Raw genomic sequence first — 72,089 nt, 5'->3', positions numbered from 1 at the left:
AGCATAATTATTCCATTCTCTACTATGTAACCTAAATACAATAATTTCAATTGCAAGAATTTGTTTTTGATGTTTTGTTAAATTGATATTGGCCACAATTGATACTAATTCGAAAATTGTAATCTTATTAATAAATTTTCAAATGCATAACAATGAACAAGTATGCGATGTGGATTGCAGATTAAAATTGTTTTTCAATAAGATAATGTCGGAATTCATACAGTAAAACGAGTAAAAAAATATTTTTTGGATCAAAAAATATCCGTTCTTAATTGGTCTGCACGCTTGTATAACATTTGGAAAAATATATTTTGGAAGAATGGAATACAATTCCATAAAACTTCATTAAAAAGTTGTATAAATCACTGACAAGTAGAATAATAAATGTTATTCAGAACCGTGATTCTTTGTTATTTTATTATCGAAGGTATTGTTGAAGGAAAGAGTTATAAAATGAAATTTAATAATGGAGAAAAGTTGGATATGTTTTTAGGTGCGTGCTGTGAAAATACAGAGAGCTAAAATTGTCTACGTCCTCGTCTCGCATAGTACGATCACAAAACAATTCTATCTATTTCTATAGATACTTAACACTTAACCGACCGGTAGCGGTTTGAAAATCCTATACCCTTCTTATCGGTCATTCAGCCGCAGATCTTCCCAAACACCGGCTTGGTTTCGGATTAGACTGTCGTGCGGGAATATATGCGCTTTTCTTCTTTTATTTTAATGATATTAGTGCTAAATAATGTTTATTTTATCTATTAGGGAAACCGGAAAGTAATGTCGTTTCTGCGCATGTCGATATTTGATTGTGATTAAAAATAAAAACTTGTTAAAAATTTATTCGTTTGAATTTAATTTAAGAAAGCGATATTACTTTCCGGTCCACCCAATATTACAATCGTTTTCATTTTAATATTTACATAATATATCATAATCCATATAACAATATTTTTCGAATAAGAAGTTGTTTAATATTTTTTTAAAGTATGACTAAAAATCGATTAATCGATTGCCGGTCGATAAGCGCTGGGAACAAAAAGTCGATTAATCGACTGCCGGTCGATAAAGTGTTAAGTAGTCTACATCTACGTTTTGAGTAATACGGTCGTAAATAGCTTTCTTTATCTACCAAAATACTTTATAATCTCAGTTGAAACTTCGGTCAGCAGAAGTCATAAGCGCGTTTTATTTATATTATTCGATAATATTTTAAAAGCTATTCAATAATATTAAAAGTTATTCAATAATATTAAAAGCCATTCAATAATATTAAAAGTTATTTAACAATACTAAAAGCTATTCAATGATATTAAAAGTTGTTCGATAATTATAAAATTCATTGTTCAGTTAAATTAAAAATTTCACAAGTAATTAATATACTTTATAAATCCATAACTTCGTTACTTTCTTTAATCATTTTATAATCATTTTAACAGTGTATTTCAATTCATTTTTTATTTTTGTTCTTCTTTTATTTTCGTGTTTATTTTAATAAATTGCCAGTTGTTAAAAAATTGAGGTGTTCTGAACAATTAAAATATACCCTCCGGATCATATCCGTTTCGATTCTATCTACATCTTCGACAAGGCAAGGAATAACTGAGGGTCAAAATGTAGAATCTTTTAGGGCCTTCAAATAGGAATTGGTCTTGAGGAACAAAATTTAGTGCCAATCATCAAACGTTATCCTTAATAAGGTAAGATCAAAAAAGGGTAACTTTCTTGAGGAAGTTAGATTGTTCATTTATAATAAAGAAATAGAAGAGTCTCATTTCCGAGTAAAGTTCAATCCTTTGAACTTTACTCGGAAATGAAGGAAACGAAAAAGAGGCACGTAACTAGATTGAAATAATCGAAAAATTTTAGACACTGAGATAGCTCTATGATTGGTCGAGACCCAATCTCTGACGTTACATAACAAAAAAAATTTTGGTGGATGAAATGTGTGCGGTGAAAATGCAGAGAGCTAAAATTGATTATGCTAAAAAATATCTTGAACGAAACCAACCATCACGGTGTATGTTTTGAAGGCTTTGTCATTCACTTTTAGAAACTGATAATTTTAATGTTATTAAACGTGAACGTCACAAAGCTATTACGAACGAAGTTAATACTATTGCTGTATTAAGAGTAGTAAAATAATCCTAATATTAGCACATGACAAATTTCAAAAGGTTGTGGAATTAGTCAAAGAAGTGTTCAAATTCTTCAACAAATTTCATCCATATCATGTATCATTTCATTAGGAGTTACGTGGAACAGATTTTGATAATCGTATGTAGTTTTGTTATTGTATCACATGGTTCATAACAACTCATTTTTATCAAACGTTTTATTTAAGGATGAAACAACATTTATCAATTACGGACAAGTTAATTTAAAAAATATACATTACTGGGCACAAGACAATTCTTATTGGCTTAGGAAGGTTGAGTATCAGCGACAATGAAGTATTAATGTTTGGAACGGTACATTTGGTAATGAAATAATTGAACCATATTGTATTGACGGGACATTAACAGGATAAAAATATTTTTTCGGGGGAACATTGCCAATTTTATTAGAAAATGTACTACTAAATGCCAGTTCAATAATGTGGTATCAACCATTATGTTGATACCACATTATTGAACTGGCATTTAGTAGTACATTTGCCCTGCACATTATGCACAACAGACAAAAGAAATTCTACAAGAACAATTCTCTAAACAGGAAATTGGACGCGGTGAAGTATTTCGCTAGCCGCCTTTTTCATTAGATTTACCATCATTGGATTATTTTCTCTGGGATCCATTAAAAACTGAGGTACATTAAAAACTAAAATGTATCGTGAATTACCAAAGATGGTAGAGGATATACAAGAAAGAATTTATGAAGCGTGTCACATTTGCTTTGAAGATAATTCAAGAATCGTTCATGTTATGTCAAAATTCACAAGAATAGTGATTGCTTAATGCCCGACGGCACGCAAGATTATAACAGATGAGGACCATTATCGAATGGAAATATACCAATGAGACTACAGGTGCAATATTGGGGTCACTTACCGAAGCATATAGATCCCACACCATTGAAAAAAAACTCAACGAGAGCTTGCGAAGTATGTACGAAACAAAAGAAAAGAAATGAAACGACGTGGGAATGTAAAAACTGTCGAGTTGAGATACATTACATACATGTACCTCATTGTTTTGAAAGATATCACACAGTTGAAGACTATTAATTTTTTACAAGTTTTTTCAAAACATAATAATTAAATATGTTTCGTTAACCAGGTTAAATTATGTGAACTATATTACTTATGTTAGAATACCTAAGTATTAATTTAAAAATTCTTATTGATTCATTATCCGCTTTGAAATAATAAATTATTTTTGTTCACTGATGAATTGATTATGATTACGCTCAAGATTGCTTAAGAGTACTAGTTGCATCCAAACGTTCTTTATTATTTCACAATTCCTTTTGTTGCGCTGAAATATATATGTTATAAGAAGTATACATTTTGCGCAAGTTCGAGCACACGATTGAATAGCTGAATGGCTCGACGCGCGACCGACCTTCTTGTTTACTATGGTCCGCGCAATCGGGAGTTAGCCAAGGGGTTAAACGCAATCCCAGAACACGATCTTAAAAGTAACTTTAAACCGTTTAACTCAATATCAATTAATCGCACAAATAAAACGAAATTTTTGTTCTAAATAATAGTTGCAGGAGTATATACGCTCAATTACAACAATGTTCCAAATGGAAACGTGCTATGATCATGGATATAAAGATACACAAAGCACAATGGTACTAGTCAAAAACGAAAACACTCACTTCGGCCACTAGGTAGAATCGTTGACACACATCCGGGTTCAGACGGAATAATTTGGGTTGTTATTAGAAAAATTAGTCATGGATTAACTAAATGAGCATTATCCAAGATATGTATACTTTCTATAGAAGATAACAGTAAGCTAAATACAAATTAGGCATAAGATTAATTAAGACAAACTATGATTATATGCTTAAAATTTAAATAACTCACTCAACAAATAGAGGTAAACATTGTTATCGTAGCGTCTTATATAAAAAATTTCAAAATGATGGATTTACGGTTGCAAAAGATAAATAAAAGAGAGACGATATGCAAGCAAAAGCGATAATCGGACTTCTGGAGGATAACCAATTCATTCATTTTAAGGCAATCATTAAGGAAATATTAGAAGACATTGAGTAATCAGGTAAATCTATTGAAAAGAATTATTAATTTAAAGTTAACTGAGGATGGTGATACGATAATATATATACATGAAATATTGAGTCTTATAGATGGATTTACAGCTATGAAAGAAATTCTTAATGAAAAACTCGTTATATTTATAATGTTAAGTACTTACTAGACTCTTTTAATATTTTATCATAGCTCTAGAAAGTAGGAATGAGAATAAATTACCATTAGAATTTGTAAAAAGAAAGTTAATTGATAAAGTAACAAGGCGAAATATTGTATATTGTAAAGGTGGGCACCCGAAGGTGCTCGCACCTGTGCTACCTCACCCATTCGGACAAACGCTACGGAGCTATCCACTAGCAGCAACCACCACGGCCAAGTGACCAGAGTCGGAAAAACCCAAAACTCCTGCCGGCGGGGCAGGGTAAGCGCGGTTTAGCCACGACCAACATCCTCGCAACAACGAATCACCACGTTGATGCCGGCCGTGCCCACGGGGAACCACGGAGAGGCTCACTCATAGTGCCACGATCCTTGGCACTCGTTCCGTAGGATGGGATAGGACTGGTAGGATAGCAGGTTTAGGAGAGAGTTTGGTGGTGGAAAAAAAAAAAGTAAAGGAAGATGCGTACGAGCATTTCCGATCTTATCCTGTTCAGGAGTGGGTTAACCCGAGAAGATTACGGGCTCCTCCCCCCATCACCAGAACTCCGACAATTCTGGCTGAACAGGATTCATGAACTAATGACCCTTAATAATAAGGGTTTCTTTGCAAAATTCCGCGAAGAGGGAGAAGGCCTCGGCCGTGGAGAGAAGATGTCTCGCTGCCTCTGGCCAACTCCTTCCACGAAGAATTTCTTCCAGAGCCACTCTCTGTGGTTCGAAAACCGGACAGTTGACGATGTGATGCGAAACCTCTTCGCCACACTCACATGCTCCTTCTGTGATGACGTTCAGCGAAGTTTGGCCTTAAATGCTCCATGCCTTGAAAGAAACTGACTTGTAAAATGGTTCGGAGAGACGAAACGGGCACTTATCCTGTTATTGATGTCCGGGAAAAACGCGTATGTTGTCCTTCTCTTGGAGGAGTTCTCCCATCTAGACTGCCAATCTCTGAAAATGTCCTCATCAACTTGCCTTTGTATCGCGCGCTTAATCTTCGTGCCTTCCAGTTTTCGCATAGCTATCTCAGTGTTCCTATTTTTCCTAATGTCGTATAATCTCCTTCGTTTAAGTAACTGGAGATCTATCAGGGGCTTCGCTGCTACGTCGTAGAGGGATTCCGTAGCGGTTGTGACCGAGATGAGGGCCGATCGCTGGGTTGCGCTTAACTTTTTGAGGTCCCCTTCGGTGCAGAGATCAGACCATCCTGCTGCCGCGTACATGACCGTGGGGTGAACACGCCGGAGGGCGCAGTAACGGCGTTCCCATTCCTTAGCTGTTAGTCTGCCTAGCTTTGCGAACAATCGGCCGACCTTATCGTTAAGGTAACGGGCAGTGTGTCGTGACTCTCAGCCCTTTATCGAAATATACCTCGAGGTATCTAACGGAATTCCTAAATTTAACGCTATTGTTCCCTATCTTTATGGTGGGAGATCTACTAGCTAGATCGATCTTTTTCGTCGTTTTCCGCTTCCTATCCGGACGTTGTTCTCCCCTTCTATTGATGGGTTTCCTTTTCACCCATTCGCTTTTAACGACGATCGCTTCCGTCTTTCGCTCGGAGATGGATAATTTCGCCGACGTGCACCATCCGGTGATTTACCACGCGATTTCCTTTCTCTTCGAGTTCTTTCCTAGAGTCTCCGTCTATGATGACAAGTAGGTCGTTCGCGTACGCGATCGCGTTGACTTCTTGGGATTCCTCCAGTATTCTGAGGAGCTGGTCGAACATGAGATTCCAGCAGGAGGGGCCGAGGACCGATTCTTGTGGGCATCCTCTTGAGGCCTGCTTTGAGATTTCATGCTCTCCTAGGGCGATTTTGACCGTACGGTCCGCGAAGTAGCTTGTCATCACGTTAAAGACGTTTCTCAGGCAGTCCCGATCTTGGAGTGCCTTGAGGACTAGAGGCCACCAAACGTTGTCGAAGGCTCTCGAGATGTCGAATAACCCGATGACATATCTCCGTGAGGATGCAGAAACAATTGGACGCATTTCTACGATAGCGTCTTCTGTGGAACGTCCCTGGACAAATCCAAATTGTTTGTCTGATATTTTTCCTGGCGCAAGGGAGGTTTCGGTAAGGCGCAGTTTCAGCAGCCTTTCCAGAACCTTCCCTATGACGGAGAGGAGGCATATCGGTCGGTAGGACTGGAGGTCTTCCGCGTCCTTGTTGTCGCTCTTCAGGAGTGCTCTTAAGGAGCCCTCTTTCCAGACAGATGGGAAGATACCCCATTGAAGGCATCCGTTGAAAAGATCGACAAATTTGATTGGAATAACGGCGAATGCTCTCTTGACCCTATAACCTGCACAACCTTTTCCTCCTTGAAGAGAGGGGCGTCCGCCGTTTCGGGAACGTTCCTCGAGAGGTACCGTACTGCTCGCTGTTCTGGTGTGTCTTCGGATACGCAGTCATCCGGGACATGTGTATCGAGGACCCTAGCCGTGTCTCGGAAATTCGTGGTCTTGCCTCCGTCCAGTTTAAGAGTATTGATTGCTCTTTTGAATCGCAGTTGGCTCGCCTGTTGTTTATAAACATACCCCCACGGTTCCGCGTTGCCCTGCTCCGTAACGAATTTCCTCCAACTATCTACTTTGGCACGTCATACTTCTTTGCTGTATGCCCGCAGCATAAAACGATAATCGCGCATTAACCTGAGGCGCGCCTGATATTCTTTTTTCCGCTGAAGCGAGCGTCTCAACCTAGCTACCGCTTTCTTCTTGATCGTAAGCGCTCTGGTCCACCATGGATTGAATTTTCGGTGAGCCTTTTTTTGGGGCATAGATTCATAACAGGCGGTTTGTAAGATACTAGTGAGCACGTTGGCTCGTGTTTATACTTCTGAACCCGATCCTAAACTGCTTCTCTCTAGTTTTGCCGCGGTGAGGGAGAGCAAGCGCTCAGCGAACAGTTCCCAGTCGGCTCTACTGGTATTGAACCTCCTGTTCCCCGCGCCCCGAGCACAGTCCCCCTGACCCGAACTCGGCCTTCGGGGGATGTATCGCGATGTCTATAGAGTTGTGGTCACTGGACGTCCAACCTGTTCTTACTTTCCATTGGCCAATAAATCAGCTCATGGATTGCGACGAGAGAGTTACGTCGATGTACGAGGAGCCTCTCGTCGTCCAGAAGGTGGGTGGCTGCTTCGCGTCGTTAATAACTTTTAACCCGGATGCCCGGATGAGGGATTCTAACTTCGAGCCTCTCTCGTCTGTGCCCTGATGGCACCAGAGAGGTGATCGCGCGTTGGCGTCCAGCGATACTATTACTCTCTCCCCCTTAGGGCACGAAGTACCGATTCCAAATGCCTAAGGTGTTCCTCTATTTCGTCGCTGTACTGGAAGTAATGAGAGACGACGTAGAAGGAGGAGCCGAGTGCTTGCACCTCTGCACAAACGCAGTGCGGAGTGCTGAGCTGCGAGATAAAGAGCAACGCGATGTTCGGGTTGGTCGCCGCGACCACAGACCAGGATCTTTCATCGCGAATAGCAGCAATTTTTGTTCCGTTGCCTAATCCTGTAATCTCGTATCCTGTCCTTTGCTTTTGGATGTACGGCTCCTGTAGAAGCAGTACGTCCAAGTGCTTTTGGCTAATCAGTTCCCGCACTTCGCTTGTTACCGTTTTAGAAAGTTTCATATTTAGCTGCAATAAATGAATTTTTGAGAACGCACGATTTACGGGAAGGGAGGGGGGCTTAGTCGAAGTCATTTCGTTACCGCGGGTGGATGCGCAGGGTTCTGCTAAAGTGGCCAGCTGTGTCTCGAGTTGAAGATCCGTGTCTATCGCACCGGTTTCGCGTGTGTTGTCCCCTTCGTGAGTTGCCGATGGGGCGTAGCCTATTTTGAGGATTGTTTCCGATAGTTCCCGGGATGTATTCGTGCGGTTTTGCTCGACGTCTTGCTCTATTATCGGAGGTAAGGGGGCTTTTTCGTGCGTTCCTTTGGCGCTGTTATTGCGGGGGTTGGTGCTATTTGTAGGGACTGGGGGCGTAAGTTCCGCTTCTAGGAAGTTTTGCGCGGAAAACATGCGGACGTATAATCGAGTTCGCGGTCGCGAGATTATCGATCCGCACCCTGGGTTCTGTTCGACCTGTCTATTATAACAAGGCGAAATAATTCAAGAAATGGAACTCAAGAACATGATAACATATTAAAGGTTATTCACAGAAATGAATTTAGATCAAATAAACCTAAAGAACAGCCGAATACCCAAATAAATCAAGAGACATCAATTACTTGTTATTTTTATAAATTACAAAGTCACTTAAAGAAAAATTGCTTAAAATACCAAAAATGGAAGGAAATAAACCCAAGTAAATCTAAACAAAAGGCTAGTCAGATTTCTCTGGCAAAGATTCACGCTTTTATACTGAGACTAATAATATATCCTGGAATAAAAATGATTGGTATATAAATTCAGATGTTATTAGTCATAAGTCGAACAATAGGAATTTTTTCAAAACCTTTGGAAAATACGAGGTTGGTAGATGACTCTCATGCGATCATTGATAGTAGAGAGGACGAAGAGATCTTATGTGAGGACTCCGAAATAATTTATACTCCAGTATTAAGAGAAAATTTGATGTTAGTTAAAAAGCTAACAGAGAAGAATAAAGAATTTACTTTCATAAAAGAAAAATGTGCGATAAAGAATAAGGATAATGTTTTAGCTAAGGATGATTAATATGGATGTCTATATAAACTAAAGAAATTCTATAAGGCATTTATAGTTAAAAATTAGTATTTGCCTAATTCTCAGTTGACATTTATTTAAATTAGGACATGGGATTTTTAAGAAATTAAGGAAATAGTATCTAAAGGTATGATTAAAAATTGCCGAATAAGGAAAGTTTACAATATTTGCATTAAGTGGGAGATGACAAGAAGACCTTTTCCTCAAAAGTTTGATAAAATTAAAAGATATATTAGAATTAGTTCACACAGATGTTAGTGGATTCGGGCAGACCATAACATTAGAAAAGAAGTACCAAAGTATTAACATTAATTGATAATTCTATTGGGTCGTTCGGAAAATCATTTCGTTTTTTTTTTGTGAAAATGAAAGATAATTTTTGTATAATGAACAAATCTTTTATTAAATTATATATTGGCCATTCTGGTCCAATACCTTTTGCCATCTTTCTGGTAGTAGCATGATTCTATGCTCATAAAATTTTTGGTCTTTGCTGACAAAAAACTGATCGAGGTGGTTTTTGACCTCCTCATTTGAAATAAAGGTTTTACTGTCTAAAAAATTTTGCAGTGACCGGAACTAATAATCATATAACTGTACGAGAGATTACAAAAAGATTAAATGTATTATACATAATAATAGAAAATCACATAAGATGTCTTGGACTTGTTAAGAAGCTTGATATATGGGTTCAGCATGAATTAAAAGAAATTTACTTAACACAACGAATCAATACTTGCGATACGCTTTTTAAACGTAATACAGTCGACCCTTTTTTGAAACGAATTATGAATTTATCACTGGTGATGAAAAGTGGATTGTCTGCAATAACATTAATCGAAGAATATCAAGGTTCAAGCGTAATGACCCAGTAAAAATCATATCGAAAGTTGATCAGAAAAATATCATGCTGTTAATTTGGTGGGATACATAACATGAATACATGTTGTGTATTTTGAGTTGCTTCAAAGAAACCAAACTATCAATTCATATGTTTACTGCCAACAACTTATGAAACTGGAGGATGCAATCAAAGAAAAAAGGAAAACAGAATTGGAAAATCGCAAAGTGTTCCATAGTGTTGCACGACAATGCAAAGCCTCATACATCTTTAGGAACACGTGCGAAATTATTGGAGCTCGGTTGGAAAATGATTTCGCATCCCCCATATAGTTTCGATACATAAACGGATTATCATTTATTTCGAAGCTTACAAAACATTTTAAATGGTAAAAATTTCAGTAATAACGATGACCTCAAATCGCACTTCATTGAGTTTTTTGCTAATAAGGACCAAAAGTTCTAGGGGCGCAAAATTATAAAGTTACCAGGAAGATAGAAAAAGATCATCGAACAGAATGGAAGATAGATGACTAATTAAAGTTCATTTTTTGTATAGAAAAAATTGAGTTTTATTTTACACTAAAAAATCGAAATTATTTTCTCGTTAACTCGATATAGTATTATTATCATTTTTGGCATTGTACAGCGATATTTTAATTAAAATATTCTTACAATTTACTCCATAATATGAAATTGGATAAGGAAAGTGTTTTTACTGATGATTCAAACAATTCATTTTTGCGATCTTCACACACATGTTTACGAATTATTTCTCATACATTATCTGAGAAATGCTCCTCAAGTAATAATAATATTGATAATTACAAATGGTTAAGTATAATAGAAATTAACTCACATGTGATTCTGTTTGTGAGATCTTTCAGGAATATAATACAGCATTTGGGTAATGAGGTACAAGATTTTTACTTTTTACTTGTTATAGACGAGATATTTCAGAAAATTGTATAAAATCAAGGTATTCAAATTATGTTTCGGACAAGGATTTACCTATAATTTACAAGTATATAATGGAAAAAGGTCAAATATAAGATGTTTATGAAGTCGTTATGACTTTATGTAAAGGCGGTTATGTATGACTCTTTTAAGTCATAGTTAGCAAACAGTTCCCTCTTATCGGGTCCCATCATTAATCGCCCTCCGAAAGAGTCTGTATGTCTCCTGAGGATGGGAGGGCCAAGAACTGCCTCTGCGAAGCCTCGGTCCGAGAGCGTTGTCAGCCTTTTCGGTCGTTTTCAAGACAAAAGAATAAAGCCTTGGATGAATATAGAAATGTCAGAGAACCCTCAGGTTCTTCCGGTCCGACTTATGGTCTATCAACTTTTCGTTGTGGAATGGACGGATGGGATAAAACATTCGCCATGTTAAAGGGAAGAAGTGTGCACGAACAACATGCACATATAAATTGGTATGATAGAAGATTACTGCCATCGTTGGAAAACTAGAAAGCGCAATGGAGCAATAAAAAATCTAGCCTGCTTGCGAGGCAAGAAGCAAGGTTGTTCCATGAAGGCGTCAAATATATGCACATACCGTATTTTTCTAACCGCACTCAGGAAGCCATTAAATGTCAAAGACGCTATCAGCGTCATAAGGACCAAGTTCAGCGTTACCTGGCAGAGCTGCGAACGGAAATAAACACGATAACGGACGTAAGCTCTGTAGTAATTAATGAACCATTAACTGTCCTCAAAAAGGTAATTATTGAGAAAATGGATCCGCTTCTGGTCCCGAGTTTCGGACTGATAGGCTGGGGACGATTTACAAAAATTTGTCAAGGTGGTCACAAGACGAGATAGCGTCAGAGCTGAACGCCTATCTCCTGGAGATATTTCCTCTAAAACCCTGTAAAGCTGGTCCACAACCCAAAATTCAAAAACAGACTGACAAAGACGCAAGTTCGTAGGCCAGAATATGCGATAACACAGAAGGCATGGAAGAAAAACTCATGTAAGTGTCTTCGTGTTATTCTAAAAAGCGCATAAGAAAATAAAAGAGCCTCGCTCCCGTGTAAGATTCTGAAAGGATTGACCGAAAAAGAGGCGCGTAGCTAAGCTGGTGTAATTGAGAAGCTGCAGGCATTACGGTTGCTCTACAGTCATCCAAAATCCAACTGTTGACGTCACATGACAAAGTCAAGTAACTTGTCTCCGTGAAATCAGTCAGTTCCAATGAAAGAAAATCAAGCGATACTGACAACAATCGAGTCAGGCGAAATTTAACGGGCATTACCAAACTACAATACCGCGCCAGGCCCTGATGGCCTAATTACTAGACACCTTCGAAAGATTCCCACAAAAATTTTTGTGGAGATATTCAATCTTTTATCCGTTGGAGGCAAACTGCTTAAATCTCTCTTAGAATCAAAGACAACCTTGATTCCAAGAAAAGTGGACGCCTCCAACCCAGGGGACTTTCGACCGATAACGGTATTGGCAAAGACATACTATAATATGCCAATAGACTTGTCAAGGAGATTAGTTTCGACAAAAGGCAGAGGGCCTTTCTTTCTTCTGATGGAACGGCGAAGAGTATTTTCGATCTTGGCATGGTTCTTCGTTATCTCCGGCAAAATTTCAAGCATCTATTTATGGAATCGATAGACGTCTCCAAACCATTCGGTTCCGTGTCACACAAAATTATTAGGGGCACCTTAACATCTTATGGTATCCCAAACAATCTTTTAAAATATATAGTTAACACTATGAACGAAGCAGTACGAAGCTTGCATGTGATACCTGGGTCTCTGGAAAAATTAAACCAACATGTGGAGTTAAGCAAGAGGACCCGCTCTCACCTATTATCTTTAATATGGTGATGGACGGGCTCCTGCGCAAAATACTCCCAGAGGAAGACGTGGACGAAGTTTATTATAACGTTCTTGCATTTGCAGACGACCTCGTCTTCGTCGCCTCAACATCCCTAGGACACCAAAGCACTCTGGATATTGTGAACGATTACCTGGCCAAATGTGATTTAGTTATAAATATAAGTAAGTTGTTCACTGTGGCAATTCGGAGTCTGCCACACATGAAAAAGACGGTGGTAGATGGCAGAGCCGTGTTGAATTGTGCGGAATGCCAGTTGCCGGCCTTACAACGGGAAGATGAGTGGAAATATCTAAGCGTACCATTCACGCCTGAAGGTCGATCTAAGGGGCAGGAGATCGAACTCTTCCAATGTGCGCTTCAAAAACTAACTAAAGCGCCACTGAAGTCATAATAGAGGGTCTTCGCGTTGAGACTGATGGTGCTACCAGAGTTATATCATCTCTTGAACCTGGGTAACACATCTCTCAACTGGTTAAAAAAACTCGATAGCATTGTGAGAAGAAATGGGCTCAAACTCTCTGCAGGTCATTTGATGGCTGCGGTTTAAGGGAATCGAGAAAAGTCCTTCAACAACACCAATGGATAATTGACGGCTTTCGATTCCTATCAGGACGAGACTTCGTCAACGCAACTAAAATATGAATTAACGCACTGCTAACGAGATCCACAACAGCAAGGGGCAGGAAAAGTCGCACATGTCAGCCAGAATACATGGTGATAGAAGCGATAGATCACGTCCTGCAGAAGTGCTATCGTACTCATAAAGCACATATTAGATCGATCAACGCAGTCCTATCTTACGTGAAAAGAGCACTCATGAAATCACACAACATCGTGGAAGAGGAACCTCAGTCTCAGACTGTCACTTTTTCGTGTGAAATCCAAACAAAAACTCTGAAGAAACATTTTAAAAGAGAGACTTACAAACACATATACAGATTAATCCTTTGCAGTCGGCGTCCCCGTAGCGGGGACATTTCTAAATCGTCGTAGAAGTTGGTGTACCCGTAGCGGGGACATTTTTAAATAGTCGTAGAAGTTAATGATCCCGCAGCGGGAACATTCGAAAATCGCAAAAATGACGAAACACTATCGTCCCCTATGTCTCGAGATTCAAATGTTTCGGTCGATTTACGAGATAACAATGCATAATTGTTTAAAGAAATTTACAGGCAGTCAGTTTCGAATGAACTCTCGAGAAACATTGAGATCGCTAAAAAGCTAGTCATTGTGTACATTACACACCTTATTTTACAAAAGTATCAATTTTATTCAAAAGTACCGCGAACATAATAAAATTTGTGTTCAAAATTTTAAAAATTCAGTGTAATTCGCAAAAATAAAATGGTTTAGAAATGATTCGCAAGATAATGAGAGTAGTGATGATGGATTGGAATTTGAAGCATATAATGAAAATATGAGAAATTTAACGTACGAATCAGTACCTGATAATGACAGTGATGTTAGTGACGAGTAAATAGTTCCTCCTAAGAGAGGGAATGTACTAAGAATTGAAAGTGACATGGAGAATAGCGAAGGTGATGATGAAAAACATTTAGAACAAATAGGGGACTCCAGTAAAAGTGACGAATGTGGGAGGACGTCACAGAGAAAAACGATTTACCTTTTACTTTCAATTTCAAAACTCCGTAAATGGTAGGACGACAAATACCTCAGAATGTAACAAAACTATTGGACTTTTTCAAATTATATTTCACTGATTTATTGATAGACCAAATTGTAAAAACGACTAATGAATATGTACAAATGAAAATACGTGAGAAACAGTTGGCCAATAAATCTATTTGGCATTCGTGGGTGGACGTTACATGTGAAAAATTTATGGACTTCATCGGGGTAATTCAACATGGGAACAATGCCACTTGCAAGCATATCGAAATATTGGACAACGAATAGCAACAGTAAAATTCTTTTCTATTCAGAGGTATTTAGCAGAGACCGATTTCGCCAAATGTTTTGGATGTTACAGTTACAAGGCAATGAATTTTCCAATACATCTTTGAGAACCCGGATTGGAAAGGCAAACAACTTTTTGTAGTATATAGACACGAAGTTTGCGGAACATTTTATACTTGGTAGGGATATTTGTATCGACGAATCAGTTGTCAAGTTCAAGGTAAAAATTGCATTTATAACATATAACCCGAAGAAACCGACCAAATGGGGTATAAGAATTTACGTATTAGCGGATAGGGAAACCGGCTATGTATACTCGATTTTGCCCTATTATGGAAGCTTGACAACGGCAAATTTGCAAAAAATCAAAACTTCCGGGTAGCTCTCGAATTCCATTAACATTAATTAAAAAACTTTTGAACAACATTCCGAGTGCTGAGGGTTATCACTTGTACACTGATCGATACTTTACAAGTATCCCACTTGCTAATGAACTCCTCAAATTAAAGGTTCATTTAACGGGTACTGTAATGTCAACTCGAAAATACTTGCCAGCTGCAACAAAAAAACCGATATTTTCATCAAAATCGACTGTGGCTTATAAGAAGGACAATACATTGGTCCTCGCATGGAAAAGCAAGCGGATCGTGACCTTTCTGAGCACTAGCGATACAGCATCCCTCCAACCAGTTACAGCGAGAACACGCGGGGCATAATAAATGTACTGAAACCAATCGTGGCTATAAATTATACCAAGAAAATGGGAGCTGTTGATCGTGCGGACCAATATGCGACGACGTATTGTTTCCTTCGCAAATCTCTCAAATGGTGAAGAAAATTATTTTTTTGGGGCATGGAGATGTGCGTCATCAACTCATATATAATGTACAAAATAACAAAACAACAAAAAAATGAAAAGCCACTAACACAATTAAATTTTGTTAAATATTTAGTCGATCAGTTAGTAGGAAATTTCCAGCACCAAACACCATCTACACCCTCACCTTTAACGTCATTCGTAGACAATAGATTAAACAATCAGTTACATATAATTCGTTCAGGAGGCAAGAAAGACTGTGCAGTATGTTCCGACAGGAAAACTCCAGGAAAAAGGCGACAAACACACACGTACTGTGTTACTTGTACTCGAAAGCCAGGACTTGATATCGGTGATTGTTTCACAAAATATCATTCTTTAGAACATTACAGAGATTAAAAATTTTATATTCTTACGTATTATAAGTAGTATTAAATACAAAAAATCAGTTTCAACAAATTCTGTGTGTTTTAATATCTATATATTGACTTTAAATACTGTACGGAAAAGTAATTGCGAAACGATAGATTTGGGAGTACCTACTGGTACTCCCAAAAGCGAAATCTGCCGATCGAAAAGGGTTAAATCATTAGAAGAAATTGGATGGCACCTGTTAAGTTTTTAAGGTTTGCAACATTTATTTGAAAATTTTACTTGGGGCTTTGTTTAGTTTGTTTTTTTAAATCTTTTTGTATCTCCCTTATTAGAATGTCACAGAGAAGCTCGAAAAGAATTCAATCCTCTAATGGCTTAACTGATTCAGACAGTGATTCAGATATTGAAAATCAAATTAATGTAATTCGACACAGAAATAGAAGAACTATATGTAGTACTTCTGAATCAGAAGCTGAACAGATTGAAATCCATGACAATAACTCTGAAGTATGAACGCCAAAAATATTCGTCCCCAAAATACATAAGTTTGCGGTAGTGGATTCAGGAATAAAAAAAATATTAATAGATCCGCAAAAATCTTAAACTTTTTTCAACTTTTATTTTCTGAAGAACTCGTAGAGTTGATTGCAAGGGAAAGTAATCGATATTGGTCTCGAAAGAGTAATAATAACGTAAATATGTCAGATGGAACAGGACTAGCCGAATTATATTATTTTTTTGCTGTGTCATTATTGATGATACGCAACAAGAAATTATCATTAGCAGAGTATTGGAGCAAAGATAAACTTTTGTGTAGCGAAATCTTTGGAGAAGTGATGACGAGAGACCGTTACTTCAAACGCTACATTTCACCGATGATGTTGGTCGTACTAATTATTGTTTATACAAAATACGAAACGTCGTTGAAATATTACGAAAAGGATTTAATGAATCATTTCAGCCTTATCAACGGCTATGCATTAACGAAAGTCTGCTTTTGTACAAAGGGCGGCTTTCGTTTAAGCAGTACATACCATCGAAGAGAAGTAGAGTTGGCATAAAATCGTTTATTTTGAGCGACTGTGAGACAGGGTTCGTGCAAGACCTAATAATTTATGCCGGATCATCCACCATGGTGGATACAGAAAATCTAGACATTGTAAAATCTGGAGCAATTGTGGAAACCCTTATGAAGCCGCATCTAGGAAAGGGCCATACTCTTTACGTAGATAACTGGTATGTAAGTCCCGTTTTATTTAAATTTTTGCATCATAATGGCACAAACGCGTGCGGGACTGTAATCAAAAAGAGAAAAGAAATGCCCAATATTGACAAACAATTAAAAAAGGGGGAAGCAGCATTTAGATCATCCGATAATTTATTGATCTTAAAATGGATGGACAAGAAAGAGGTGTATATGATTTCTACAATGCATACAGCAGAGTTTAAAACGTTAATCAGGCATGGAGGAGAAAAAGTTATCCAGAAACCTGTATGCGTGTTAGATTATAATAATTCAATAGGTGCAGTGGATAAAGCGGATATGGCCATAAGCACTGTGAACTCGACACGGAAATCCTTGAAATGGTACCGGAAATTTTTCTTCCATCTGGTGGACATTTGCGTCTGGAACACTTATTGTCTGTACAAACATAAAATGAAATAACCAATATCTATGGCAAGATTTCAATTGCAACTAATTAGGGAGATGCTGGGAAAGTACCATGAAAGTATAAGTCATTCACATCGAACAGGGAATAATAATCCATTGAGATTAATAGAACGACATTTTCCGTTGGTTTACAAATCGGCAGGAAAAAAACCAAGAAGAAGGTGTGTCGTCTGCCATGCGAATGACAAAAGATGCAAAACAGTGCATGAATGTAAAGACTGTAATGTGGGATTATGTGTCGACTGTTGTTTTAAAATTTATCACTGTGGATTAAATTATTAAAAATTTTAATTTGTTATTGTAAAGTGTAATTTTTAATTTTTAAATACATTTTTATTGATAATAATTGCAAATCTCCAAATATGTTGTTGTATAACACTTAAAAAATCGTACGATCATGAGAATGACGAGAAAGATGTAAGTTCGAACACCAGTTTACCTAAACGCGATATGCACACTTTTCGGCGCAGTGCTCCGTTCAGCGTTGTCACTCCGACGGAGCACACTGGAGCGAAAGGGTTAATAACAAAGAATACGCATTTAATGTGTACACTACGAAAAAATCAATGTGGAAATTCAGTAGAAGTAGTATTCAAAAAATTAAAACGTGGAGAACTCATTGCTCGCGAAAATAAATCCGGAATAACAATTTTAAAATGGAAAGACAAGAGAGACGTATTGATGCTTTCAACGAAACATTCGGCAGAAATAACTACTGTACATAAGAAATTTTTCTCGCGTGAAAAACCAAAAATGATTGTGGAATATAATCTAAGAAAATCATCAGTCGATTTATCAGGCCAAATGATAGCTTATAATTCACCACTACACAAAACTTTAAAGTGGTATAGAAAATTAGCAATAGAACTGTTATTGAATATATGTGTGGTAAATTCAATGATATTATTCAAACAGGTAACAAGAAAAGATATTCAAATTTCCGACTTCAGAATGAAAGTTGCATTGTATTTAACAAAATGTCGTGATAATGATGCTGAAGTTTTCATTTCTCCACGTGAAAGCTTGCTGAGAAAACCACAACATAAATTAAAAGCAATGCCGGGAAAAGCTCAAACGGTGCGAAGATTTTGCAAAATTTGTTACCAACAAAATTCAAAGAAGCTAGGAAGAATAATTGCAAAAAATTGTAGCAAAAAAGTCGTGACATATTGTAAAGACTGTGCTGGTTCACCCCTTCTTTGTTTAGAATGTTTCAATATGACACATCGTAACGTGCGCGCATAATAAAACTATATTATATGTATAAATATAACTATTTTCAGATGTTTTATACTGCATTTATTTCTTCACACCACTATATCAACGATGATAATAATAAAAAATTGTAAGTATTGTCATTTGTCTAAATTTTTTATTTTTTTTTTCAATCTGGGCACGCCGGTCACTGGTGGCCCCCCTGGCGTCACAGCCAAGTTAAGTGTCGGTCACCGGTGACCCCCGTGGCATTCAACCTGTTAATAAAGAGTTATATTGTAAATTTTCGTGTAAAATATGTACAGAAAAAATTATTAGCGAGAGATTCTGCCAAAACTTGTTTTACTTCGAATAGTATGTATAATTCAATTACGCGCAATCGCGAATCATTGAATATACATCAAGTAATACGGTCATAAAACAATTCTCTCTATAAATACTTAGTCAGTCTAGCACGGTCATAAGTTCTTTTTATTTAGTTCTTTTTATTAAGCTATTACGAGTTTACGTCTACGTCTTCCACAGCACAGTTATAAGTGTGTTTTCTTTATATTATTCAGGAACATTGAAAGCTATTCAATAATATTAAAAATTATTTAACCATATTAAAAAGTTTTCAATAATTATAAAATTCATTGTTCAGTTAAATTTTAAATTTCACGAGTAATCAATATACTTTATAAATTCGTTACTTCGTTTTTCCAATGTATTTCATTTTTACAATGTATTTCAATTTTATTTTGTTTTCGTTCTTCTTTTTATTTTGAATAAATTATAATTGTTAAAAAATGAAGTGTTCTGAACAATCAAAATATACCTTCCGGAACATATCCGTTCCAATTCTATCTACACCTTCGACAAGGCAAGGCAAATCCAACATCTCTTGGGGTCTTCAAATAGAAATCGAAACATTTTAGACACTAAGGTAGCTCTACGATTGGTCGAGATCCAACTTCTGGCGTCACATATTAATAAAAATTTTTGTTGTATCAGACTTGCCAGTGCAAATGGGCAAATACTTACTTTTTATGCAAATCTTTCTAGATTATTATAACTATGCCTCTACCGAAATCTTTAATCGTTCTAGATTACCTATTTCCTTATCAATCGTCTTCTCCAAATTTCTTATTTGCAGTAATGATAATGCTTCTGTTAAATTATTCAGTTTAACTATTTTCATTAGATTTAACACTTCTGGTTTTGCAGAATTAATATATCTTAAATGTGCAAATAATCGTGTCACTAAAGACTGCAGGAAGTATAAAAATCAGCCGGAATTAATTATAATGACTAACACCTTCCCAACGCAACAATCTGCAAAAAATATCAAAGGAGATTGAGTCTGAACAAAAAAGAAAAAGCAAATAAAAAAGACAAAATAACAAATAATATTCCAATTCCTAATTTATATGATATCAAACAATTTCCGAAATTAGACATAAAGATAGATGCCCCTATCAATTATTGGCAAAGTAGACAAACAAAATAAACACTAATATACAAGATAATGTAAAACCATCCAATGATCAAATTTTACAATTAGTAGAATTACCTAATAGAATCTCAGAAATAACAAGAATGTACAATATCAATAAAATAATTAGCTTAGTGAAAGAACTCAAAGATAACTTAGAATAAGTTAACAGACAAATGAAGCATTGATTGCTTTATTTTGTGAACTTGAAACAAATTAACAAATCTAAATATATGTAGCTGGAACATCAATGATTTAAGAAATAGAAGAGGAAAATTAATAGTGTTAAAATAAACTGGACAAGTAATCAAACACTAGTTAGATATAGGAACTTTTAGATTAATACTTTTTCTACAGTTAATTAACTTCATGTTTTTCTAGATCTCTCAATTTCATTGTAAAAACGTGCTTAATATGTGCATATCATTTAACATTAACCGATATCAATTATTTAAAACTTTTTTTCTTCCAAATAATCAACACTTTATTAATCAAAGTTTATTATTTTTCAGCTTATTCGTTTCGAGATCATGTTTCTTCGTGTGTGTAAAGTACAAACAAAAATCGAAATATGTGTACCGCAGATAATACTGGCATCACTAACACGATGATTACAATTGCACCAATAACAGTTAACGGTAGTAGATATATATTCAAGAAACTGGATGCAAATTACAACTGGAAGTTTATGATGCGATGTTATTGATTATGGATGATCTGTAGAATTGTATTACAGAAACCAATCTTGATACAAATCGAGACTAGAGGATATTTTCAAAAATTTGCTTTTTCGTCCAATTAATATATTAGAGGTATTGAAATAATTAAACAAGCTTAGGATAACTTATAGGTATAGGTATTCAAAGACAGAAGTTTACAGCATATAAAAAAAATGTAGTTATGTGTCAAAAAAAACACCGATGACCTTGATAACACCGAAAAAAATAACCTCGGGAAAAAATATTCTTTACAAATATTGATCCTTTGATACCATTCATATTACGTAAAAAATGTTTTTGCATCATAATAAGCTGAAGAGATATTTAGGTGATCCTACATAAAAGAACCACCCACTATATGCCAAGCCCAGAAAGAATTCTAAGATTTACACCATAGATACACCACTGCAAGTAAGACGCAAAGTGATAGACTATTGCAAAATTGTTAACAAAATCTCGAAAATTAGCTAGAGTTCAATCAAGAATTCGAGCCATTTTTAAATACTCGACAAAAATAGTTGTCTTGAACAAGCTCAAACATTTTCATAAGTAGATAGATGACCATGGCTCTCATCTGGAAAAATTCAAGATAATTCATACATACGCTCTTAACAAATTTCAGGAAACAAAACATAAATACAAAATTGTACATGATCATGATTTTCAATTTTGAGCTTCCGACATGAATCAAAACTATTAATTGCATTGTTAACAAAAAGATTAACGGATTCGTCATCTCGAAATTTACAAGAAAAAAGTTTGACATACGAAATAAAGCAAATCAATTCATTAGGGATATTAATAAGAAGGACAGATTCTATTTCATTAACTATAACACAAACCATTCTATATTCCAATACGAAAATATGAAAAAACATTGAAGTACAAGGTCTGTCAGATAACTATCCCGACCATGTGCTATAACAGGAAAAAGAATTAAATCTGATAAATGGCGATGATGTTCCCTTAGAGAAGTAACAATCTTCTTTCAACGATTGCCAATTACGGAAACACTCTTTATATTTAGATTTCGGAATAGCTAACAGCTGTTTCGTCGCGTTTCCTTTTATGTTTTTCAAATCATTGAATCTTCTTCCCTTAAGTGGATTTTTCATTTGGGGTACAGCCAGAAGTTGCAGAGAGACATATCAGTTTCTTCAGCCCCCCATAAATGGGAACCTGAACAATGCCGTGTTTCACATGAAATTTCTGGATAAGCTACAATGAATGGGCAGTTGCGTTGTCCTGGTGTATCAGCCAATCGCTACTTTTCCATAAATCTGACTGTTTCCTTCTCACTGCGTCATCCAATCATTTCCAAACTTTTTTGTAATATTCTTGAACAATCAAACGACTATTTTGATTAATTAATACTCGAACTCCATATTTTCAGAAGTTTTAGCCATTACAGGGTTACCAGAACGAGGGTTGCTTTCAACCGATGTACTTTTAATTGTCCACTTTTAAATCGCCTAAACTCTTTAACCTGTGTAACCTGTATTCATCGTCATACATGTTACGAATCATATGTTTTCGAACAAGAATGGCCGAGTATTTCGCAAAATTTCGTTCAGTCATCGTAAAATGTGCACAAACTCAACATTTACTCAAAAGCGTATCATTGCCGACTCGAAAGACCGTGTTGCTTGGCAGGGACGCTCATAAAGGTGCTTCCACAAAGATGAATACTGAGACGAAAATACACTTAATGAATTACTGACAGATACTATAGAATCTGGAAAAGAGGAATATGTGAATCTTCGGGCTAGTCGAGAGTTTAACTAAGTAGGTAAACTGTAAATTCAGCAAAATGAGTTATTACCTCACTCAGTTTCTTACCAGATAGAAATATTTTAACGTTTACATTTCAAAATGGTAAAAGTTAAAGACCGAGTATGCCAGCAAGATGATCTACTTCTGAACGATGCCTATCATATCTTCAAGTGCGACAGTTAAGTATTGGTAAGATGCACACTAGAATCCAGTAGTAGTCCAGTTGACTCACGAGAATGTTGTCGATACTCTCCGGCAGGAACAACTGGCTAAAAATGCCTACATACGTCATTAGTCAGTGCTCTGACAGAAGAAACGAGAGGAGGACAAAATAAACTAAAGGTTAAATAGCAATGGCGAATAAAAACTAGAATCTAACATGATATAACAGGATGGACCAAGTTAAAGGAATAAATATGTGGTTACGTTGTAGGTGCCATGTTTAAAATGGAAAAGGATGTTTAGTGAGTGAAAGTTTTTAGTGGTTGAAACATACCAACCACATTGGAGAGCAAGTCAACATTCTGATAGTGCATAATACATTATCCCCTTAAAACAAAATAATAGGAATAAAAGAAAAGGAAAAAAAACGGGGATATTGCTCTGTTGAATATTGACATTTCGCAAAGCGATAATATAAAACTCAAATCCCTGATATACTATCAATTTTTAGATGTCAGATATGAGAATATGATTAAGTGTGCTTGGCAGTAGAAAGAGATAAAGGTTCTCTTTCGAACATCAACCGCGTTCTGTTATAAGCCATTTTTAAGTTATGACATAAGAACCATGATTAAAATAAGACATTGACAGAACGGAATGTATTTGAAAGAATACGTCTAAATGTATTGAAAGATTGAAATAATTCTGCATACTTGAAATTAAAATAACAACTAAATTTAAAATTATCAGGCATAACATTATTAAAATGTTTCATTGAGGGTGAAAAACTGCATCGATTAGTGTATTTAAAATTAGAGTTTTATTTTTTACAATTGCATCTTGTACATTGTAAAAACAAATATCGAGCAAACCCTAATCTAATAATTTCCTCTTTCCACTCTTGTGCCCCATGTCTTCACGTATGTAAATCACGTATATACAACACGTATGTGTCTTCACGTGTATACATAGAGAGTGGCCTAGAAAATTTCCGGCCAAATCGTTTTTGCAACTTTCCTTTCAAAAGAAGAGTTTTAAAGAATTTTTATTAGTGTAATATATAAGAGCATATTATATGAAAGAACAAAAAGATCAATACTATTAGTTCTTCATATGTGATTATTTATAAGATAAGTATACTAGTGTATTCAAAAATTCCCGGCCAGCCTTTATTATAGATCCGTAAAATGTCAGTGATTGTTAATAATGCAGGGTTATATTTTAGTTGTTAATCAATCATTAAAATGAGAACTGTATCGAAAAATTCTTGGTTTTCAATAGGAATGATTCTCAATTAGAATAAATTATCTAATAAAAGGATTAATCAAAAAACCTTTTTGTATAAAAAATTACGCATCATGTATGGGAAGGGTAGATAATATTAATAAGATTATAAGCAGTATGGGATCAAAAAGAAGTACCAAATGGTACAAGAAATACTTTTTCCGTTTGCTTATTATTCATATAAATCGAATACTAAGAAGAAATTACAATGCAGGCATTCCACTTTCAAATAATTAAAGAAATAGTAAATAAAAATAACAGCATAAACAATAATTTAAAAAATCACAATAAATTTATTGTTCAGATTATATGAACCATTTCAGTCTTTTTGTATAAATACACAAACAAAACAAACATTACGAAATTGCGTTATGTGCATGAAAACTAATAAAGCGAGACAAAAATTGCGTTATGAATGTCAGGAATGCGATATGGGATTATGCGTAGTATCTTGCTTCAAAATATATCATGATGATACTATTGTTTCTTTTTAAATGTTCTATATAGAACATTTAAAAATAAGTTACAACTTATTTAGCTGCAAATATTTTATTGGAACGCAAATGAATAGTTGATAAAGTAGAACGATCGTATTACTATTTTTCTTGCACGATCTTGGTAGAGAAGTAAAGTCGCGTGAACAGTTCCGCCGTAGCTATAATAATAATTAAAAAAGTGATAATCTGATTAATGATTGCCACAAAAAAATAGTAATCCTATTCGGTGAAGAAATATTACGGTATAAGGAACTTTCTCCGTTCAAGGAGTTGATTCCTTTACAGAAATTAAGATTATCATAAAAATGTCGGATAAATAGTTCTTTGAACACAACGATACTAAACATATATAAAAAATCATAAAAGATTAAATTGCTTGTAAATAAAATACAGGTTTTAGATTGAACTTCTGAATTTATAAACTTAAATCGAATTGAGTATATTTGGGGAGAGATGCAACGTCGAATTAAAAAATATTAAATTTCTAGTAAGGCAGAATTATTTTCAAATTTAATAAAAAAATTTATTATTATGAATTTATCATTATTAATTTTAAATAAATACGTATTAAAAATAAATAACGTTGATATTTTTTATTGATTATAAAAAGTATGGAAAAAAGAAGACTACTGGACGAGCTCTGACAGAACGACAGACGAGAATCCTTTTACGGAAAGATTCTTTCTACGGAAAAATTCCGAGGAAAATGCAAGAGAAATCACTAAAGCGGCAGAGGTTGTTGTAACACATATAAAAAATGTTCAATGTATCTTAAAACTGTATAAACATTTGATACATCGAAAATTGAAAAAATTCAATACTATCATCGTACACATGTATGGAGAACAAAGCTTAACATTTGCAAGAAGTTATATTCATGGAAAACGACAACGAAGAAAAGTTATCTTTAATGACGGAAAGAAATTTAATTTAGATGGTCTTTTGATGGCACTATTATTTCCATGATCTTCAAAAGGAAGAACTTATTTTATGTCTTCGACAAATCGGGAAGGAAGTGTAATGGACTGGAAATCGATACAAAGACATGTATGAATTTTATATTAAACCATATGAATAGCCAAAAGTATATAGAATTAAATGATCTATTAGAAGAGTATACTGCTTGCATTACACAGAAAAATTTGATATTGTAATTGAATAATGGGTCGATCTATACAGCTAAGAATGATTTTCCTCCTAAAAAAAAAGAAATGTTTTAGTCTAGCCCGCAGATTCTCCATTATGGAAAATGTTCGGACCGAATTAGCACGAAATGTTTATGCAGGAGGAAAACAATTCTAAACAAAAGAATTATTAAAATCAAAAATTATAAATGTTTAAAAAATTATACAAATTGTTTGAACTTTTCCAAAAAAAACATATACCACCAAATATTAATAAATTATTAATTCATTATGTAGAAATGGATATAAAAGTATTCATACATCTAATTTTTTGACAATAACTTTTTATAAACAAATTATGTATTGCCAAAAACTACTCCCATTATTAATCTACTATTTATAAATATAATGTACAAATTACAAATATTTTATAATGCATAAGACAATTTATACAAGAAACACAAGAACAGTCAAAAAAGTATTCGTATAGATTATTCTACTGCTAAATCGTCGTAATAAACGCACATATCGCCATGATATTGACCAAAACAAATATTTATTGACAAAGAGGTCATAGAAGTCATAGAGGATTATAGTCTTCTGACGGTAGTAATATATCGTTAAAGTTCATAAAGAAGCACGACAATGAAGAGAAGTGAAATATCCATAACTGGGCGCGATCGCGTTATTGTTCTTCGGAAACGTGGAGGAAGCTAACGAAAAATTGGGAAAACTTAAAATTCACCTTTTAATACAGTACAGTACATTGTTTCAAAATATAAATATACTAGAACTACCGAAAATATATCACGAAAAGGTCGATCGAAAACATTATCATTTAGAGAGCGTCGGAGTATTATTCGAGAAGCTTTAAAAAATCCTTTTACAAGTGCTAGAACATTATCTAATGACATCGCGTCATAATCAGGAAAGAATATATCTCTTTACATTGTAAGAAACATTTTGCACTCAGTTAGAATATATGGTAGAACTGCGAAACCATTTATAAATGATAGGAATAGAAAAAAGCGGCTACACTTCGCAGCTACACTTCGCTAAAGTTTAAATAAATAAATCAATATAATTTTGAAATTGTTATTTTCTCCGAAGAGATTAAATTTAATATTACAAACTCAGATGGGAAGAAATTCATTTAGAGAAAATTCAATAATGAGCTGCAATCCGAAGATCTTAGGGCAACTGTTAAACATGGTAGCGGATGGTATGAGGCTATATGGCGTACAGTGGTAACATTGAATTTAGGTAGGTAACATTAGAATTAAATAAGTAACATTGCATTTATCAAGGAGACAATGAATCTCAATAAATATATCAAGGTGTTACGTAATAATTTAAAAGAAAGTGCAATTAAATTAGGGCTAAATGGTACTTATTATTTCCAACAAAATAACGACTCCAAGCACATCGCTAAGGAAACAGGAAAATAGTTGTTGTACAAGATTCCGAAACAATTAGTTACACCAACACAATGCCCTGATATTAATTCGATATCAAATTTATGGCACATATTGGATGTAAAAATAAGGAAAAGAAAAATAACTAATAAAAATGATCTATAACTACTTTTGGAAGAGAGGGTAAAAATAACAAAGGAAATAACACAGAAACTGGTCAAATTCGTGCCAAAAGGCTACAAGCCATTATCGATGCTAAAAGAATACATACAAAATATTAATATAAGTTCAACTTAAAAAATTAGTATAAGTTTTCTATTATAATTGTTAGTTTACGAATTCTCGTGTTTCTTGTATAAATTTTGCCTTATGCATTATAAAATATTTCTAATTTGTACATTATACATATCTGTAGATAGTAGACTATTAATAGGAATAGTTTTTGGCAATATATAATTCGTTTGAAGAAAGTTATTGCCAAAAAAGTGAGTATACGAATACTTTTTATATCCACTGTAGTTTTTGTATAATATGCTACCATTTCGTCTTATCAACTTCAGCATGTATTTATTTTGATAACTTTTTTACATAATAAGGCTCTACCTTCTATCTGCGTATCATCTACATATATATGCGTTCCGAGGATTTGATCCGAGGCCGCCTCTATTCCCCGGAATCGTCCCGCGTGATTGATTTCGTTCAACAGGATTTCGACGTGTACCCAGGTGAACGTGCCTCTCTCTGTGTGCATGTTATCCTATTCCGTTTTTTCTTTTTTCTCGGTTTTTGTTTCTTCTCTTCTCCTTTTTATCACGTCTCATCGCATCTCTATCGGACGTCGTTGTTTTAGAATTTTCTTCCATTTGAATTTCGAACTTTTACATATATATGCGTCTTTGATAACCGTTCAAAATTATGTCATTTCCAAGAGAAGAACAATTTAAGGTATCTCGATTTTCGTAATGTAAAAATATGAAATCGCTCGTTTCATTTTAAGAGCTCTAGATCTTATTCCCGTGAAAACAGATAAAAGGAATTTCTTTCTTTTTATCCTCTTATTGCCGTCCATAATGCGTTGATCGTTTACGCGTATCCTTACTCCACGTAGTAATTTCGATCTTATTATTAAAATTATTATTAATTTAAATACTGAGTGAAATTAAAAAAAATTCTAAATAAACCGCAGTCCAAGGAATCATTGACAGATATAGCATCGAAAAATTAAATTAATTAAAAAAAATTCAAAAAAATGGATGTAAACGAAAAATAAATGAGTATATTAGTCGATGGATAATTCGAAAGATAAATGCAATAGACATCGCAGTTGAACTTAAAAATAATCTTAATATCAATCTAAGTATTAAAGAGGATAATTTTTTACGGCCTACAGAATACCATGGCAAAGTCGCCAAAATTCGTCGATAAAAGTCAGTAAAACTATGACTTGCATCACACTAATGACCAGACTAGTGCTCAATCAATTACTGAACAATCTACAGAAGCCATCCCGCTTGCTCATACGAAATTATAAATGGAGGTGTCCGAGACAACAGAGTAGCGCTCCGATTTATGGCAATGGCCAGCAAATTTTCCTTAAGGAAAGAGATTCTCAGAATTATGAAAGTTTTGAGCTTTATCTTTGAGGAGCTAACATTAATTGAAAAGTTAAGTATTTTTATATTATATAATATGTAAACGCTCTATAGTCATAAATTGATTGTAGTGACGTTTTTTATCCGTGGCTGTAATACAGAAGTAATATACAGTTGCTTACAAAAATGTTTGAATATGTGTAAATAAAACCAAAAACAAAAAAGATATATATGTTAGACATAATACTTTGGTGCCACATGAAAATTTTCAGATAAATGCAGAAAAATTCACGCAAATCACGTTGGCGTCATATGAAGCTATCGTGTAAATGACAGTAGCATATCGCTTGTGTTCTATACAAAGTAACAATTAATTACAGGCTACAATAATAAGATATATTTGATAAAAGCCTGTTTTTGTATTGTAGCCTGTAATTAAAAAATTAGAATAAGATCATATTTTAATAAAATAAGAATTCTGCTCGTTGATAATAGCAAACGAAGGAGAAGATACATTTATACTAGATGAATATGTTGACAGTTTATCCGATGTTTCAATTGAATTTAGAGATTTTTAAGAAAAATAATGAATTCAAAGGATCTTCGAAACCTAACGTATTCCTTTGGGATATACAAAATATACAAGATTTTGTAAATTTATTTATTGGAATGAATTTGTTTGAGTCTTTACACTCGGATGTCCCCTCTGAGAGGACACCGTAAATTTAGCATATTACTCGGATGTCCCCTCAGAGAGTATTACGGCGGATAAACTAATTCCATCGCAACTTTTTGAGAAATACATATTTCCCTGAAGTTTTCTATCGAAATGGCAAAAGAAAGTAAGTCAAAGTATGGTATAATTAAGATATATTTGCACTCGAGAGGTGACTCTCACTCACCACATGATTTAATGCCGCAACTTGAGAGGTAACTTTCGCTCACCACTGTGTTTCGGTGCGGAAATTTGATGCGCAGTGAGAACTTTTTGTTTTCTTTCTTTCAATTGTGTTCCTAAGCTCTTCCTGTATAATCTTACGAAGATAACTATCTCCGTTTCCAATGGAAGTATTGTTTTCTTATCTGAAATTAATGCGCAACCATGAACCGGACTTCATTTTCGGTCTTAGTTCGAACTTGAAAGTCGTGGCAAAAGGTCTGTCTATAAAAATTGAAGTTTCTGATCCCTATAAGCATAAAATTTAATAATGATATAAGCTCAAGTGAATATGAGTTTGATGTAACGTTACTTAACGAAGAAATTACATCTATACTCAGAGAGCTTGATGACAGAGAGAACACTAGCAGTGATGATAATAATGATGAAATAAGAGGTGTAAAAAGACGAAAGATCAGAATAATAGACAGTGAATATGACAGCGATAGTGATAGTGCAGAAGACCAACAATCGGACAGTTCTGAATAGATTAGTTGTACAGAATCCGAAGAAATACCCTCGAGAATATCGTTCATAGCCGACGATACTACGGTAGGACCGCACGTACTCCCAGACAAGAAAGAACCGTTGGATTTTTTCAAACTGTTTTTTACTAATGAACTCGTGAATGAAAGTTTCTGAAACACATAACTACGCTAGAAAACAAGACGCTATTATAGTACTCGACATGGCGAGCTTGACACAGTGTGACTATCGAAGAAATGTGGGCATTTATTGGAGTTATAATAAATATGGGGCCAATGCCGTTGGCGAATTTGCAAGAGTACTGGTCACGAAATGATATCAGTTACATTCCCTTTTATTCAAACAAATTTACCAGAGACAGATTCAATCAGATTTTTTGGATGCTTCATCTAAAAACAATCCCAACACGAGATGCAGATCCAAGAACACGTTCACAGCTAGTAAGCTTCTTTCTTGAATACATAAATTCTAAATTTTTGGAGTATTTTACACCGGGAGAAGAAATTTGTGTGGATGAGTCCATTATTATATTCAAAGGTCGGATTTCCTTTATCACTTACAACCTGAAAAACCAACTAAATGAGGTGTTAGAGTTTACACAATGGCAGACTCAAATACTGGCTATATCTGTGGTATTTTTCCTTATTATGGAAGTTTTACAACGGAGAAATTGATAAGGCCAGACCTTCTAATATCAGCAAGAATACCGCCGCATCTTTATATGATGCTGCTGGAGAAAACACTTGGTACTCAAAGACATCATATGTTCACCGATCGGTATCACCAGCTTTATCTTGGCTGAAGAATTATTCAAACTGAAATGCTACTTGACAGAAATAATCTTAACACTATGCTGTCCGACGACATCACAATGGTGTCGTGCGCAAAATAGCGATCAACGGCGGACGACACCACAGTGGTGATGACCGGCTAATGACCGGCGATATTACATTGCTGTGTGCATATTATCATTCAGTGGCCGGCGACAGCACTTTAGTATCTTTTGTATTCTGTAGGTGTTTAGTTTAGGTAACAATTAGTTACATACATCTCAAGTTTTTTGTGTTTATAAGTACTTGTGCCCTTTCATCATGGCAGATGAAAGAGACGATACGATTATTTACGATGAATGCGCGGACATCCTGTCTGACGTTCCGGATGACTTGGCCGATTGGGAAGAAGACAATGGATATCAAAAAAAAAAATGAAAGTAAAGCAGAATCGTCGGAAGATAGTGAAATACCTACAAGAAGAATGCAGCGAACGCTACGGTTGCCAATTGATTCGGATGAATCAGATGAAGAAGACAGTACACAGTGGTAAGACTTTGATGTACCGAGGACTAATAATAAATTTGAAGGATCTCCGGGTCCAAATATATTTCCCAAAGATACATAGAATGTCGAGGATATCGTAGAATTATATATTGGAAACGATCTATTTGAATATATTAGCAATGAAACCAGCAAGTACTACAGTCTAAATTGCAGTAGAAGAAAACTGGATAAAAATGCCAAATTTGTGGACATTACGACATTGCTATACTTATGGGTATTGTAAAAAAGCAAGGATTGATGATTATTGGTCAACGAATCCGTTGATAGATACAGCGATATTTCGCAAAACGATGTCCCGCAATCGATTCAGACAAATATTATCATTTTTACATTTTTCCGACAACAACAATAAACCGGATAATGCCGACCGGCTTTTCAAAGTGCAATTCGTAATTGATTATTTTTTCAAAAAGTTTAAAGAAAATTTTAATCTAAGTCAAAACATCTCAATTGATGAAGGAATGATACCGTGGCGTGGACAGTTAAATTTTAAAGTTTACAATCCGACGAAAATTACGAAATATGGCATACTCATTCGGATGCTGTGTGGTTCGATTACGGGATACATTTCCTCATTCAAGATATACTCCGGCGTTGGACAGACTTTAGCTAAAACAGTGATAGAACTATTGGCACCTTCTTATGGAAAGTGGCATCACCTCTACATGGATAATTATTACAACAGTGTAGAACTTGCAGGGAATTTACTTGAAAAGAAAATTCGAGTTCGTGGAACGATACTCAAAATAGAGGATTTCCGGAAAAATTAAAGCGCGCAAATGTCAATGTATTTGAAGCTTGTCATTAACGGAAAGGTGAAGTACTCGCACAGGTATGGAGAGCTTCGAAAACTAAAACGATACGAATGATCTCTACAATACATAATGCCACTTTGACTAACACTCAAACAAAATGTAGAAAAACCAATTACACAATAAAAAAAACCTGAAAGTGTTTTAGACTACAACAAATACATGAAAGGAGTGGATCGGGCAGACTAATATTTGAGTTATTACCCTATATACAAAAAAACTATAAAATGGTCAAAAAAGATTTGCATGTACTTCTTTAATTGCGCATTATTTAATGCATTCCATACATGTAAATATTTCAATACAGAACACAAGAGTCTCCGATTTTACAACTTTTTATTGAAATTGTCTGATTCTTGGATAAAATACCATGTACCTGTTTCTGAGCAAAACTTTGAGGTTGCCACTACATCGCGAACGTCTCATCATGATCCGGTTGACAGACTTTCCGGTCACATAAAGCAACACCAACTAGCACTTATTCCCGAAACGAATAAACGAAAACAAAGAAACTGCCACGTATGTTACAAAAACAAAAAAAGAAGAATAACAAACTTAATGTGCAAGTTTTGTGGAGTTGCGTTACATCTTGGAGACTGTTTTGCTGCATACCATATGAAAGATAAATACTAAGTACCAAAGAAAATTCAAAAAAACAAATATATAAAGCAAACAAATTGTGTATTTATTTACGTATGTATATCTTCGAAATTTCATGAAAGGGGAACAGGGTTGAGAACTTATGAGAACTAACGATGAGATTAGTAAAATTTAACAATTTATAATCTCCCGATAATGTCAAGAACGGCCGGCGACAAACCAAGTAATCCGAATTAGCGCTGCCGGTGCCAAGCGAATAAATTTTTACAAGACGTGCGGACGGCATAGTGTTAACAAATAGGAAGCATTTGCCAAATTAAATAAAAAAACAAAATTTCGCAAAAAATCGATAGTAGCATACCGTAAAAGAAATACATTAGTTTTAGCATAGAAGGATAAGAGAATTGTCACGTGTTTGACCAATTGGAATAATGCAGAAATGAGTACTGTGAAAAGAATTTTACAAGGTGGTATTGAAATTACTGTCAAAAAGCCTAACGTTGTAATTAATTATATAAAACATATGGATGGTGTCGATTGTACAGATCAATACTATTTGTTCTTCATAAGTGATTATTTGTAGGTTAAGTATACTAGTGTATTCAAAATTTCCGGCCAGTTTTTATCATAGGTCCGTAAAGTGTTAGTGATTGTTTAACATTAGGTTTACGGACGTTTCTTATATATCGGTCTAGTAATAATTAATGTCGTTTTCCAATACATTTTTAAAACTAATTTATTTAAACAAAACAAAACAATTTAATCAACGATACAGTCGCCGTTGTTTTCAACTACTTGTGCCCAACGCTCTTAATCCCTCTATTGTAAAATTCTTGTGATTTTGATTCAAAAAATTCGATCAAGACGTTTTTGAGGCACTCTTCATTATTGAAATGTTTTCCAAGAAGAAAATTTTGCAAGGAACGAAACAAATGATAATCGGATGGGGCAATATCTGGAGAATATGCAGGTTGTGGGAGAACTTCCCATCCCAACTGGCGTAATTTTTCCGCCATGATTCTTGCAGTATGCGGTAGTGCGTTATCGTGATGAAGAATTACGCCCTTCCGATTAATCAGCGCAGTTTCTTTTTCTCTCAAAGCTCGGTCTAACCTTTCCAATTGTGCACTATATACTTCACTTGTAATGGTTTGGTTGATTGGTAAGAGTTCATAATGAAGAATTCCTTTAAAATTCCACCAAACACACAACATCACCTTTTTCACATACAAGTCAGGCTTTGGTGTGGGCTGCGGCGCTTCGCTTTTGTCCAACCATTGTGGCCGTCTCTTCAGATTAACATAAAGCATCCATTTTTCATCTCCGGTAACAATTTGCTCTAAAAACGGCAATCGGTTTTGACGAGAGAGGAGCGAACTGCAAATTGTAACTCTTTAATTGCAGTTATTTTCGGTTAATTCATGTGGAATCTACTTTCCAAACTTTTGGACCTTATCAAGAGTGATTTCTGATCAAAATTAAACACACAGTCTCGACCACTTTCGTCTTTCAATGAAAAATTTCCCTCTCGATATTACTTAAACCAACGCTGGCATTTTCTGACGCCAACAGCATATTGACCTAGAATACTATAAATATTTTTTGCAGTCTCATTTGGTTTTCTTCCCAACTGGAACTCGTAAAGCATGCAATGCCGAATATGCTTTTCATTTGCCATCTTTTTAACCCTAGTTTTGCAAAATAAAACAGATAAAACACGAACTTTTTGCAGCAGAGCTTGTTAATTACACTTCACACTTTTTGTATGTATCACATGTTTGTATGTTATGTTGATGAAGTTAGCGGTAAGCAGGATTTTAAACAAATACTAAAAAACGACATTAATTATTACTAGACCTATATCTATCTCTACAAGCACCCGTCAATTTGACGGGTAAACGAAAATACTCATTTTCTTTAAAAAATGGATGTATTCAAGTTAAGTCTGAATTGAACAATATTAGGCTTTACGTTTAAATAAATTATGAATAAGTAAAAAGCCTTTTTTTTTTAATTATCATGGAAATGATAACATATAGCATATATTGTGTAAACCTGCATCGGACTTTCGTTAGAAATAATTGTTCATCTATCGATATGTTTTTATATGGCTTATAACAAGTCAGGCTATTACCTGTATATCTGTTCCACATTTCGGATATCAGCGCAGATTTATCTATTTGTAATCTTTCGAATCGTTAGTTTTTTTTTTGTCAAAATGTACGAATCCCAGAATTTCTGTAAATTTATCTCTGCTCATTGTGTTTGCGAAGAAAGCGAGTCCCCATTTTTTCGACCATAAATAAGAAGCTTTCAATGATCTCGCTTCATATGCGCCCCGGGCATATAGAATTCCTAGAAAACTACGTAACTCAGTAACTGTGATTATCCAGTCTTTTTTCAAAACTCAATGTGTCTCCGTTTCAGTGCAATCTTTTATGTGTTCTATTATGTGTCTGTCAATTATTAATTCGAAAGCACTAGTTACACAACCCAACGTAATATTTTTCTTGGCGTAGCCAGTAGGCCCTGCGATATCCTTGAATATGATACGAACGGACGTCCTACCCTCAAATCCGACAGCTTTCAGTTTTATCCATTGTGACCCGTCAACTGCAATTTCAATTTCACTCATTACATTTTTGAATGTGCTTGGAATACTCATCCTCTCATCTTCAGAGTTAGAATTAAAAAGAATACGCATCCTTTTTTTGTTACGGCACACTTTCAAGAAGTTTTCCTCTTCACTATTCGAAGATCCTTCTATCTCTCCACTTTCAATATTTAAAACTTTCACTCTCATCTTCGCTTTGGTCTAATTCAAACAGATCTTCTACGGATAAAAATCTTCATTGATGTTGACAATTTTGTTCAATATTTTATTATATATCCTGGATTTACTCATGATCGAAAAGAAGGAGGATTGGTCAAAATAAAAAAATATTGTGCCCAAATTCAATTACCCTACTGTAAATACGATAAACGGAAACTGTCTACAATAAATGAAAATTTTACACTTTGTCTTTAAAAAACGTTCTTACTCGGTCACTGCAACAATCGTACTGAACATCGCTTCTTGTTTTAGAGATTTGTGCGGCAATAAGATAAACGATTTCAGACAAAAAGACAAAGATGAAGACAAAGACTAAAGCTCAGACCATACAATCGGCTTTTCTCTTTTATTAGCTAGCCCGTCAATTTGACGGGTTTCATAGAGATAGGTACACTACATACAAATTTCAAAATTTAGAAGGCTTAAGAAAAAATAATAGTGTATAAATTCATTGGATGAAATTACTTGGAAAATTAATTTACCATGCAAAATGGTTAAAATTAATGCAATGGTTTTTTGGGTATTTCATTTCAAAGTTTCAAATCCGTAAAATGAAAACTGTTTCGAAAGCTTCTTGGTTTTTAATAGGAATGATTCTCAATTATATAAATTATCTAACAAAAGAATTAATCAAAAAACCTTCTTGTATAATAAATTACACATCATATATGGTAATAGTAGATAATATTAATAAAATTATAAGCAGTGTGGGATTAGAAAGAAGTACCAAATGGTACAAGAAATACTTTTTCCGTTTGCTTATTATTCATATAAATCGAATACTAAGAAGAAATTACAATGCAGGCATTCCACTTTCAAATAATTAAAGAAATAGTAAATAAAAATAACAGCATAAACAATAATTTAAAAAATCACAATAAATTTATTGTTCAGATTATATGAACCATTTCAGTCTTTTTGTATAAATACACAAACAAAACAAACATTACGAAATTGCGTTATGTGCATGAAAACTAATAAAGCGAGACAAAAATTGCGTTATGAATGTCAGGAATGCGATATGGGATTATGCGTAGTATCTTGCTTCAAAATATATCATGATGATACTATTGTTTCTTTTTAAATGTTCTATATAGAACATTTAAAAATAAGTTACAACTTATTTAGCTGCAAATATTTTATTGGAACGCAAATGAATAGTTGATAAAGTAGAACGATCGTATTACTATTTTTCTTGCACGATCTTGGTAGAGAAGTAAAGTCGCGTGAACAGTTCCGCCGTAGCTATAATAATAATTAAAAAAGTGATAATCTGATTAATGATTGCCACAAAAAAATAGTAATCCTATTCGGTGAAGAAATATTACGGTATAAGGAACTTTCTCCGTTCAAGGAGTTGATTCCTTTACAGAAATTAAGATTATCATAAAAATGTCGGATAAATAGTTCTTTGAACACAACGATACTAAACATATATAAAAAATCATAAAAGATTAAATTGCTTGTAAATAAAATACAGGTTTTAGATTGAACTTCTGAATTTATAAACTTAAATCGAATTGAGTATATTTGGGGAGAGATGCAACGTCGAATTAAAAAATATTAAATTTCTAGTAAGGCAGAATTATTTTCAAATTTAATAAAAAAATTTATTATTATGAATTTATCATTATTAATTTTAAATAAATACGTATTAAAAATAAATAACGTTGATATTTTTTATTGATTATAAAAAGTATGGAAAAAAGAAGACTACTGGACGAGCTCTGACAGAACGACAGACGAGAATCCTTTTACGGAAAGATTCTTTCTACGGAAAAATTCCGAGGAAAATGCAAGAGAAATCACTAAAGCGGCAGAGGTTGTTGTAACACATATAAAAAATGTTCAATGTATCTTAAAACTGTATAAACATTTGATACATCGAAAATTGAAAAAATTCAATACTATCATCGTACACATGTATGGAGAACAAAGCTTAACATTTGCAAGAAGTTATATTCATGGAAAACGACAACGAAGAAAAGTTATCTTTAATGACGGAAAGAAATTTAATTTAGATGGTCTTTTGATGGCACTATTATTTCCATGATCTTCAAAAGGAAGAACTTATTTTATGTCTTCGACAAATCGGGAAGGAAGTGTAATGGACTGGAAATCGATACAAAGACATGTATGAATTTTATATTAGACCATATGAATAGCCAAAAGTATATAGAATTAAATGATCTATTAGAAGAGTATACTGCTTGCATTACACAGAAAAATTTGATATTGTAATTGAATAATGGGTCGATCTATACAGCTAAGAATGATTTTCCTCCTAAAAAAAAAGAAATGTTTTAGTCTAGCCCGCAGATTCTCCATTATGGAAAATGTTCGGACCGAATTAGCACGAAATGTTTATGCAGGAGGAAAACAATTCTAAACAAAAGAATTATTAAAATCAAAAATTATAAATGTTTAAAAAATTATACAAATTGTTTGAACTTTTCCAAAAAAAACATATACCACCAAATATTAATAAATTATTAATTCATTATGTAGAAATGGATATGAAAGTATTCATACATCTAATTTTTTGACAATAACTATTTATAAACAAATTATGTATTGCCAAAAACTACTCCCATTATTAATCTACTATTTATAAATATAATGTACAAATTACAAATATTTTATAATGCATAAGACAATTTATACAAGAAACACAAGAACAGTCAAAAAAGTATTCGTATAGATTATTCTACTGCTAAATCGTCGTAATAAACGCACATATCGCCATGATATTGACCAAAACAAATATTTATTGACAAAGAGGTCATAGAAGTCATAGAGGATTATAGTCTTCTGACGGTAGTAATATATCGTGAAAGTTCATAAAGAAGCACGACAATGAAGAGAAGTGAAATATCCATAACTGGGCGCGATCGCGTTATTGTTCTTCGGAAACGTGGAGGAAGCTAACGAAAAATTGGGAAAACTTAAAATTCACCTTTTAATACAGTACAGTACATTGTTTCAAAATATAAATATACTAGAACTACCGAAAATATATCACGAAAAGGTCGATCGAAAACATTATCATTTAGAGAGCGTCGGAGTATTATTCGAGAAGCTTTAAAAAATCCTTTTACAAGTGCTAGAACATTATCTAATGACATCGCGTCATAATCAGGAAAGAATATATCTCTTTACATTGTAAGAAACATTTTGCACTCAGTTAGAATATATGGTAGAACTGCGAAACCATTTATAAATGATAGGAATAGAAAAAAGCGGCTACACTTCGCAGCTACACTTCGCTAAAGTTTAAATAAATAAATCAATATAATTTTGAAATTGTTATTTTCTCCGAAGAGATTAAATTTAATATTACAAACTCAGATGGGAAGAAATTCATTTAGAGAAAATTCAATAATCAGCTGCAATCCGAAGACCTTAGGGCAACTGTTAAACATGGTAGCGGATGGTATGAGGCTGTATGGCATACAGTGGTAACATTGAATTTAGATAGGTAACATTAGAATTAAATAGGTAACATTGCATTTATCAAGGAGACAATGAATCCCAATAAATATACCAAGGTGTTACGTAATGTATTTCTTCTGATAACTTTTTTACATAATAAGTCTCTACCTTTTATCTGCGTATCATCTACATATATATGCTTTCCGAGGATTTGATCCGAGGCCGCCTCTATTCCCCGGAATCGTCCCGTGTGATTGATTTCGTTCAACAGGATTTCGACGTGTACCCAGGTGAACGTGCCTCTCTCCGTGTGCATGTTATCCTATTCCGTTTTTTCTTTTTTCTCGGTTTTTGTTTCTTCTCTTCTCCTTTTTATCACGTCTCATCGCATCTCTATCAGACGTCGTTGTTTTAGAATTTTCTTCCATTTGAATTTCGAACTTTTACATATATACGCGTCTTTGATAACTGTTCAAAATTATGTCATTTCCAAGAGAAGAACAATTTAAGGTATCTCGATTTTCGTAATGTAAAAATATGAAATCGCTCGTTTCATTTTAAGAACTCTAGATCTTATTCCAAAAAATGGACGTAAACGAAAAATAAATGAGTATATTAGTCGATGGATAATTCGAAAAATAAAGCAAAATCCAAAGATAAATGCAATAGACATCGCAGTTGAACTTAAAAATAATCTTAACACTATGACGTCCGGTGGCTCCACCTTGGTGCCATTCGGAAATTATTGCTCAAGCACCAATGGCTGCATTGTGAAGAATTCTATTCAAATTCATAACTGGAAAACGAAAGAATATTGCATGTTCTGTAACTAACAGTAAATTGCAGATGTAGCAACTTTGTGTTTTCATAAAAACCTGTACCCTTCGACAATGACAAACGAAAAAGAAGATACAATTATACGTGATGGGTGTGTGGACATTTTGTCTGATGTTCCATCCGAATTTCAAGATTGTGAGGAACTAGAAGACATTACGTCTTCAGAAAAGGAAAATGAGGCAATATCTTCGGATGAATCTGAAATATGTAGACAGAAAATTCGGCGAACACTACCGTTACCAGGTGATACAGAAGAATCAGATGAAGATAACAGTAGACAGTGGTCAGATTTTGATTTACCAAGAAACAATAATGTTTTCGAAGAATCTTCTGGTCATAACGTACTTCCCAGAGATACAAACAATATCGAGGATGTCGTGGAACTATTTATAGGAAACGACTTGTTTGAACTTATTAGTATCGAAACGAATAGGTAGTACGATCAAAATTCCACCAGGAGGAAACCCAATAAGAAAAAGTGCAAATTTTTCGGCTTAGCCGAACAAGTAGCACAATAGTATCTGGATTTTCTCCTTCCATGTTTTACTTTTCGATTGGAACATACAGCGCAGTCTTTATTTCTTCTTGTCTCGTCCCGTCGGATTATATGTAGAAGGCCGTTGAGTCTTTCTGCTGTTCCAGATATCGAAGGAGGTTTGGGATTAGCATCTCGAAAATCTCCAATCAATTGATCTACCAAGAGATGCACAAATTCTATATGTTTTAACTTTTTTATATTGTATTTCTTGTGATGTTCCTGATATAGTAGATAGAAATTTATGATTAAAACTTCCAATCCCCAAAAAAATAATTTTCGCCACCATTTTTGAGACTTTCGCATGAAACAGTACGTGCCTTTGTACTGGTCTGCTTTATTAACCCCGCGCATATATTTATTATAGTTTATAATCACATCTGGCTTTATAATATCAGTTTTTCCTTTTTATAAGATAATTGTGGAAAACTTTGCTGGTTTTTCTGATAGTGACACTGAAAGACTGACTCGACAAACTGAATTTCGTTCTGACCCTACCATGGTCTCGCTTCGTAAGTTTACATTATACAGAAGATAAGACTTCATCACTACAAAGTTTCTAATTTCATTGAGAGGCAACTTGACTTCTTAGGCTAGCATATCCATGCGTATCTTATCGTTTAGGACGACAGACGTACGCCAGCCACAGGTATACCATAGAATATACCAAAGCTATACCAAAGCTATACCAAAGCTATACTATAGAATATGACGCGAGTCTTAGGTCCACATTTTCGCGACAAAGTGTTGCTGAGTTACTGGTAGGTAACGTTCGGGATGGCTCCAAGTACAAAGGGTTAAATTTATTAGTATGGAAATGAATATTATCCATCAAATTATAATAGGAAAAAGCAATATAAAAGAAGTACTAAATTTAGAGAATTCTCTAAATTTTTATATCGGCGACAGAAGATAGGATATGCACTAGACAAAAGTATCTTGATTATACGTGCGGACATCATAGTATTAAAGCATTCTTCATTTAAACACATTTTTCAAATATGTTGTATATTTAGGTTATGCTTGAGTCCTAGATTTTTTCTATCCATATGGAATATTGCTCGAGTCATTCCAACTTCTAAACCTAACAATCAACAAACCTAAAAATTAAAGGAACAAGGAATCTGTATCCTCTTTGTGCTTGGCAAAGTTTCTGAAAGATACATATAAGCAAATTTTATTAGTTTCCTTGACGAAAACATCATCATTATATATCAGCAGTTTGGCTTTAGAAAAATTCATTCAACGTTGTATTACTAGAATTTTACTAGCAAATCGATAGCATTTCGCGAACTTTTACGTCCGAACTCAACATTATATGCTCAACTACAATGACTCACTCCATTTCACCAAGACTTTCGACATTACTATTTAAATTTCATAAAATCAAATTGGACTTCATACAGCTTATGTGACTCTATTCAAATGATAGAAAACTATTTGTAGCAAATTGCTATAACATTGTGTTGCACAAGGTTTTATACCGGGGTCCATTCTATTTAATAGCTACATCAACAGTATCTCTAAGTGCCTCCAAATTCAACTAACTTTTTGGTGAATGATACCATAATCTTGGCTGCATCTTGATCATTGTTAACCCTTTCGCTTCGGCTGTCCAATCCGCCGAAGTACTGTCATTGAACGGAAGCGCGCGCCGTGAATACGTGCAGTATGCGTTGTTGCTGCATATACGTTTTCCTGAGTCTTAAATAACTATTGTGCCGAATAAAACAATCTTTGCTACAATATAATGAGTATAATTTACATCTTTGATATGAAAACATTTATAACTTACAATTATAACTTTTATAACTTATAAACATATATAACTTACATTTATAACTTACAAAGCTACAGGTAATATTTTATTTATGAATTAATTATGATCCGCAAACAAGTTAATATATTAATGTGTAGTGATTAATAGTATAAGTACGTATGATAAATTTTGAAGCACGGATCTATGCATAAACTAACATCACACTCTTTACACTCGTATCGTGAGTCGAATCTTTTTCATTTTTACTGCAGACAATACATCTACGTTTTAGATTTTTATTTCTTGGTTTATAAAAAGACGGAAAATGCCGCTCTGTTAATCTCATGGGGTTGTCAATCGGTCTGCTTGGTGCCGAATTACATTATGCCGATACTTTGCAACTATTTGTTTTATCAACTGCAAGTGAAATTTTGCAATAGAAATAACTTCTCTTCGGTTGTACTTATAAAGACAATATGAATTCCAGACACAAATGTCTAGCATGTGGAAAAAAAATTTGCGGTATCTCTTCAACGATTTTCGCGTTGTATTTACAATATTTATAACCATATCGACTTTGTCTATTATGCCCATTGATTTATTGTAATCAATAACACATACGGGCTTAGCAACACTCTGTAGTCCTCCACATCGAGAAACGGCTGCAAAACCTGCCGTATGCATAGTTGTAATCATACATATTTCTTTTTTATTTAACTTTTTTATTTCATCGCTAACAAACTGTTTGATGAACGAAAGTATGCCTCTTCTTTTTTCAGATGTTTCTCGAACTTCGGCATTCCTTGCCGTCTTTTACTAACAGTCCCGCACGCATTTGTACTATTATTATGCAACAAATTAAATAATCCTGGACTTGAGTAAAAATTATCAAGATAGATTGTGTGATCGTTTCCTAAGAAAGGTCGCAAAAGCGACAAAACTATCGCACCCGACTTTCCGATCCCCCTGGCTGCACTTTCAATAGTTGTTAACTGTCCGCAATAAACTATAACATCTTGCACATAACCTGTTTTGCAATCGCATAGCATAAAATATTTGATACCAAATCTATTCCTTTTCGAAGGAATATACTGCCTGAATGACAAGCGGCCTTTGTACAACATAAGGCTTTCATCAATACAAAGATCTTGAAGCGGATGGAATGTATCATTGAAGGATTTTCGAAACATATTGACTACATCCCTAATTATCGACTGCAGATTGCCCTTGTATATGCATCATTTTGATGCCGGATATATCGGATGATGACTAAGAAGTTGTCACGTAGCCGCCGCCTATAGGCGGCGTTCATACCCACAAGTCATATTGTGTACGCCGCTTATAAGCGACGCTTATACCCACAGGTCATATTATGCGTGCCGCTTATAAGCGGCACTCGAAACGAAAGGGTTAAAGAGCTAACTGATATTTATCTTCAACTTCTTTAACGAGTAAAATCTCAAAATCAACTTTAATAAAATCCATTGGAAAAAGGTCTCACTGACAAAGATACAAAGAATCTTTGATCAGGAAAAATCCATTGGAAAAAGGTCACACTGACAAAGGTACAACTGAGAAAGAACTATCACCAGCTTGTTAATGATTTGCAAGTTTCATGGTCCAATAATGTCAAATACCTTGATATTACATTAAGTAAATACTTGAGATGGTCTTCTGTAGTAGAAGACCGAATTAAGAAATCCATCAAATTTACTGATGCTTTACTTCCACAAATCTCATCGATCGAAGTTCTTTCTAAGACGGTTTTATTAAACTTCTAGAAAATGTTTATTTGTCTGTTACTTACATACGGAATATAGATATGGTTGAGGAAAGACGTTAATTAAATCTATAAATATTTGGAAGTATACAAAATCGACATCTTAAAATAATATTTTGACTAATCAAGGGCATCTTTACCTGATATATTCATGAATGTTTCAATATTCCTCACATCCATAATTATGTCACCAATTTCATTGTTAGCAATTATGTTGAAAGAAACAAATTATGTTTAAAGATTCTTTGATCAAACAAACTATAAGTATTAATATACCATACCATACTAAATTGAGGTACTTTAGCTTACTGAAGGCTATAGTCATTTATTTTGTAAATATTGGATTGATGCAAAAATAATTGCGAATTTATCATTTTAAGTTTGGTACTGATTCTTCTAGTTACCTTTATTTTTTGTTACAGTCACGTGATCATTTTAATCAGTGAAATGACATTACTAATTACAGCTTATGTCCATTATTTTCATTCTTTCATTAGTATTGTTGAATATAATTTCTTAAATTAATTATGGGGAAAAAGCAAATTTGGTCGATTTTGTTATATAAGTTTAAATTGGAACGTAAACCAATCGAAATATCAAATTTGTTTTCAGTGAAGAGTCAACTAACCAATGTAGAACTCAACATTGGTTCAAGAAATTTTTTGACAGAAAAGAAAGATTAAAGATGAAGAGAGTAGTAGACGTCCTTCAATTATAAACAATAATTATTACAGTTATAAATATAATTATAATTAAAAATCATTATTGAAGCGTACTTTGCGGCCTCTCTTCGTTGTAATGCACGGTACGCTGACAACTCCAGCATCTTCTCATGGCGAAGTGGTAAACAGTGGAAGTGTCCAATATTTGCCATTGTTGCATGACATTCCTGCCTGGTATTGCCGATTTTCATAGTTTATAAGTCCTCTACTAATATTCAGATAGACTGCATGATTTCTAGTGAAACGGACTCATTTAGCTTCTGTCATCTCTAAAAGAATGACCGTCTTCATCCAGCTTCTATCGCTTGTTTCAATGAGATCACTGCCAAGGAAAAATCATCTCCTGTGCTAACCATGCACATGGCTCAGATTCCTTTTGGTATCAAAAAGCAGTTTTCCAATCTAACGAGGTTCAAACACGTTGTGGTGTACCTTCTGTTTTCCCTTCGCCTACAATGTTTTATCAACGTTTTTGACCATCTCAACACTTCAAACCATTCTTCTTTCACTGTACCAAGTTCAACGCCTTGTCGGAGAAGTATTAAGAAATGCTAAGAAGGGATCTTCATCAGTGTCTGGTCCGACAATTTCATCTGTCTGACAATAACGACATTTTGCCAATAAATAGGCGTTTGCAGCATCGCCCCTGGCTTACTCTTATAGGCATTCTACGCTTCTTCCAAAGAAGCATTATCTCACGTTATCACTGATAACACTCATTATCGCCTGTTATATGTTAGCATCTTGGCGTCTTACGCGTTTATACGGTGCAACTTCTGGATAACGTCAAGAGCCTTTGTTTTCGCGCGTGCAATTGTTACTTTGTGCAAATCTGCAAACTGAAGGTCATCATGCAACCTCTGAACGTTCTTCCTTATTAGCAGTCGCCTACGCGGAGCGATAGTCATAAAAACTTCTCTATTCATCTTCATCTTGTCGTTTCACCATCAAGGTAGTGCAAAACAATGCCGAGTAATACAATTTCATCAGATTTATTTATGAGAACTTGATCTCAGAAGATTTATTGGAACAAAGATTCTATCCATTTATTATTAGTATGGATGGAATCTTTGCTGTAAAGTGTAAATTCATTAATCTCGATGTTTGTTTCGAAACATTTGCAATGCAGAAAAAAGACTGGAGAAATAGATAAATATTGCGAGCATTGATGAAAGAGCTATAATATTTTACAAGATTTTTTCGATGTTGAAGAACGTTTTCTCTACAGTCCTGATATAGCTAATTAGGAGTAAGATACTGAAATCAGTTATTATCAACTATAATTTCGGTCGTACTATATGTAATAGGATGGAAAACTTTAAATACGTTTTTTCGAAACATTTTTCAAGTTGTTGCCAAAAAAGACTAGACCAATTGACTTAAAATTTTGCACATATACCAAGTGAATATGGACCTATAGCTGGAATTATAATTATAGTGATAGTTTGGATATTTCTCTTCTGTATCTTTGTTCTAGTTAAATCTTTCTAAAAAAATCGAACTTCAATTTCTATAGTTAATTTAATTAGTTTTAGTGATAACTAATTTAGTTTGAGTGATAACTATATTCATAGGTTTAATAAATCTTTGTTTTTTTGTTTCAAACGACTAAAACATAATTCGTGCGCCCAATTAAATTAGCATTTTACAACATGAGCTGCACATCGACATGCAACATGTACGTTTTTCTTATAAAAATTTTTATAAAAGTTTAAATATTGTGTATATTTAATATTATATTATGGGTACAAATATATCTATTAGGGAGAAAAGTATGTGTAGGTGTTAAAATTAATATTATTATTATGTTTATTAAATATTTGTCGACAAGAAAAATGTAAATATTTTTCAAAATGGCAGATAGTTTCATTAAAAATATTCTCTTGTTTTTATTTTCTACATTAGCAAAGAATGCTAGTAGTAGCAAGAACGAGAGTGACACAAGAGAGTATGTATATATTTCATTAATAATAAAATTAACTTTATGCACAGTAAAAAAAATCTAAAACAGTTTTTTAAAAAACGATAAATATTGTTATTTTAAATATTTTCTTCTCTTTCTTTTTTTTATTTGTAAATGTGAACGAATATAGACTTATTAAAGAGAAATGTATGTACGTACAGAATATTACGCCAGAACAAGGACGATTAGTACATCTTCGCAGAAGTGAAAAATCGTATCGTAAGATATCCAGAGAATTTGAACTATCGGTGATGACATGTCACCAACCTATAAAATATATTGAACATCACGGAACTTCAGATAACCTGCCTCGTAAAGCGAGACCTCGAAAAACCGATATGAGAACAGATCAAAAAATTCATGGATTATTTGAATTTGATAGATTTAAGACTACTGTCGATATTCACAAGGAAATATCTACAGATTTGGATACATAAATAAGTGTTCGGATTGTTCGACGAAGATTGAATGAGTTTCAATTAAATGGACGTATTGCAAGAAAATCATTCTATCAGAAAAAAATCAACGAGCTACAATTAAAAAGAACATCTTAATTAAATGCCGCAACAGTGGTTAAAAGTTGTATTCACCATCGAATTTAAATTTAATATGCTTAGATCTTATGGACAAATGTATATCAGACATCATATAGGTGAAGAATAAAGTGAACATAGTCTAAAACAAACTATAGAAGGTGATATTAAATGGGTACTAGTCTAGGGTGCTATGACTGTGAACGGCTCTATTTCATTGAATCGAAGGAATAATGAACAAATTTAATACATACCTAAATATTGTAAAACTTATTTATTAAATATTGTAAAAAATAAATATTGCAATTAATTCTACTTACTGAAGAGTACAACACATAGGATGTGTAGTAAATACATTTTTAAATGAATAAGATATTAATGTGATGAATACAATATCCGGACTTAAATCCTATAGAGATATTATGGATTGACGTGGATAAACATGTAAAGAAACACAAGCCAAAAAATATTAACAATTTGTATAACAGAATAGAAGAAGCTTGGGTTTCATCCCAATTAGTCGATACATTCGGTTTATCGAATCTGTCACGCAGGTGTGATGTTTTTAGAAATAAAGATTTAGGTACTAAATATTAATTGTAAGTAGGTTATTATTATTATAAATTAAAACTATTTGTGAAAATATAAATATTTCTATATGTACGTAAGGACGTTTCTATAAGAAATTTCTCTCCAACAAAAAAATAGATGAATTTTATTAATTATAATAAATTAAAAAACACTTTTCTTTCATAAAGTATGCCATAAAGTATGTAAAAAATAAAACTGATTTTTATTTAACTATTAAATGTGCAAATGCATAATAAAACAAATTTGATTTTGTTAACCGTACGTAAGTATGTGGCCACCACTGTGTACTGAAATAAAAATAATATTAATTTCTCAAATACTTGGTGAAAAATAAGAAAAATGCAGAACCATTTTGAAAATGATAATGAATAATTTTATTTAAAATAGTTTTTCATTTCATTTCTCTACATAAATATAGATACGAAAAGATCTACGTGTAGTATATGTTTACTTAACTTATAATGAGATTAATTTTAAATATTTATGGATAATACAAATACAAAACAATTTTCAGAGTCGCTGATATATAAAGTGTTTATATAATTTCAGAAAATTTAATAACGAAAGCTTTTTCATGAAATAATATAATTAAATGTTTAGAAATATATAGCAGGATTTTAAAAATAAACTTCTCCTTATTTAATAAGACAACAAGAGATCAACTAAAAAATGTCAAACCATCTTTCTAAAAATTACAATTTATCGATATTCGTATGTATGTAGTATACAAACATACACACATACAGACACGAAAGCAAAGATACTTATTATGTCCATCGTCTTTATGACAAATTATACAAACATATTAAATTCGATCAATGCAGGAGAATCATCAAACGTTCGAGTATACACCGCACAAAGTTTGCATTGACGTCTATGTGAATATAAAGGTACGACATATTATTATAATGCTGCTAAAAAGTGTTCAATGTTGGTATATAAAAGATGTACGATGCATATTAGCATCCGAACTGAGGATCGAAAATAACATCACGAGATAATAAACTAAATGGATATTTACACAACGCTAATCTGAACATCCTCACAGTAAGCCAACTTATTGTCTGGCTTTTATAATAAAACTCCTGATCTACTAGATTTTAACATCTTAAAAGATTTAAATCCATTATATTTTAAAACTTGGCTCTGACCACTCACTTATAATAATCACATACTAAAACAAATCTATCGTTTATAAAAAAACATGAACTCTGTGTAATGTAAAGACAAATTGAGCGTTATTCAAAAAAATTATAGAATTAAAACTGAACTGTAACATTCTGCTAAGAACTCCTCTTCAAATTGAAGAAACAATTAACAACATAACAGATGTACAAAAGGCCGTGTACAAAAGGCAACAATCATACAAAATGATTCATCCAAAAGAATTCTGAAATATTCTGACAATATTTTACAAAAATGGCAAGACAAAGCTAGATGGTAGAAAAATAATACAAGAATAAATAAAAGACAACTAAAGGCCGTGTACAAAAGGCAACAATCATACAAAATGATTCATCCAAAAGAATCCTGAAATATTCTGACAATATTTTACAAAAATGGCAAGACAAAGCTAGATGGTAGAAAAATAAAACAAGAATAAATAAAAGACAACTAAACACATTAACCAAAGAAGTAAAAAAAAGCATACAAGATACCCAGAATACCAAGATAATCACAATAACAGATACTTTTTAAAAAATCCCTAAAATCATTTTCACCAGTGATACAAGACACAAGACACAAAATATTCTTTTTGGAAGACAACCAAAAGAATGAAAAGACTAGTAATACCAGTACTAGCCATACGAAAACTCGATAGCTCATGGGCAAAAAGTATAGAAGACCAAATAGAAACATTCACTGATCCCAAAGAAACAAAATTTCATAACATATAAATTTATTTCGAAAGCTGAAATATTTATAGTCAATACATTCTACAAAAGCTTGAAAGAATAGATCCTGGAGACTTAATAAAAAATTAAACTATATATTAGATCGATTGATTTTATCAATCTTCCCCAAAACAATTAGCCGGAATAGATTTATGCAGATCTGGAGAATGTGGCATTTTTGCAATAATGATCTATTGCATAATAAATCAGACAGACTATTCATAATTAGAGAAGTTCTCAATTATATACACCACAAGTTCGAGACTGTGTATACACCAAAGCAGCAATTATCATTGGATGAAGGCGTAATACCTTGGCGGAGTAGATTATTTTTCCGCACATATAATCCTGCAAAAATCGTAAAATATGGGATTTTGATGCGGATGCTCTGAGAAGCGGCATCTGGATATATTTATAATTTCAAAGTATATTCAGGCTCAGAAGCGACGCTAGAAAATACGGTTCTAACGATTTTAGATCCTTATGTGGGATTCCATCACCATGTATATGTCGACAATTATTACAATAGCGTTCATACAGCCGAATTGCTCCTTTAACACGTTGACTGCCACGTCACCCATATTCGGATGACAGTAGAATTTCTGATTGAGCCCCGTCAACCTTATTGGGGTGACGCTTATTTGACTACTTGCAAAGGATATTCGTATGTGTTTGAAAAGATATTTTGCAGAGGAAGCAACAAAACTATTGAATATTAATTAATATAAACTATATTTATTAATATAAACTTAAATTTATAATGAATATTCATTAATATAAACTATTGTTATAAAAGTAATACGAAAATGGTTTATTAAGAAAATTATTTAGAATGTAAAACTTTAAAACATTCTATACAAATCTGGGGTTGATCGGGACAACTTGAACAATAAGTTGTTGTTTTCTTTAAATTCTCTCGTGTCTCTGATCAGCCCATTCGACGACTTTTATTTGCATAACATTGTTTGCATGCGCGTCTAATGCTTCCTCCGGAATCATTTTTCCGAACGACGATATTATGCTGACTCCGACGAAGACAAGGATTTGTTGTATTTTCAGTCAAACCTAATAATTTTGCAGCTAATAATTCCCTAAATCTAATTTTTCCAAGTTGATCGTTATAGGCAATGGACACATTATTGGCAAAATGAAAATTAGTGAATAGTAACTCGAATCTATTTTGTGACATTATAGTACCCGGTAATTGAAAATTATACAGTGGGCTTTTCGACCAATAATTGGCAATGGCATTTACTTTTACAACTTCCATATATAAAATCAGTCCCAAGAATTTTTTTATTTCTTCGGGATTAGTGGGTTTCCACTTATGCATCCGTGAACACGATGTTAGGTCAGATTTATTTAACTTTTGTTCCGCGTATCTTTTGTTTCTTTTTGTTTACAGCGGTACGCATGGCCTGAAGGAGATTTTACTGAAAACGCGCATAGCAGTCAACGTGTTAGAAGAAAACAAGAGTTTGCGGAACAATTAGAATAAATAGAGGACTTCCGACATTTAAATCGCTATCAAATGGGAAGCGGTAATGTTATGGTATAGGCCGGTATTGAATATTGCGAAAAGATAGAAATAAATTTTTTATCAGGCCGCATGAATAGAAGAAATACTGGATTTACCGGCCAAACTGCAGAAGCACATTCTACAAGCAGAAATAAAAAAAATATATTATTTGAAATTTGGCTAGAAACCATTTATTATCAAGTTATAAACAACTGAAATTGAAATAGGTAACAGCGTATTTTCCTTCGCAGAAGATAAAGGTCAAACGCGTTTATTTTATCCGTGCATAGTTATCATGTTTCATGAAACGATTCAGTATGATTGCTACTTTTAACAATTTTTTGATTGTTAAAAATATATTAATTGATTGTTAATTTTAACAATTTTTATTTTTAAAAATATGAAGGTTTTGGAATGAATTATATTGTGTGAACAAAGTATGCTTAAACTTCACGTCTATAAACTTGTTGAATGCAAAACACTAATAAAAAAATAAGATTATGATTCAACACTCGTTGTTTTTGTCTTCTTGCTTACTTCTTGGTATATTGATACCGACATATGTAAATAGATCGCGATAAATTAACACTAGATTGCCCAAGGAAGTCATTATGACTGCTTTTTAATTTCAATTAGAAAAACAATTATATATATAATGACACAATTTCTTAGAATTTTGTGATTTTTTGTACAACATATAAATGTGTTTACCAATAATTGTAGTTACCTCTCCCCCTCTTTCATTTCCGGTATATATATATATATATGTGTTATACCCATATTGCCCAAAAGCAGTCAAAATGACTTCTTGGGAAATTTTAAATAATCAAATGATTCTTATTATTGAATTGAGTAAATTTCTTATATTACCAGTTCGGCTCTGTATTGAAATAACAGTTTTCATTTTTCTTCGATTACCGTTACATGATAACATACAAGTACATGATAAATTGTTGATTTGGACATATACATGATAAGTTGCAGTTGCTCAATAAGCTAAAGTAATACTTGTTATTCGAATCTTTATGCAGTGATACTTGTTCTAACAAATTGTTTATTTTATTTCGTTTGCACCCTAAATTCATGAAAGAAATGGAGAATAGAAGTGAGTTATTGGAAAAGCTAACGAACATAAGTGAAGAGTGCTTCGATATAGAATCAGATGCCACAAATTCTGAACTATCATCTGAAGATGAAGCGGATTATATTCAAAGTGAAACACAGGTTTTCCTTATTTGGGGAAAGATGAACAACGACCATCGTCAATGCTTCTCAGTGAACACGTTTTGAAACTTATCGAGCCATATACAAGCTGTGGAAGAAATATCACGACCGATAACTTTTTCACTAACATGTCACTCGCGACAAAATTATTGACCAAAAAAATAACCCTAGCTGGAACTATTAGAGAAAACAAAAGAGAACTATCTAAAGCAGCCAAACAAACGAAGGATAACATGTCTCGTTTTTCCACTCTGCTATATAAATCAGAGAATTGTATTCTTGCAATATATAAAAGCAAACCAAATAAAAAAGTAGCTGTTCTAAGTTCTAAGCATAAATTTGTAAAAACTGATAAAAGTAATAAAAAAATGTTACCGGAATCTATTCAATTTTATAACAGCACAAAATTTGGAGTTGATATGGTGGATCAAATGGCCAGAAAATATACAGTAAAAGCTAGTTCTCGTAGATAGCCCCTCCAAATATTTTTCAATATTGTAAATTTGGCTGCTATAAATGCTTGGATTCTTTACAAAGAAACGACAGGAATACAAATACAACGAAAAGAGTCCTTGTTTCAATTAGCAGAACAGCTTTCCACCGAATATAGAGTTGCAAGACAGAAAAATTCATCAGAACATGAAGACCCACAAAGATCAACTGCAACATCATCAAATGTAACCCATTCTAACAAACGCAAAATTTGTCAAGTACGACTTTGCCACAACAACAAAACAAATAATATATGTGAAAAATGTCAAAGATATGTTTGCGGAAGATGTACACATAACAAAATTTCCACTTTCTTTTGCATAAAATGTACAAATAATAATGCATAAATTATTTTTTTTTCCAAGTGAAGTAAATTTTTTTTATTGTTAATATTTACTAATAACTTGTTATATAACTATAAATAATATAAAAAAATATTAAAAATAAATTTTAAACAAATTTCAAAACACATTAGTTATTCGTTCACAATGTTGTCATTTTAACTGCTTTTGGGCAATATAGGTATATATTAAGTTTCGGTCTTTCTAGTTTTAAATACAAAGCAAAGAATGTAACCATATAATGTTTTCTCTGACGATATCAGATAAATATAAATGTTCGATATTTCATCACTAATATCACGAGTAAACACGAATGAAAACTAAGCGTTAATTAATTTTATGGTTGGTTAAATTACTCCAATCGACAAAGCAAAAAGACTCTAACCTAAGCTCATAAAAACAGCCATACACAATATAAGAAAACAAGGAAAAAACACAATTGAAAATCCTAAAATGGAATTACTAATGGTCATGCTCGTCAAAAATTTATTAAAGAAATTATAATCAGTAACTTGTATCGATTCGAATCTTTCGTTATTGTCATAATGTAAAATTAGGAAAACGTTCATATGTGTGTAAATGTTGAAAGAATGCTAGAAATAATATATATAACAATGAAACGTAATTCTAGGAATTGTGAGCGATAAAAATGAATGTTTATGTATATGCAGAGATTAAGCAACGTCTATGCGCATTTTTTATAAACGAGCTTTGTCTGGATTTAATACGTAGATCCGCATCCTAAAAGATATACATGGATGAAAGAAAGTGATAATGAGCGAGAGAAAGAAAGAAAGAAACGTAAACAATATAAAATCAATGCGGAGAGAATAGAATATAACAGAACAGAATAGAGTAAAGAGAGCAGAGCAGAGCAGAGCAGAACAGAACAGAACAGAACAGAACAGAACAGAACAGAGCAGAGCAGAGCAGAGCAGAACAGAGCAGAGCAGAACAGAGCAGAGCAGAACAGAGCAGAGCAGAGCAGAGCAGAGTAGAGCAGAGCAGAGCAGAGCAAACCAAAGCAAAGCAAAGCAAAGCAGAGCAGAGCAGAGCAGAGCAGAGCAAAACAAAACAAAGCAAAGCAGAGTAGTTGAGTATTATCGAGCATCGAGTGTAGAGCAAATGTATAGACAAGAAGAACTTTGTATATCTCGAGAGACAGTATAGAGAACCTTTTTATATCTTTATTTGAATAAAAGCATTTATTGTTTTCCATACTTTGGCGGTTTCCTAAACTCACCTACAATAACGAATACCAGAGGGATTTAAATTTGTTCACTTACTATTTAAGAAGTTCTATGGTGGTTCTAAAATACTCATTTCCAATGTAGATAGTAAATTAACTTGAGAAGGCAATGATTACCTAAAAAAGGATTAAAAAAAATTTATATTTGTTATATGAAGTAAGTATTTTATCTTTAAATGAGGATGATCTAATTGGTCAGGTTAACGTAACATTAACGTAATGTCGTATGCTCTCACATATACACTTAAAATAAATTGATGCAATTCTAATTTAGCAGTTTGAGCAAAAACACAATTACTCATTTTAGTACTTTAAAGTCGTTTATATCAGCTTTGCGAATTTTTTAATAATTTAAACACATGTAATGACTATATTTCATTTACGATAATAATTTCTTTTTTACGTAAAACTACATATATTTTACAATAAAATAAAAAATACTTCATTTTTAAAAGAAATATGTTAATTTTAACAGATAACAGATGCAACGAAAATCATATATTTTTCAAGATACTTTTGGACGGTATTCGAAAAATTTATAAAGTATTATAAGAATTAAGCAATAACGCGACTGGGGTACCGGATCCCAGGATCTTTACGATTTCTGTTTTTTTTATACCTTAATATCCTTGTTAAAAGAATAGATTTATTATGAGTAATAAATCTTTGTATTATTTTGCAACGCAGTGAAAAGTTAATTATTTCTACTAATATTAAATTTATTGTAATAAAAAGAATTGTAAATTTAAATTGGCTATAAAATTTCAACATTTACTTACCAATATTCTTCTGTAAAACAAATGTATTAGTGTCTTGATCATCTTCCGTGATGCACTGACTCTATTACGCGATAATTATTTATTCATTAAAAGACAATGAATTGAATTCACTAATACTTATTGTTTGTTTTATATGTAAATACAGGTAAACGATATAACAGTATAACGCAAATATTCCGTTCCATAGAAATGATACATTATATAAATTCTGTTACGCGAGACTCGAATCTAATAGAACACACAATCTAACAAAACTTCATGCACATAACGCATAAATGTTTTGAATAAAATAAGGTAAAATAAGTGAAAAGATAAAAATCGAATAATTTCAAGAGCGCGTTATATCGTAATTGCATTATACGGGTGTTACCTGTATACTTTATATGATTATAAAAAAGAAGTTAAGGCTGTTCACTAACCCAGGATTTTTAATGGTTTACGTCATCAATGAAACGAAGATTTATCTACGGCTTTTTGATTTAAAATTTTTGAAAAAGCTTTTTCTTTCGAAAAAAAAAAATTGCGTTAAAAAACGGTATTTTTAGAAAATAGTTTATGCACAAATAAAAACATTTTTGAACATTTTTCACTCGATCGTTTTAATAAACTTTGATCAGATGATTTTATGATAAAAATAAGAAAATACATGTCCAGGAATCGTTTATGTCAAGGGATCTAAATTTATAAATTATTGGTAAATTTTGAAAAAATTTGTAATTTTTTTTGGATTTTATAGACTAAAAAGACAAAGATTCTACAAAGTATATATAGATCAAGCACATAGATTCGTAATTCAGGAAATTTTAAATTTGAAGTTCAATGATTCCGGTTATTTGTTTTATTCAAATCAATGTAAATGAAAATAATGAACTAATTTACTCTTTCTTTCCTTATTTGATAATTTAGTAAGGTATTATTATCCAATCTGTTATATTACTACCGGCTAATGACTGATGTGAATTTCGCAGTGATCTGTGCTAGGTAGGACATAGTATAATTTTGTTCGATGACAAATGCATGTAAAGTATATATATTTGTCGATTATTTTTTCAAAATTAATAATTTTTAAACATATATATTATACATTATTTTTCATAAAGATCAAAATATGAGTTCGTTTCCACATAATCTACGAGGTTTTTCTCCCAATGCTATTTTGTTATAGTTTCCTCTATAGTAGTTCACTTTATATTATTACTATTATTACTACTATACTATAATAATAATATGTAATGTAATAATATAGTAATAAAAACATTAATAAAAAGAAATAAAAGAATATACTTATATTGTATACATCATGATACATATGATGACGGTAATTTATGATAACAAAAGAAAAAATATATCATTTTACATGACTAATACAAATGGCATATGAAAAAAAGTAATGTTTCTTTTGTTTTTGCCCGCTATGGTTTTTTTTTATCTTAGTACTTTATGATCTTTATGCATTGGATTCCACATTGTTTCTTATTCACTATTTATATACTAATATAAATAGATTTATATATTAATTCTTATATGCGTCAATTTTATTTATTATTTCTATGCTTTTATCGTAAAACAAATATGTACAGACATCCTATCTAACACGAATCACTGTGAGACAGGCATGCTACCATAAAAAAAAGATATACATATGAGAGACTGAAAAGTTCGTTCACAGTCTACTAAACTATTGACTCTATCTACACGAAACCAATTGATATATCGCGTGAGAGGAGAATAATCAACACAAGCTTATACATCAATACGAAAGACGTATGATTGTTACAACGTTTCCCGCTTGTTTCGTAGTTCATATTTTGTCCATATCTATCGCTGAAGACACATACGCTTTGAACAAAAGATAGTGAACAGCCTTACATAAAACTTTATACGACAAAAACTGACTCTAAAAATTTGCGCGCAATTTATTCAAATACACATGTTCATAGAAGTTAATTGAAATCGCAAACAAATTTAAATAAACTTAAAAACAATCAACTTCACGATTTTTCTTTTACCTTATTGAAATAAGAATCGACCTATTCATGGCTGCATGAACAACAGCAGAATAAGATCTGAAACAAAATGAAAGCAATATTATTAGTATCATTATTATAATAAAGAAAACTCCTTGAATGTATATGTATATTAAAGAAATAAAAAGAGGTTACTTGAATTTCTATTAATAAAAAGTAACAAATGAAATAAACAAAAATAGTGCGAAATAAAAAGGAGTAATAAACAATATTAACTATTAACTATTAACTATTAACTATTAACTATTAACTATTAACTATAAAATATTAATCACATTTATAGCGCTAATTATTTTATAATGAAAGGAAATTAATTAATACTTAGTACATTAATAATATTATAATAAAAGTACATTAATTAATACAATTATTAATTATGGTTTATTTAAAAATGATGATAATTATCCTAAAATAAAATAAAATAAAATTATGATGAAACAATCAATAAGAAAATAATATTACTTACGTACCTACATTTGTAGCAGAACAGTCGAGTGTTGCCGCAGGGATCATATTATTGAATAGTGAGAAGGAAGTCACCTTCCCTAACTTTGTTTATCATGCGGCAACAAAAAACTTTCCTATAAAATAACAAACAAAATAGTACAATAGAAAGTTCGTTCTTATTAATGTTCTTTTACTAGAATTTACTTGAAAATTTAAAAATCATACATTTAATTTATTTTCAGCTACATACGAAGAGCAGTGAAAAACAAAACTCAATCTTCACTGTACTGTGTATAAAGCTTCGTCGATTCGTAGAATATTATGTATTATAATCTGTAAAATGAAAATGTTTTATTAATATAAATTAAGATTATATACATACATACACGTATAAAATCAAGATTTAGAGAAAATGATTGAAACAATTTATCTCACAAAATAATTTTCGAGAGTAATACATACATATATATATATAATAGCTCTAAAAAAGATCCGTTCGACAACACAAAACTTACAGAATGTCCTCTTTATTGTCTTCCAAATTTTCTTTCAATTGTAACTCAGGCATTCAGTCACCTTCTACACGTTTATATCACACACTTGCCAATAACAATCCGGATATAAATACGAGTGTGCAAGTATATCTATGAATATATAGTTACATAAATGTGCGTATTATATGTACATATCGTATATCCGTATATATACGATTTAAACGAAAATCGAACTACAATCAATCATGATTAAAACCCAAATAAAGAATACACACCGGAAAAATAAAAGCTGAGAATTCTAGAAAAAGTATAACGCAATAATCCCCACGATAGACACGTCTAAATGACAATTTTATTTTCACGAATATATTTCAAACGCGCCATTTTTTCGACTTGCAAATGCTATAAAAATCACATGTCTGACTATCGATTAGTATATTGAAAGAATCTATAATTTAGAAAAAAAAACATGTTAATTACCCGTAATAAGAAGAATATCAAAACTTCGTGTCGCTAGTACAGGTAAATCCTAAATGGCCTTGACAATAACAGCGGTAGGATGAAGCCTTATAAAGCGCAATCTTGTGGACATTTTGTACAATAGATCAGGACCGAATTAATAGTTTGCGAATCGTATGCCATTCCATTTTATCTATTTGACTCTTTCATATATATTTAGTTTACGAAAAGAATAGTACACTTTGTAAATTTTATAATAGTTTTGGAAGATTGTAGAATTATATAGTTTTCTATCCGTATATGTCTTCAGTTACAGAAGTAATTATATGTCAATTTCATTGAGCTTAACATGTCATTTATAGAGCTTGCTTCGACTTCCCATTCGAAAAGTGTTACAATATCTAAAAATTGTGAATACGCTCCTGATCTGATCACATCTTCATCACGTACATTTGTTTACACTCCTCACTTGTCTCAAACGAATTATGATACTAATGGCGTATTCTAATCTATAGACTAGCAGTAAGATTCATATAACAATAGAGAGGAAAATGTTGAAAAGTCCTGCAACAAATGAATAAATAAAAGCGAATAATAAATAAATTGATCTATGTAATAAATTTCAATCTTTCTTGTAAATATTTGGAAGAAATAATATTTATCCGTATCTATTCATTTTTTATTTAAAAACGTCTAATAATATAGAATTTATAATTAAAATGAAATGTTAGAAATCGATAGAAGTCGGAAATCATAAGAAATGTTCAGACTGTTACTTTCAAAAAAAAACTGAAACGACAAATTCGCAAGGAAGTAATAATTTGAAATAAATAATGGTTTCTTGGTTTTTAAAAAAATAATCGGACAATGAAGGCTTTTATGCAAAACCTTTATTATATATATTTGTTCCGATTTGTTTTAATTGTTTTACTCTTTTAAAAGATATTAAATCCTCTAAAATTCAATTCTTTTTTCGTGTCTACAAACAAAATTATATATTGTATAAAAATTATATAATATTATTTCTACTAATACAATTATACTATATAATTCATATTTTTATTTTGCATGTACGGACATAAGATGTAATTTTTTTTTGTCTAACTTATCATTCCCTTTTATCTTCACTGGGCCTTCAACATTATTATTACAACATGTTTTTTATAAGGCTTCTTTAATTTCACCATATAAATTTTGTTAAGATAAATCTGTTACAGAAATAAGATTTTATTATTGCAAAAGCTAAGTCCCTTAAAAGTCAAATCGTTTTATATTTTCTTAATTTTTGAAACACAAATGTAGAAGCGTAGAATATGTATTAGGGGGACCGGAAAGTAATGTCGTTTCTGCGCATGTCGATATTTGATTGTCATTTGTCAGCTCATTGTGTACTTCGAAGTCGTGTCAAAGATATTTTAAGGTTATTGTAAATAATTAAATATTAGACTTTTTTTGCAATTTGGGGTGAAATGGCCAGCCAAATACCAGAAGAGCATATCCGGCATTATATGCTTTTTGAGTTTCGCAAGGGTAGTAACGCAACAGTTGCGACCACAAACATTTGCGATGTTTATTCAAGTGCATTAGACGTTCGTAAATGCCAAAGATGGTTCTTTGAACTTAATCTGGTAATTTTGGTCTCTCTGACTCCTATCGATCAGGAAGACCAACAACATTAGACAACGACATGTTATGGGCAGAAGTGGAAGCAAATTCATGTCAGACAATCGAGAAACTCTCAAACACCCTTAACCAACCTTGGTCGACCATCCAAGAACATTTGCAGCAGATTAGAAAAATAAGCAGAGCAGGTGTTTGGGTCCACCATAATCTGGCCGAAGAGAACAAAGCCAATCGATCCATCACATGCAACGTATTGCTTCAACGACACCATACAGAACCGTTTTTTGATCGTTTGATCACCGGAGACAAAAAATGAGTCCTATATGATAATCCAAAACGCAAAAGGCAGTGGCTCTCTCCAAATGAATTACCACGAAGTACTGCGAAGCCGGGTTTACATCCCAAAAAGGCGCTTCTATGTGTTTGGTGGAGTATACGCGGAATTGTTCATTTTGAAGTGCTGAAACCTGGACAAACTGTTAATGCAGATCTTTATTGTAAACAATTGGATCGAGTGAACCAATCTTTAATCGAAAAGTATCCGGCGATTGTCGACAGAAAAGGTGTTATTCTGTAACACGACAATGCAAGACCACACTGTGCAAGACAAACCTTGGAAAAAATTAATGAATTGGGGTGGGAGGTACTGCCTCACCCAACATACTCACCCGATATCACACCTTCAGATTTACATTTATTCCGATCGCTACAACATTTTCTTAGTGGCAAAAAATTTGAAAATTTGGATAATGTCCAAAATGCCATCTCGAGGTATTTTACTCAAAAACCAATTGATTTCTATCGGTCCGTCATTGAAAATTTGCACACTAGACGGCAAGAGGTTGTTGATAACGAAGGTGATTACATTATTGATTATAAATAAAAATTTGTTACAAATTTATTCTTTTGAATTTAATTTAAGAAAGCGACATTACTTTCCGGTCCCTCTAATATTTATTGCAAAAATGTTTATCATCATGAAAAAAATTACCAGTGACCAACAATGACATCTTCTATTATATGAGTAATTGGCAAGTAACAAAATGCAAACGTCAAAGTTGCATTAACATATTGGATATCGGTAAGAAGGTACTGGAAAACAGGACTTTCCCAGTGTAGCAGTTATATCGTACTGTAATAAAGTAAACTACATGAAATCAATACATAAAAATGCCAGTATTAAATGAAGCACGTTCTGAAAATAAATGTTTGTTTAAAAAGTATAGTTCTACAGCTATATATTCCTTGCATTAATGGAACTATAAACTGGTACGTATTTGAATGATACATACTAGGTTTCAAACTATTTATGTGATTTTTAGGAATCAAAAAGGATAGTTTTCCTTGAATGTTCAAATATATACTTTTGTTTAAATAATTTTAATTGTAAATGTTATATATACATATTATCTAATATTGCTTAATATGCATTTAAATATACACAAAAACTTGTATTTCATTAATGTTTTAATCATTAAAATTTCTTTCATATTTTTTTTTTTTTATAGGCTGTTATTGAACCACATACATAGAATTTTTAGATATAATTCTAGAATAGTATAATTTAGAACAAAAAGTTAATGTGACTCTTTTTTCACATTTTGTATATATATATATATATATATATATATATATATATATATATATATATATATATATATATATATATACGATATAGACAACCAGAATTCGATAGAATGCTTCTTGGAGATGTTGATTGTCTGTTCTTATCCTTTTTATTCTTTTTACTCACACCTATTGCTAATCTTATGACTAATGAAAAAATAAGTTTTAATATGTATAAATTACAATCACAAAAATTGTTATATGTCTAAATAGCTTAAAATGAAGCAAAATATTGTATTCTGATTAACACAATTATTTAATTATAAATGTTCAATTTTTATAACCAGTTACTACTACATGATTTAATGATACTAATGTAGTATGTTATTTCTTAATGATGCAAATGTAATAAAATTAGTAATTTCATTTTTTTTTCGTGAAAATGAAAAACAATTTCCTTATAATATATAAATATTTTATTAAATATTGACCATTTTGATTCAATATCTTTTGCCATTTTTCTTGTAGTAATATAATTCCATGGGTCATAAAACATCTGATCTTACAAAAAATTGATCCAAGTGATTTTTGACATCTTCATTTGAAGTGAATGTTTTATCATTTAAGAATTTTTGTAAAGACCGAATCAAGTAATAAACCGAGGGTACCACTCACATCTGGCGAATATGATAGGTGTGCTAGCACATCCCATCCAAACTGTAATAACTTTTGACAGATTACGAAAAACTTGTATGTGGTCTGACATTATCATGGTTTCTTTCACTACATCTTTTCCGTTAATCAATTCTAGGCTTTTCTGTTTGACGGAATCACTCAATTTTTCTAGTCGGTGGCAGTAAACTTTCGAATTAATTGTGGGATAATTAAGTAGAAGTTAAAAAAAATAATTCTCTTAAAATCCCACCAAACAGAAAACATCACCTTTTTTATGAATACCGATTTTCGAAGTACTTTGAGTGAGCTCATTTCTTATAATCTATGATCACTTGCGTTTGACATTGTTATAGACAATCCATTTCTCGACATTAGTTATGATTCGCTTTAGAAATGGATCATTTTCTTAATGCTTGAGGAACATATCACAAATGTTAATGCGAAGGAGAAAATCTTTTTCTTTAAGAATATGTGGAAGCCATATAGTATAATCTGTTTTTTCGAAGATTAAACACCGAATTAAACTAATGAGTCTCGTTCTTTTGATAAGTCAATAAAGGCTGACGTAAAAAAGAAAAAAATATGTTTGATAAATAATTCAGGTAATGTCCATGTGACGATATTAATATTTATCAAATCAGAAAATGGATCGATCAAATTCATATATATATATACGATTAGGATATCAAAATTATGATAATTACATGTGTGATCATCGATGATTGGCATTGATCATATCGAATAGTTTTCGTTCTTGTCGGTTATATCTGTTACGTTTCACTCCACATCAATCTCTCCTTTTTTACTAGTATCACAACTGATATTATGATGATGATGATGTTGATGATGATAATGATGATTATGATTATGATTATTATTATTATTATTATTATTATTATTATTATTATTAGTATTAGCGTTATTAATAATAATAATATTAATAATATTAATAATATTAATAATAATAATATTATTATATAATAATAATAATAATAATATTAATATATTTATTTTATAGATGTTTTGGATATGGCCACCATCAACCTCAAAGTCCCAGATAAAAGAGGATGCAAGAGGATGCTATGATATGAAGAATTGGACAATAAGAGAAAGGACTGCAAGGCTAGGTTTCTTTGTCAGAAGTAGGAAGCTTCTGGAACTTTGCTATTATCGAGTATATAGACAAGTACTTAAAAGAGCCTAAAAGAATTCTAAACCATAAGGATCCTTTAGGGAAACTTTAACAAAATCAAAATGACAGACGATTTACTTGTGCAATTTGTATCAGATCTGAATGTCAATCTGCTTATGAGTTCAATAACACTTGATAACATTATCGGAAAGATGCTTGCTGAAAAGCAATGCTGGGAGAAAATTGCGGTATTCATTGAGAACGTGCTGGGACGGAATTTGATGTAATAAGGGAATCTGACGTAATAAGGGAATCTGACGTAATAAGAGAATCTGATGTAATAAGGGCGAAAGGAGGGCAATAGCAAAATAGAAATCCTAGAGCTTATCACTTTATTATAACGATTATAATATACGATTATATTGCTATAAACGGTTCTTGGATGGATTTTTATGCCTAAATTGGAGGCGAGTTTTTAATGAGCGAGTATCTCACACTGTGGAGTAAGTTCATTGAGAATGCATAATACATTTTCCTCCCAAGGAAAAAAAATTACTATTATTTTTATTATCGTCATCATTATCATTATTATCATCATCATCATTGTGATACTATAATGATAGGCCATCACTATTTCTCAAATATGATTGCCCTATACATCTACTTATAGTTGAATTATGAAATTCATAGTTTTTTTACCAAGTATACTTTTCCTAGTTCTCAGAAATATAGATTTCTTTTATTTAACTAACATAATTATTTATATACATAATGTAATATAAACAAAATAATGCTCAATTATAGTGTCGTGTTATAAATACATATGTAAAGTTTATCTATTGGGTTGGCAACTAAGTGATTGCCGAATTTCAAATAAGAAGGAAACGACAAAATCCGCAATCACTTAGTTGCCAACCCAATATGAGACTAAACACTTAAAAATAAATCAGAAAAATTCGAGGTTATTTTACATAACAGATTTGAGAAAAAAGAAAGAAGCGCGAAAGAACGCGGTTGGATTTAAAGTCTATGGCGCCTTAACAAATAAAGAAGACAAGAATTTATGGATGCGAGGATATAAAAACTTTCTAACAATTATCAAACGACCTGCATCTATCATGAATATTTTTTCGCTATCCATAATCATATTTACTTTGTGTGGTATCGTAAATACCTAGAAATATCTAAATTTATTTCTAATGGTCTAATAAGTCTGTAGATCGCAACGTTTGCCCTTGTTTCTTCCAGAACAATGATTTTATTATTTCTAACGATAGTACGAGTCAAAAACAGCCCAATGCTGAAATTCATTTCTTCTTCGGCGACTCGATGTCATTTGTTTTATTATTTCTTCTAGTTAAGTCTCAATTTCTGTTAATTCGCGCACTTTCAGTCGACGGTCATCCAATACCATTTTGTGGATTTTCTTCAGCATTTCTGGCGTGGTCATCTAATTTAGTTGAATACTGCGATGTTTATCTTGGCAGCTTGTACGGCCTCATTTAAATTCTGCCACTCAATATTTTATTGTTGTAAACGAAGGAGCAGATTCCTTCAGAGTAGAATCTAGCTCCGCTTTAATATTGGTTGGACTGAAGCCTTTCGAATGAAAGTATTGTATTATATAACGATGACCAATTTTGTCCATGTTTACAAATTCAATTAGAGCGTTCACTATTAATGGCCAAATAAATATTAAACAACGTAGCGTCGTTAAACTTCAAATTTTAAACTAAATAAAGTTGGTACTTTCTTTCATACTTATTTTTTTTAATTAACAACCGCTATCAGGTCGAGTACTTCTAGGACTACCCTCGTATATGCATATATGATTATAATTCACCATTTAATTAATTTAAAAGTCCTCCACCTTATTATATATGTTGTCTTTTTTCATTTTCTAATGTCATTATAAACAAGTATCATTATATTTAAGAATCTTATCTCATGTGACTTGTCCAAAATAATAATAAAGCATAGAATATACATATAATTTAATGTCAATAAGTATTGAAGAAAAATATTCAAATAAAATATGTGTAATATGTAAACAATTATCTAGGATTAGGATAATATGTGCGTGTATGTGAATGTCAAAGGAATGATAATTTAGGTGTAATCCCAGGAATAGTGAAGTGTAATAATATATGGATGTCTATACACGAGCGGAGATTAAATGAAGTCAAGTCGCACTTTGTCTGAACATGCATGCTAAAAGATACTAAAATAAAGGTTAATAAGTAAAGAGAGAAATGATAATCGATATAAAAAACTAGATATGCGTGCGAAGAGAACGAAGCGAAAGAGAACAGAGCGGAGTTGTTAAGTTTTTATCGAACACCGAGTATTGAATGTACAGATGAGAGAAATTTTGTATATCTCGCAAGATAATAGAAAACTTATTATTTCTTATATTTAATAAAACCAAATTGTTGTTACCCAAATACTCTGGTATAAAACTACATACAATTATTTAATTGAAAGTATTACAAAGTTAAATATAAATTTCTTATATCATAATACGTAATTCTAACATAAAAAAGAATGGAACTGAAATAAAGCGTCAATTTTTTTTTTTTGAAATAGAAAGTCTTTAAAGTATAATTTTGTCAAGAAAAGGAAAGAAAGACTAAACATTTATGGTTGTTCATTATAAAGTTTTACTTATAATTTATATACTCATAACGTATAATTAATTTGATGTCAGTGGATTTAATGGAAAAAACAATGGTTACTGACTAAAGTTCAAGTGCTACGTATGAAGTGTTTTTTTCTTCTTTTAACTCGAATAATTGAAATTTCAAGTACAAAGGCATAGCAAATTTCACGAGAATATATTTCAATTTCTTCAAGTGTTTGCTCCAATAGTGAATAACACAACACATTTCGGAGAAATATGATTATATTTCTTATTGTAAAAAATTTTTTTACAACTATTATTTCTAAAATAATAATTTTCTGTACAAAAGGAACTATTATTTCATAATCTTTCATAATTCATCTTATTTATTAATATTTTGTGTGATAAAATAAAAAAAAAAAGATTAGGAAATGTCAAAAGAGTGCAAATAAATCATCTTTTATATTTTTTTTTCTTTATACATAAAAATCATTATTAACAAAATACCAATAAAATTAGCCTAGCTTACTCCGTTAGGCCCACTGATTCAAAATTAAACGAATGTTTGAAATAAATTCGTAAACTCTAAAACCGGTCTTCACGAAACCAGAAACTATCGTGTAAAGTACTGTTAGTCTCATAGTACTCTTATAATTTGCATTAATTTTTTTTATAATCGCCTAAATGTTTTAAAAAATGTTATAATGAATTTATCCTATAAATAAAGATCCTTTTTCATTCATTAAATAAAATTAATCTTTAATTAATAGTATACAACATAATTCCTTGAAAAGTCGAAAATCTCTTCTTCGTTGATGTCATATAATTTATTAAAGAATTTACAAATTGTATACTTACAAAATTATTTTATACCGCATTTTTGAAAAGTTCACATAAATGAATATTAAGAATATCAAAAAATTAATTTTGTTTGTATGTACGCACAAACAAAATATATCGTGTAAAGCGACTAATAATAGGTAAGTTATATAAAGTTACCATTATTAATAAATATTCCTTTACTGATATAATTCGTATTATTGCTCAATTCATATAAATATGCAATTTTGTTTCATTCTGAAATAAACAAACATGATCACGGAACGTAGTCGTATGAAACGTTCAAGGTACATTATTTATTCGTGCATACACATAGGCCATACAAATATGAATTTTAATAATATGATGTAGGATATAAAACGAGGAAATTTATCGCGACAATTAAAAAAAATCTTTAACAGAAATCTTTATAAAGAACAACGAACATATCTTTTATATTGTTTTTAATGATCGCTCAGAAAATATACAATACAATCATCATATAGCAATTATCCTTTTCATGAACAATGAAAAAAATTGCACAGTCAAAATTTAAATACAATCAAAAAATTTAAAAAATGACAAATTACAATGAAAATTTTTTATAGGCACAAATATAAAAGGCAATCAAATTAAATCGAGTGCTATTAAACATATAACAGTAGTGGATGTCTCAAAAAATATTGATTTAGTAGAAATTAGAATGAAAGTAGTAATATCATTAGCGCAAATAATTATCATTAACAGCTATAAAAATATCTTTCATATAGGTGGACCGGAAAGTAATGTCGCTTTCTTAAATTAAATTCAAAAGAATAAATTTGTAACAAATTTTTATTTATAATCAATAATGTAATCACCTTCGTTATCAACAACCTCTTGCCGTCTAGTGTGCAAATTTTCAATGACGGACCGATAGAAATCAATTGGTTTTTGAGTAAAATACCTCGAGATGGCATTTTGGACATTATCCAAATTTTCAAATTTTTTGCCACTAAGAAAATGTAGCGATCGGAATAAATGTAAATCTGAAGGTGTGATATCGGGCGAGTATGTTGGGTGAGGCAGTACCTCCCACCCCAATTCATTAATTTTTTCCAAGGTTTGTCTTGCACAGTGTGGTCTTGCATTGTCGTGTTACAGAATAACACCTTTTCTGTCGACAATCGCCGGATACTTTTCGATTAAAGATTGGTTCACTCGATCCAATTGTTTACAATAAAGATCTGCACTAACAGTTTGTCCAGGTTTCAGCGCTTCAAAATGAACAATTCCGCGTATACTCCACCAAACACACAGAAGCGCCTTTTTGGGGATGTAAACCCGGCTTCGCAGTACTTCGTGGTAATTCATTTGGAGAGAGCCACTGCCTTATGCGTTTTGGATTATCATATAGGACTCATTTTTTGTCTCCGGTGATCAAACGATCAAAAAACGGTTCTGTATGGTGTCGTTGAAGCAATACGTTGCATGTGATGGATCGGTTGGCTTTGTTCTCTTCGGACAGATTATGGTGGACCCAAACACCTGCTCTGTTTATTTTTCTAATCTGCTGCAAATATTCTTGGATGATCGACCAAGGTTGGTTAAGGGTGTTTGAGAGTTCCTCGATTGTCTGACATGAATTTGCTTCCACTTCTGCCCTTAACATGTCGTTGTCTAATATTGTTGGTCTTCCTGATCGATAGGAGTCAGAGAGACCAAAATTACCAGATTAAGTACAGAGAACCATCTTTGGCATTTACGAACGTTTAATGCATTTGGATAAACATCGCAAATGTTTGTGGTTGCAACTGTTGCGTTACTACTCTTGCGAAACTCAAAAAGCATACAATGCCGGATATGCTCTTCTGGTATTTGGCTGGCCATTTCACCCCAAATTGCAAAAAAAAGTCTAATATTTAATTATTTACAATAACCTTAAAATGTCTTTGACACGACTTCGAAGTACACAATGAGCTGACAAATGACAATCAAATTTCGACATGGGCAGAAACGACATTACTTTCCGGTTCACCTAATATTATTACTCCCCGGGACCTCCATGAATACTTACTAATGTCATTTGATTTCAAGAATGCGACTCAAATATTTCAACAGTACATAGACACTATCTTCCGAGATGGAAACTTGGTTTTCATCTATATTCATGACATACTAGTCATGTCGAAAAACCAACAAGACCACGAAAAACACTTACACATTGTCTTCGAGCGTCTAAAATATCGCTCACTCAGTATTAGCATCAACAAATGCACATTTGGTAAAGCTGAACTACAAAAAACTTGAAACTGTAGAAGAATTAAGACGTTTTCTCGTCATTGACAACTATTACAGACACAATATTCTACAAGCAGTACACACACAAAAACAGTATTTCGTTCATTCACCGCTCATTTCTCAAGGTAAAAAAATCCGTATGCTACTTTATAGCCACAACATTCACGAATACGAAAATATAATTTTTCTTTTTTCATAAGAGTTATTACAAAGATCTGCTTCTAGTCAGCGACGTGCGTTTGTATTTATTAATACTTTTCAATAATTTTTGTAAAAGAGGTTGTTTAAACTATAAACTAGCATCCAGCCAAAAATAAAAAATATTCCTTAAAAATACCTTGAGTTTAAACGTTTTTAAGAATAAGCTCATTTTTCGAACGCTCTGTGTGGTCTGATCCTCTAAATTAAATTCTTAAAATATATCTCTTGAATTAATAATTTTATGTCTATTCACATATGTATGCGTAGTGGATTAATATTATTCTTTATTTATTAATCTTTTTTCTTTTTTATAAAAAATGAGGAATTAGACGAATAAATCAAAATCAGAAATTATCCCAGATGAAATAAAATTCGGATGACAAGAAAAAAAAGAAAAAAAAAGAAGAAAAAAATTCAAACCAAAATGAAAAATAACAATTGACTTGCATATATCCTTTATCAATATACACTTGTAAAGAACATTATTACTTATTTCTAAAACAAAGTTTTCTAAATTCAAGTTCTCTAAATATTTCTAAAATAGAACGAAGATATTTGAAATTCATCGAAGTTCTTGCTTCACTATCTATATCTGCTTTACACTGGTTTAATGTATATGTTTGCATGTAAAAGAGAGAGAAAGAGAGAGAGAGAGAGTGGGAGGGAGATGGAGAATAAAGTGGTGGAGAGATTAAAGGATCATAGCAAAGGCGATTATCATGAAACGTTCAAAAAGTTCAAAGATTTTCATCTGGACGATAAGACAATGATCGAAAAGGGATACAAAGCGCTAAAGTACGAAAATGTAAAAGGGAGAGAGAGGAGAGAAAAAAAAGGAAAACTACACGATTTCCCAATTTAGATATTTCTCCGTTTTCATTCGAGTTCTTTTATCTCCAGTTTCTACTCGATCGCCTTGTATTTCGATCGTACTGACATATCTTCGTCGTATTTTTTCTTCCTTTTGCTATTATTTATTTTTTTATTTATTTATTTACACATTCATTTCTTTCCTTTTACAATCGTTTAATCTCCAAATAAATATTCATGAATTGGTATGTAATTTTTTTCTGTCAATTTCATTCATGCTTTAATTATCAATAACAAAAATTGATCGTACATATGTATCTACGGTATAATATCGTATAGAAGGTACATGAAATATGCTTCGACAAGACAAAAAGATCCTATGTGAAATTTTTAAATAAAAATTTGTACAAAAGAAATAACTCGTAAAAATTAATTAAAACTTGTACCGATTAGAAAAATTAATAAATAAAATAATAGATGAAAAGAGTTAATACTTCGGCGAATAAGATATCATAAATTCCGTCGAATTATTGTTTATGTTAATAACGTTGTTAAGAATACGTTTGTTCAACATGTTGTGAACATAAAATCGATGTTCTATCTCTATTATTAGAATTCTATATCAAGCCGCGTTGCCGCCGTTCAACTCAATCATCTTTTATCATTCTATTTTCATTTGACTACGCTCGTAATACCTCCGACGGCAATGAATATATGAATAAAATACCAAGAAAAGAAAGGGACACGATCGATAGAGCCAATGGTACACCCATATGTATATATGGAATATGTACGTATGTAAATATTATCACACCGCCGTCTGACGACGTGTCAGGACTCATCCATCAATGATAAAAGATTATTAAACTAAAAGACACAAGGTCGGTAATTGTACTATCGATAATTATATAATCGATAACTTTACAGTCAGTAAATCTATCGTCGGTAACTCTGTAATTCTACTATCGGTAATTTTACCGTCGGTAATTTTATAATCTTACTATAGGTAACTCTATTCTAAGAAACATTAGTATTCATGATAATTTGTAACTTTAATTAAGATACTTAAAATAATATAATACGGGTGAATCGTTACCATTAACATAAGGCGGAAGGAAAGCTTTCCTCATTCAATATATTATAATGCATATACGCAATTAAACAAGTAAGCAAGAAAAAATAAATATATATAATTAGCAGTCAAAACTCTATGTTAATAATTTATATATAACGGAAACTACGTAATCATATGTTAAACAATAACCATACACGCGAAAAAGTATTAGTACTCATCGGTTGAAAATCTTTATGTAACGATTTATTGACAAAGAAAATACTTCTGTAATTTTAATACGTAAAATAATAAAGACAAACAATAGACTTAAGAGACCTGTATCGCAAATGGCGAAATGACATCCGTTGATTGCGAGTTCCATGATCTAGCGTTCTAAGAATTATTCACAGCTATAATAA

General features: G+C 32.5%; 4 protein-coding genes and 1 long non-coding RNA gene across 7 annotated transcripts; 1 reads left to right on the top strand and 4 right to left on the bottom strand.

Annotated features, from left to right (window-relative positions):
- Positions 1–33,770: 33,770 nt before the first annotated feature.
- Positions 33,771–34,554, bottom strand: LOC124955542 (histone-lysine N-methyltransferase SETMAR-like). The gene is made up of 2 exons (XM_047510120.1): positions 34,518–34,554; positions 33,771–34,318 (listed from the first exon to the last, which is right to left on the bottom strand). The coding sequence occupies exons 1-2, from the start codon at positions 34,552–34,554 to the stop codon at positions 33,771–33,773; spliced, it is 585 nt and encodes a 194-aa protein (XP_047366076.1).
- Positions 34,555–35,386: 832 nt separating this feature from the next.
- LOC124955315 lies at positions 35,387–35,782 on the bottom strand. The gene has a single exon (XM_047509574.1). It carries the CDS (start codon positions 35,780–35,782, stop codon positions 35,387–35,389), a length of 396 nt encoding a protein of 131 aa, XP_047365530.1.
- Positions 35,783–54,438: 18,656 nt separating this feature from the next.
- On the bottom strand, positions 54,439–58,965 carry LOC124955316. Of its 3 annotated transcripts, XR_007102833.1 has the most exons (7): positions 58,912–58,965; positions 58,453–58,581; positions 58,163–58,270; positions 57,961–58,071; positions 57,473–57,529; positions 55,464–55,524; positions 54,439–54,801 (listed from the first exon to the last, which is right to left on the bottom strand). It is a non-coding gene; the product is annotated as an uncharacterized LOC124955316 (long non-coding RNA). The 3 variants fall into 3 exon arrangements; XR_007102831.1 differs by lacking the exons at positions 54,439–54,801; positions 55,464–55,524 and having other exon boundaries at positions 56,788–57,529; XR_007102832.1 differs by lacking the exons at positions 54,439–54,801; positions 55,464–55,524 and having other exon boundaries at positions 56,788–57,529; positions 58,707–58,947.
- Positions 58,966–60,359: 1,394 nt separating this feature from the next.
- Positions 60,360–62,812, top strand: LOC124955541 (histone-lysine N-methyltransferase SETMAR-like). Its single transcript, XM_047510119.1, has 5 exons — positions 60,360–60,483; positions 60,552–60,792; positions 60,859–61,050; positions 61,105–61,284; positions 62,707–62,812. Exons 1-5 carry the CDS (start codon positions 60,360–60,362, stop codon positions 62,810–62,812), a joined length of 843 nt encoding a protein of 280 aa, XP_047366075.1.
- A 5,912-nt stretch (positions 62,813–68,724) lies between these two features.
- Positions 68,725–69,194, bottom strand: LOC124955540 (histone-lysine N-methyltransferase SETMAR-like). Its single transcript, XM_047510117.1, has 2 exons — positions 69,071–69,194; positions 68,725–69,002 (listed from the first exon to the last, which is right to left on the bottom strand). The coding sequence occupies exons 1-2, from the start codon at positions 69,192–69,194 to the stop codon at positions 68,725–68,727; spliced, it is 402 nt and encodes a 133-aa protein (XP_047366073.1).
- Positions 69,195–72,089: the final 2,895 nt, after the last annotated feature.

This window comes from Vespa velutina, chromosome 18 (genome assembly GCF_912470025.1).
Source record: "Vespa velutina chromosome 18, iVesVel2.1, whole genome shotgun sequence".
NCBI classification, from domain to species: Eukaryota; Metazoa; Arthropoda; class Insecta; order Hymenoptera; family Vespidae; genus Vespa; species Vespa velutina.
Note: the sequence above shows the minus strand (reverse complement) of the source record. Positions and strands in the feature narration are given on the sequence as shown.

Coding starts and splice junctions, on each gene's coding strand:
- LOC124955542 (XM_047510120.1), bottom strand. CDS start 34,554: ATGCTGTTGGCGTCAGAAAATGCCAGCGTTGGTTTAA. Junction 34,319..34,517: donor AAATGCCAGCGTTGGTTTAA/GTAATATCGAGA, acceptor TGCCGTTTTTAG/AGCAAATTGTTACCGGAGAT.
- LOC124955315 (XM_047509574.1), bottom strand. CDS start 35,782: ATGAGAGTGAAAGTTTTAAATATTGAAAGTGGAGAGATAGAAGGATCT.
- LOC124955541 (XM_047510119.1), top strand. CDS start 60,360: ATGGCCAGCCAAATACCAGAAGAGCATATCCGGCATTATATGCTTTTT. Junction 60,793..60,858: donor CAACGACACCATACAGAACC/GTTTTTTGATCG, acceptor AAAACGCAAAAG/GCAGTGGCTCTCTCCAAATG. Junction 61,051..61,104: donor AACCAATCTTTAATCGAAAA/GTATCCGGCGAT, acceptor CGACAATGCAAG/ACCACACTGTGCAAGACAAA.
- LOC124955540 (XM_047510117.1), bottom strand. CDS start 69,194: ATGGCCAGCCAAATACCAGAAGAGCATATCCGGCATTGTATGCTTTTT. Junction 69,003..69,070: donor TCCAAATGCATTAAACGTTC/GTAAATGCCAAA, acceptor CCTATCGATCAG/GAAGACCAACAATATTAGAC.